Consider the following 72,089-nt stretch of genomic DNA (forward strand, 5'->3'; position numbering starts at 1 on the left):
TGTGTAAATATTGTTTATTTCAATTTTTTTATTTATTTGTTTTAATAAATACGGCCGGGGGGTTGTAAGACCCCCGCCTTCTAAAGAAATCCCTCTCATGTCCTGGTTAAAATGTTTGTTAACGGAAGGGTGGGGGGTCCTCCGGCAGTCCCTGGCCAAACCACCTGGCATATATGTGGTGCTTCTAAACTGCTTAGTGTCTTAATGAAGACTGGAACGTATTAATATTGAAAAAGTAAAATGTTAATGTTTCCTTTTACCAATTTCCTCCTTTATTTTGCTCCCATTCTCACGCTTACCTCTCTAGCTGCACCATTTCTTTACTACCACTATCTCTATTTCCTTACCTTTCCCCTTCTTTCCCTCGTGTTTATTTACTCTCGCGCCTTTCAAACTCCACGTCTTCGTTTATTTTTAGAGTGTAAATTATATTTATCTATTTTGACGCCCAAACCGGACTCGTGGAGTATTTTAATAGTATACTTCCTTGTTATGATGACAGTAGCAACTCCGCTCAGAACGGCGCTGCTTCTGTCTGCTGAAGCTGAGGCATGGCCCGCTCCTACAGTGGGTAGGGCATTCGTCCGAGCTGTCCAGTAGGCACACCTCAGAAGATTTCAGTAGAGCAGGGACAAGTGATCCGAGGGAATGCCACATCATTTTCTAACAGCACAATGCGGCTCAATTTAGATACTAAAGAACATTGAAAAAGCACATTTTACAAAAACGTGCAATCATAAAAAAGGACATCTACAAACATTTAGCCAGTACTTATGAACAGCTTTAGTAGCGCAAAAATTCATTGTAACGTTCGCACGTCTCAACAACAACACTCTGTTCAGTCCGACGGAACTGGGGCGATAACTTCCGGAATAATATCTTCCAAAGCGAACGTTACGTTTCCCAACTACCTGTCAGTCACGAGAAACGAGCGCTCCCATTTGCTTTCCCTGTAGTCTGTGTTTAAAGCTGCTCAGACCCGGAAGCGAGGCAGAATCACACGCACGGATATTCTTAAGATTACCTGCGGGAGGCTAGGTAAGTGTCAATTTTGAGACTGGACCTGGCAAGGTGCCAACGCTTTTAGGTTTTTAGTTTTGCCAACAAAAATAACACTTTAAAATATTTAAAGGACAGTCTCGTTTTATGGGGCATAATATTTGAAAATACGGGAATTGTTTATGTGTACGTGCATAGTAACTCTTGGGGAATCTGTTTTCGGAGGAGAGCGATGGTTCATTCTCCGCCTCACACAAGAATGCAGGTCTCCATCTTTCGTTGGTTCTTTTCTGCACCTTTGCAAACTAGACTGAATGAATTAAACACTTGCCTGCAAAGTATGCAAAAGCGAGCAGCTCCAGTGATTGAATCAGTTTTGCATGAGCTTGGAGGCCATGGAGTTGCTGCTTTTGTACCAAACGAACACGTTAACTGATTTGGAGTATTGTTTTTCAGTACGTTAAATTCAAACCTGAAAAGGCGCCCCGTGCTTAATTTGAGCGAGTGGAAAAACAAAATCCTGTGTATGTTTACATGCACCAACTGTTCTGCAATCGACGAAATCTTGCTAAGAAAATGATGCCTTTTCACAGTTTTTTCTATGTGTGATTCTCCAAGCCTAAAAAAACCCCACTCTATTGGTACTACCGCTGCAGAACAAACGGTTGCAAACAGCATAAATTGCAACATTTTAGAAGAGGAAAATGTTAGATCTTTTCTCTTTTTTGGGTCTTGCAAGTGTACTGCTGCTGGATTGGATATGGGAAATGCAAATATATGTTTTTTCCTTGCCTGTCAGGACCATGGAGAAGGCGCTATGGCAGGCAGAGAGAGCGTGACAAAAATGCGGTGCACAGGCTTGCAGGAGCAAGTACTGACCGTCCATAATTAGAGGTATTCAATAGCAGTGCCTGCAGTCAGAAGCCTGCAGACGAATCGGGTTTTTGCATGCTGGAATCGGGAGATTAGACTTGATAGTCTCCCGCCTAATTTGAGAGAGATGGCATGTATGAAACCAATCAAGTTCTTCTGAAGCCATGCAGTATATTACCTATCTCTTTGAAGTACTGTAACCAGAGGAGGTAACTTTGTGAGGGCTCCAAGACCTATTTGTAAATTCATTGAGGTATCAAGGTACCCATGTCAAGAAGGAAGATCATCCTGGATACATTCTGGACTCATCTGATGACTACAGTCAGGCTATTCCTGCAATTATCTGGGGAAGTCATCCCTAGCCATTCTGTAGTATGCCTGTAGGGCGAAAAATGTAAATGTGATGACGAACCTAGACTCATCACAAAAACTACAGTAGGATGGAGTTCTGATGACTTCTACTGGCAGGGAGTGATTACCTTTTACAACTCCACGAATACCAATTGACAACTTCAGGATGAGTGAGAATTACTTCAGGATGAGTTCTAGCTAATTTAAGGATAACTGTCAATTATTCCAGGATGATCCTATAACCGCTCCAGGATGGAAGTGGATTACTCTGGAATGATCCCATGACAATTTCTGGATGAGTGTGGATTTTTCCTGGATGATCCTATGACAGCTTCAGGATGGCTATTGATTACATCAGAATGGCCCCATTATATTTTCAGAATGAGTGTTGATTACTCTAGGATGACGTGGTGAAAGGGAGGCATGTTTTTGTCCTTGATATTTGGATTTAAGCGGGGACTCCAAGACAAGTTCATTTTCACGGTCTGATGCGTCATTTTTAGGGCTCGCCTGCTGATGCGCTTCTGCGCATCGCTGGCGAAGCTCTATTATGGCTTATCCAGTGTTTAACCACCACTGGCGATTCCACTGGCGATTCCTTCAAGTGCATGTGCTTTTTAGGTCATTGCGCAAGCGCAAGCCCTAAAAAGCGCGTGCACAATGCCACCAGCCGCCTGCCTGCCTGCCTCGCATTACCACATCAGTCAGCCCAGCCCCCCTCCCAACAAGCTTCTCAGCGTGTGCTCTGCCTCAGGCCGGCATTTCTCCTCCCCATATTATTCACTGCTCGGCCTGCTGTTCCCCATGTGTCTCGTCACCCTTCCTCCCTCGTTGGTTTTTGAACGCCTATTTATAACAGTGAAAGCATGTTGAAACTTGAGAGGTAATTTTAATGTGTGCGTATCATCAGCTTTCAAGCACAGGCGGATCAAAGGTCGAGTACGGATAGGAGATTCGGAAAGACAACACATATTGCATTACAACAATAATATTTCCAACTACCACTGAGACACGAGGCAGGACATACCTCTCCGTTAGCTGTGCAACACCCATTATTCCCCAAACAAACTGTTATTTGTGTACAAACCCGCTTCAGAGTACAATCTGCGGGATAGAGGAAAAAGCAGTAGATTTTATTATGCTCGAGGGCGCGCGGCAGGCACATCACTTCTACAGAGCAACCCGGTCTATTACTACGCAGCAGACACGTACTTCGAGGGACGGCATTCTTTAGGGAAGGGCCTGGGAGCTTTCTAGCAGACAATTTAAAAGAATGCTGGCTGCAAACTTCTTAGCACCATTTCCACGCCACACTGCTCTTGTTTACCCAAGGAGTTTACCGCCCCCCGGCTGCTTGTTTTCTCTTGTTCTGGACTCGAGTGTGTGTCCCTTTGAGACTCCTCACATAATTATTCGTCCAGCACTTTCATCCAACAGGGCGCCCTTGACTTCCTAACATCAGTACTGTACCCCACCATAAAGCTCCAAGCATACTGTATCCCAGGGGCGGCTGGTGACATTTGAAAGTGGTGGGGCGTAAACTAATTTGCATATTGCACCGCAAGCGAGCGAGCCCGCACCACCTTGCATCCATCCATACATCATTCATGCATCCACCCATCCATTCACCCACCCATCCATCCTGCATCTATATATCGTTTATTCATGCATCCACCCATCCATCCATCATGCATCCACCCATCATGCATGCATCCATCCATACATCATTCATGCATCCACCCACCCATCCATCCACCCATCCTGCATCCATACATCATTCATTCATGCATCCACCCATCCATCATGCATCCACCCATCATGCATGCATCCATCCATACATCATTCATGCATCCACCCATCCATTCACCCACCCATCCTGCATCCATACATCATTCATTCATGCATCCACCCATCCATCCACCCACCCATCCTGCATCCATACATCATTCATTCATGCATCCACCATCCATCCATCCACCCACCCACCCATCCTGCATCCATACATCATTCATTCATGCATCCACCCATCCATCATGCATCCACCCATCATGCATGCATCCATCCATACATCATTCATGCATCCACCCATCCACCCATCCTGCATCCATACATCATTCATTCATGCATCCACCCACCCATCCTGCATCCATACATCATTCATTCACGCATCCACCCATCCATCCACCCACCCATCCTGCATCCATACATCATTCATTCATGCATCCACCCATCCATCCATCCACCCACCCACTCATCCTGCATCCATACATCATTCATTCATGCATCCACCCATCCATCATGCATCCACCCATCATGCATGCATCCATCCATACATCATTCATGCATCCACCCATCCACCCATCCTGCATCCATCCATCATTCATTCATGCATCCACCCACCCATCCTGCATCCATACATCATTCATTCATGCATCCACCCATCATGATTGCATCCATCCATGCACCCATCCACCCACCCAACAATCATTAATGCACCCACCCTGCATCCATCCATCCATCATTCATGTATTTTTATGACTATATAACTTGCACACAGCTTGTCAGTGTTCAATACCAGTCTCGAACCTTGTACTCCAGCACCAATGATACATGATTAATATTAACTGTTTTTAAAACATGTATTTATTCGACACCAATTTCACACCTTAGTCGGAACATCATTTTTATTTGTTTTTTAAAACATCTATTTATTTAACACCAAAGCAATGTATAAATTTTGATGGCTCGATAAGAGGCTCGAACCTGGTTTCACAGCACCCAAGTTGGCCGCGCTAACCGTCAGACCACATCCTCTCCCCTTTGGTGTGGCCCTGCAGTTTTGATGGTACATATTCATACCAAAGTCATGTATACATTTTTACAACTTCGTGCCGTGAAATAAACGGGTGACCTGGAATAGACGCACACATTTCTGCAGCAGATGCTTTAACACACTGAACTATCTCAAGTCATTTCAGCTTGCGGAGTTAATGTGTGTCTGAAAGGGTAAAGAGAACCGTGCCAAGGAAGTGCGTCTAGGTCCAAAATAGCTGTCTATTCGCTACTGGTCAAATTTCTACGCAGACGACCTTTGACATATGTACGTGGCCAAAAGCAATATATTAAATTGCATTTGCTTACAGATTAGACTATTGATTAAAGAAACAACTAATTCTGCGTCCAGCACTCCTTGCAGGACCCGGGCTTTAGTATTGACCAGCCAATCGGATTGGCTGGGGGGGCACCATGACTGCTCACCCAGTCGCCCTGTTTAACCCCGGGGGCTGCGGCCCGCCCCCTGGTCCTCTCTCTAAGGGGAACTGCACAGGGGAAACAATCTGCGCATGCGCGGGCTAGTTTCTGCCCAAAAATACACTTGCGCAGCAGGCCCAGCCATCCCCAAACCCCCCCCCCCCCCCCTCCCCCTCCGCACGCACTCCGGGAAAGTCGGGAGTCTCCCGGATTCTCGGCCGGCGGGTAGCGCAATTATTTTAATGTTAGCATTTGTATATTAGTTACGATGCGGTGGGTCCATGGAGCTTAGTGGGGCTACGCCCCTACGCCCCAATGGACGCACCGCGCCTGCGGTGTATCCCACCATAAAGCTCAAACGTTTGGTTAAAAGTAACCCATCACATACCAAGAGTGCAGCAGTAGTTCCCTCTGAAAGAAAGCATCGCTCTGTATATCAAGGCAAGTGATGAAAACATGGCTTGCACTTTGCTTTGTCTAGTTTCAGTCAAATAAGGATCTCCCTCTACACATCTCCCCCTCTGCCATTACAAATTATATAAATTATTTAAGTATTAATTATTTAAAGAAATTAAAAGCATTGTTATTTGTAATATCAATACATCTAAGTCACGTAAATACAAAACATGTTGCATTACAAATGCTATTGGTGTCACATTTGCGAAAGTTATAACTATTGGCATAGTAAATGACAAAGCTATTAATTTAACTATTTGAAAAAATAACACATAAATAAAAAAACAAATCATTTATATAACCAATAGCTCAAACTTTCCTAATGCGAGCCCTATTGCATTTCCAATGCTTGTTAGTTGTGGATTTTTGATGAAGGACACTAGCCATCCCTGCTAAAAGGGCCAGGTTTTCAAGTTTCTGCAAACTCATCCGCGAACTTGCATCACCAGGCTGAGAAGTTGTGCTTTCAGCATGAGCTTTGTTACCAACTCTTATATAATCCAGTCCACTCTGCTTGGCTTTTTTGTCCTTGCATCTTTTCTCTACAATTTATTCCTCTTGTAGTTCGCGTAACCCCCTCTTAAGTCTACCAGCGTTTCCCCGATTGCCACAGTCCATTAACATCTGCTTTTCCTCCAGTGCCCTTTGAAGTAACACCTGTTTTAGACCCTCTGTTGTGCAAGAATAGCTTGCAATTATCTCTTGAAAAATATCCTGAATCATTAGACACTGTTTCTTCACTAAAGAAAAGCAAGAGAAAAAAATATATATTTACATATAAACTTCAAAACAGATAAGAACACATTGACCACTTGCAATATATCTTCACGCTCTAGCCATAATATATAAATAAAGAGGTATTGATTATAAAGGACAAATGTGCAATCTATCCATAACCAAGTAAGTAACTTTTCCTTAATAGACAGTACACATTGTAAGCCTGAACTTGAACCTCCTGAAAAAAGTTGCCTATATAAAATAGTGTAGTATGTTAGGTCCATACATACATGCAATGATGTAGCCGTTGCAGATGTAGATGAGTTGTAAAGTAGGTTTATTCAGCCATAGTTAGGTTAACAAGAAGTATAACTCAGGAACAAGCAGCCCCACCAAGAGCAGCCTCTTTGCTACTCAGCCCATACTCCAACTGCCAACCCTCATACCAGTCACACAAGCATTCCATTCATGTCAATCACACTCACATTCTAACCTGGAACACTCACACTGGCTGAGTAGCTAGAAGAAGAGAAGTGCAGTAACATAAATACTAAACCCAGAATACTACAAATAGTTTATTCAAAAATGGCTGCCTTATAGTAGTGCCACAAGCTAAACGTTTCAGTCCTTTTCATAAGTGTTACATTTGTCTCTAGAGAGCAATCCAAGGCATATGTGGGGACATGCATGTTCATTTTTACTGTCCATTATTGGATTAATTAATCACAAATGTAGGTTTTTACTGAAACAGGTTGGTAATTTGTACCGTTATCCTGCAGTTGCAAACTTATTATAAAAGGTTTACAAAGAACTTCCCCGGGATTGTCCAAAAGCAGGAAGTCACCATCTTTTCGAACACACACAGAATGATCGCAAGTGAAAAACAGGACTCTGAATGAAACCATGATTATGTCCTGCTAGATATAAAAATCAGGAATAAGTTTGTGTGTGGTTTAATTTTCAGAGGTGTAGGAAGGTGGCTACCTGACTATGGTTACCCCAGATTTTTTGCCTTGTGTGTACCTGGTTTTCGACTTAGTTGGCCTGGTTCCCTGCTAATCAGGGCCCCAGGCTATCTGCTCTCTCTGTAAAATGGATTCCATGTACCCTAGGTGCATAACTAGATTGGCTTGGGTCACCTTATCAGCCCCTGTACAGAGCACTATAGGTGCCCAGGGCATAGGTGCATCCAAGGCCTACCAGGGGCTGCAGCATATCTTTTGCCACCCCTGGCTGGCTATCTAAAATTGACACAACCGGCTGATCACTCAGCTAGGGCAAGGTGGTGTAATCACCCCTTGCTTAGATATAGTATGCCTATATCTAAACCTATCTGGACACATATAAACCTGTGAGCCACTCCTATGGCAGGCCTTAACAATCCTGAAGGCAGAGTGCGTGGCTTAATGTGAGATTTTGCTCTAGCATGAGCTGAGCCTGTCTGCAGCTGTCGGGACCAATTCCCTTAGCTGTTCCGGGATAATGCCAAACCATATACTATTAAGTGCATTATAATCCTCACGGTTATATGTCAACTGTGGTTTGGCTTTATCAAAACATGTCGTGTAAGGTATCATACGAATTGGAATACTACCCCCTCGCCAGTCCTGGCGACAGGGGTAGCATTCCACCCCTCTAGAGGGGACAACATGTTACTTTTGCTAAAACGCAGTGGATTTTTAAAAGAGCCTCAGATCCACAAAATGGATGCTTCTGCCACAGACACATGTCTGACCTCCTGCTGCTGACCGAAACTCAGCAGAGGAGGCCTGGACAAAGGCTTTCCTGTCACAGGGAGGTGTGACACACCCTAGACAGGAGATAGTGGATTGTAGCCGGGAGGTTTGAACGACACCAGACAGTGCCTGGGGAGCACAAGGCTTCCCCTTGCATATTCCGGTCAAACCGGTTCTGGGGCACACCAGCCCCAGCTCCAGTGTGACCTGGACAAAGGAAAGGGGGTGTAACCGCCCCCCTTCCTGGTCCCACCCATAGGGAGGGACCTAGCAGCAGATCCACCCCTCAGATTCGAATAAGAGTGGGAGCAGTGCCAATGCAACTCAGATCATCCTGAAATCAACTTTAAACTAAGAAGACAACTGAACTTCGACTTTCTGATGAATAGAAGACTGAAGAGCATCTCCCTTGTGGCCTAGGAGGGGCCACCCTGTGAACACAGGCACCACCAGCACCTCGACGTCTGCTTTGCCGCCGCCTCCCGCCGGAGCCCGAGTGCAGAGCCTGACAAGACCCAGCCTCCCAGACTTCTCACAGCCCGATCCACAGTCCCTGCAAAGAAGGGACCCGTGGAGGCACCGAGAGAGGTGGGACCAGACATCTTGGAAACCCCCCGAGACGCTGACTGCGCAGCACCAGAGGCACCCTCGACTCTGTGCTTTGGGGTTTCAGAAGCCCCACAACCGAGCAGCATTTGCACCAAAGATCAGCCCTCCAGCATCTCCACGATCTGCGTGGGGCCCTTTTGCTTTGTGCCACTCGACTCGCCATCCCGGCCACTTGCCACGTGGTCAGCGGCCATCTTGGCGACGAAACCGACAATTTACACTGTGGGTCTGGTTGCTCCAGACCTGCCCTCGCTCCTGTAGAAAGGAGTACCCGCTCTGACCTTGCTGGTCCGAGTAATAAGCCTTTTTCACTTTCCCCGTGGCTTGCATTAGCCAAGGTTTGTTTGCTTCAATCGAGTTGCCGACACCGCCATCAGCTAGAGCCTTCGTGGGACAGCTTGTGATCGACTCCTGGACATCCTTGACCTCTTCGTGTCTACGTGGCTGCAGAGAGAAGCAACACCTCATCACCTGTTTGCACCCGACTTTGCCTGGTTCCAATCTGGTTCCACAGTGGTCACTGGTCAGTGACTTTGAACATTGTCCCCTCTGCTTTCAGGTCTTCACCACTTCAGATCCACCCTTGGATCACACCGGACACTTCTGCTTCCCATTGCCTGCAGCATCTTCAGCTCCAAGCACCAAGAGCCTGCGTGTCAAAACACGACGCCACTTCGACCCTGTGCACCCACTTCCTGTGGGTGAGGTAACTTGCAACGCCGGTGTGCCCACGTTGGTACACACCTCTAGGGTCTGTGTCTTAAGTTTTGTTCCTCTAGGTTCAGCGGAAGTATATTTAAACTAACTTTGTGTAACTTTTACGCACCATTGACATTGCATTGGTGCAAGCCGCACTTTACGTGCTGCACCCGAGTCCTGCGGGCTTCTCCTGACTTCAGCATTGCTAGTCCTGACTGCTCCCAGCGATTCTCTAGGCCCTAGGCCTAACCACTGTTCGATTGGTATCTCTTATACCATTATTTTAGTATATGGTTTGAGTGGCCACCCGCCCTCATCCATAATTGTGCAACTTTGTATGTTATACTGTGCTTTTGATTTAACGCTTGGGCCCCTTTGCTCATAAAGAGTACTGGGGATTAATTTAGAAATAAACACATATATTTTTATAATACATACTTGTGTGTTGTCCTTTCATTTGGTATTACAGGATTGTATGTGGTAAAACAGCTCGCTTAACTTGACCTCTTAAGTTAAGCCTTTAAGGCTGCTTAGTCCATGCTACCCCTAGGATAGCTTGTCTACAAGGTTGACTTACAACCAGACACCATAAGGGATTGCTTGGACTGATACAAGGTGGTTCCAGAATTGGAAACACCACATATCAGGCCAACTTCTCACAAGAGGTAAAATACAAAGCATATCAAACTGATTAACAGATTTAATTGGAGAAAAGCACCCCAAAAAGTACACTGACCTGGTGCAATTTCTATCTAATATGCCTAGATTTTGGGCTTCAAAGAAGTGTTTGGGCATGCACTGAAGGCCATTGAGCAAATTACCTAATAATCAACTTTTATTTTGGAGAGCCAGAGTGTATGCTTAGGTCTTGCTGCTCAGGACAAATAGTAATAGCAAAGTAGAGGCATTATGAGAGAAATAGGGGAGACGCTGCGCCTTACCAGAGCCAGACTGTTTAGGGCAGAACAGACCAAACATGCCATCTTCTTGTTTCCTGAGACCCGAAGCGAGCACCAGCATCTTGTGTCTCCCGCTCTGCGGGAGACGCTGCGTCCTTTCACCGGCGAGGCTGCTTGAGGCTGTGGCGATTGAAGCCATAAGGACTGCAAGACCCAGGAGGCATTGCGTCCAACGAACGAGCTGCTGAAGCCCCTCCCATCACTGAACGAGGGCCTTATCTACTCCATTACCAGAGCCAGACAGTTTGGGGCAGAACAGACCATACCTGCCATCTTCTTGTTTCCTGAGACCCGAAGCTAGCACCAGCATCTTGCGTCTCCCGCTCCGCAGGAGACGTTGCCTCCTTTCACGGGCGAGGCTGCTTGGGGCTGTGGCGATTAAAGCCATAAGGACTGCAAGACCCAGGAGGCATTGGGTCCAACGAACGAGCTGCTGAAGCCCCAACCATCACTTGGTACTTAAACAATTTTCTCCTCCCGCGGCGCGGGACTTGCGCGGGAAGAGCCGGGCGAAGCCCGGGCCCGTTTAAGCCCGTTCAAGATCGTGCAAGGGCGGAGCGGGCCACCCCCTTTATATTTTTGTAATTTGTGGTCCATACTGTACACATTGCATGCCCCCCTATCTGTATTATTGCCTCGTGTCCATTGTAAATGGCTGCTAAGGAAGGTAGTAGTAAGATGGCTAGTACTAATTTAATTGGTTCTATGGACAAATTCATCACCAGGGTGAATTCCTCTATTGACCAGGGTATTTCAATAATGGGGAGGCGGGTCTCTCAGGATCTGGCACTTGCCAGAAGATCCTCAATGGGCCCAATAGCTAATGTTAGGGCACCGGCTAATCATTATAGCCCCAATAATCCTGTTGCACTCCCTCTTTTGGAATCTCTAATCCCCGATCTGGTGGTTTGTGACACTGATTATCTTTCTGAAGGGAACCAAAGTATGGCCTCTGATTTGCTTGCGATAACTCCCCATAAATCACCAACAGAGCCTAGTCCCGTTATGAAGCATAACACCAGACAACTCCGAGAAAGACGTCAAGGGGCTATCACAAAAACCGAACAGCGTCAGGTCACTGTTATAGAACAAAAGAAGGAATAAATGGCCAAACGCAAGGGAAAAGCACCTATTGAAAAAGGGCAAGCCCCCCAGAATACTAAGGCAATTGTACATACACCCAGGGTAATTTTGAGCCCTGTTGGCTTGCCCTTGGAGGCTGAGGGGTTAGATAATAGGTTACATAATGGGCTGGATGTGGAGGACTCCCTCATTAACAAGATAGGAGATCTATTTAAACTTCTTCTCCACCCAGTTATAGAGAGGCTGACCAAGATCGAAGAGAAACTAGACAAGATAGGAATTGTGACCCCTGATATGGTTGATCCATTGCGGATGGCAAATGCATCCAGGGCTGAAGCCCCCTCTATCAATCCTCCAAGAGTGGGAGCTGTAACTGATCATATAACCCCGCCACCCAAGCCTTCAGATACACTGGCTGCAGCTGCTCCCTCATTTAAGGCGCAGGCAAAGGTCGCAGTTGCAAATCAGAGTAAAACGTCTCGAACGAAGATGGGAGACGGGGTTTTGATGGAACCATCTACCAGTGAAGGTATTAATATTGATCTTCCTCCTGAAGTAAGCCCTTATTTGGTAGTTCTGGCAGGAGTACCAGTTTTGAAAAAAGATGACCATGAATCATATGCATCCCTTCGGAATAAGGTTGTGGACTGGCTCAATAAATTTAGACCACTACCTGTGCCTATTTTGAGCAGAATATTGATGGTCAAAAGGGTTTCTTGGGTGGGACACACAGACTAGGATATCAGGGGGGATTGTGCCTTAGTTAACTTTGATGATCCTAGGACAGTAGAACACATTTGTAATTGGAAAAGCCATGGTTTGGGAACTTCCATTCTATCCCTCTCACTGTCCTATTTCTATCCTTCTGGTTTTCCTCCACCAACAGATGATGGTTGGACCCTAATACATCGGAGAGGGGGGAGACTCAACCAGGGGGGGAGTTTGAATCCTGGGGGCCCACAGTTTGCCCCGTCTTATATTCCCTGTCAAAACCGGTTTAGCGGACTGGAAGCTGTTGATTGACTTCCGATATGTGTAGGGGTTTTTCCTGTTAGGACTGTCCCACTGAGAACTTTTGGTAGCAGCCCCCTGAGGTCATCACAGCATGATGGTATCGCACGCTCAACCCAGGTTACACTAAAACATAGGGGTAAAAAGGATAACTTCCTAAGCTTTGATCACCTATTAGGTATGGCCAGCCCCCTGGATATCACCGCCTCTGTAGAAAGTGACATTGTTGAGCTCATGGAGCCTACAGTGCCTGCACTGGCAAGTCCATTGATACCTACCCTGGAAGGTGTCAAAGGATCAGGTGAGGGGTTGGCTTCCCTATATGATGGTGTTGCCTCCATTAATGGCCGCAATAGTAACCTAAACATCATTTCATGGAATGTAGCGGGCTTGCGTAAAAAGTTACCTCTCCCGGACAGGAATAATTTTATAGATAAATATGACCTGTGTATATTCCAGGAAACATGGTGTATTGAGCCAATGTATAAGCCTGGCTTTTCTTCTTTCCATGTGCCAGCTACCCCCTCTGGGCGGGGTCGTCCGTCTGGAGGATTGTTAATCTGGGCTAAAGTTGCGCTCAATTGTAAAATCACTCACCATCATAGTGCTTTAAAGGACTTGATGAGGCTAACAATTAGGGTTTCAAAGGCTAGTGTGACCCTGGAACTGTTTAACATTTATGCCAGAGGCCTGCAAGGGGGGGCTAAATCTCCTACTATTTCCGCACTGTCTGGTGGAGAAGTGTGGCTCAGGGGTTAGAGGCGGCAGACCTGGAGCTTGAGTTCGGCCCTGGACCAGGGTTCAATTCCCCGCCTCGGCGGGTGTTGGGCTCAAAATTCCACGGACTCGTTAATTCTCGCTCCGGTGCCTTCTCGACTCACGGGTTCACACTCTGCGACTCTGGGCAATAGCTTGCTTAATCTCCACAACGGCCCCTCGCGGTGGGATGCCTGGCTTTCACCTTGTGGATACCCTGCCAGGGTTATCTCACAGGGGAATACCAGGACGGGTTCCCTAAGCAAGCGCTGAGATGCCCCAGGGTAAGTCGTGCGCTATATAAGTTTCATTCATTTCATTTCAATTACTTTCATGCTGCCCTACTGACTCCCTGGCTTTGGTTGCCGGTGAATTTAATTGCACCTTCGAACCGTTGGGTGTCGACGATGCTGGTGGTTTTTATGATGAGGACGCTAGATGGGGCATACCGCAATTGATGATCGAGAAGTTAAGAAATGGTCGCCGATTGTCATACAAATGAATGCTTTAATAATGGAGCATGCACTAGTAGCAGTCAATGGGCGTACGCCGTCCGGCTACTTGGAAGCTCATACATTTAACAGGGTTTCCTGCCCAAGAAGAATAGATTATATCTTGGTTGACAAGAGGCTGTGGAAATTTGTGAGTTACATGTCTGTCATTCCATCTATCCATAGCGACCATAACCCCCTGTCCCTTTGTATGCGGAATCTGTTTCCAAATGGGGAACCTCTGATTAGTAGCAGACCGAGGATGCTGAATCACCCCTTCCAGTTGCAGAAGTATCATTAAATGGCAAAAATTAATTTTGGATGAATGAAAAACTAGCGCCCTCGAAGAGATCGCAAAAGTCCAGACTGCGAAGCTTTCAGCAATTTGTACCAATGAGCTGGGATCCTGTTGGGCGGATGTAATCTATGCTGAAACAATTGATATAATGGGTGCTCTCTTCTGAATACTCGGGCTATGAATCAGTCCAGGAGTAAGAAACCTGCAGCCAAGTGGTACAATCAGGATTGTAGGGGGGCAAAATCAAAACTAATATCTGCCATTAAATCCTGTAATGCTGCTGAGGTCCGCTTAGCGCGATTCCAGTACAGGCTAGGATTATCGGTGGCAAAAAGGGAATGGGAGGACCAGCACTGGGATGAGTTGAAGTCGGCAGGTCAGTCCAAGAATGGTGAGCTGTTTTGGGCTCTGGTCAGAAGGTCAAATGGTGGTGATACTGATCTAATACCCAACCACATTACTGATAGGGAATGGTTTGACCATTTTAGGAGTTTGTATGAAGGGGCTGAGGTGACCGATAATAGAGGGTCTCCCGAATATGTTCCATTGTTCGGGTCAACTATTCCACCTACAACCAACCTCAGTAGTTATTTGTTAAACACTAATGTGCACTGTTTTTAGCCTTGGGTGTGGATAGGATTCCATTAAAATTGTTTTTTTCCATTTCCACAACCCAATCTTAACCACCTTTTTGCACTTAGTACTTATATTCTTTCACATTTTTTGCACTGTTAGTCAGTTTACCCCCTGATGCCTTTAAATCTCGCACCTACATGAGTGATCTCTTCTACTAGATTAGGCTACAACCTACCTAATCTACAGTGGACAACACCACTTTCCTTCGGGGTGAAGGATCCCAAATGATGTAGGGCGGTAAAGGACGGGAATCTGATGGGAAATATCATTTTCACCACGACATACTCCATGTAGATTTCGCGGTTGTACCCTCTAGACAACACAGATTTTGTTAGTTTGCTTTTCTGACCCATTGTTATCCAAGTAGTTGGTTTTCACAACTATTCCGCCCCCCTTTGATCCTGTAGGGCAAAAAGAGGTTGAGGTTGCCATTATTAAAATCATATCTGGGAAGGCACTGGGCCACAATGGCATTCCAGGTGATCTATTCCGTGCCAACACTGAGCAATGGGCCAAATATTTTTCCCTCTTGATTAATGCTTCTACGGGGCTCTTCGGTTCCAAGCTCTTGGAAAGGGGCTGAAGTGATCCCTATTTACAAGAAGGGGCCTAGGGGTGACCCTGCCAACTATCGCCCAATCAGCCTTATTGATGCTGGCCAGAAGGTGGTTGGCAGGGTACTTCTGGAGAGGATTCTTTCATGGGCGGAAGAGAATATCATCATCTCGCAATTCCAGGCAGGCTTCAGGGCTTCTACAGGTACTGTCGACCAGGCTTTCAGGCTGGTCTTGTTGCATTGGAAGATAGTAACCATTGGCAAGGGCGGTCTTTATTTAGCGTTTATTGATTTGAAGACCGCATTTGACTTGGTTCCGCGAGAGTACCTGTGGACGGTCCTGCGGGAGACGGGATTTCCCTTGCCTATCTTGAATTTGTTGGTCCGTATGCACGATGGAAATTATGCATGCATTCGCTGGGGTACCCGGGAGCAGAAAACGGACAAAATCCCGGTAAATAGAGGTGTCCGCCAGGGATGACCTGGCGACGACCCTCTTTTCGTTGTTTGTGAATGGGGTTGTCTCATTTTTGTCTAAAATCAACGCTGATGCCCCCACCCTGGCTGGTGTTAAGGTTCCCGCTTTGCTTTTTGCGGATGATACGTTATTGGTATCAAAAACACCAGCGGGCCTCCAGAAGCTCTTAGATCGTTTTTGTCTCTTCTGCAACTTAAGGGGCCTGGTAATCAATACAACCAAAACCAAGCTCCTTTATTTTAACCCTAGTAGGAATGCTAAATCCACGCTCACACTCGACGAGGTGCCCCTAGAGCGTGTTAAAGTCTTTGACTATTAGGGATTAGACTATCAGACCAACTGAAATGGCAGCCACACATTGAGAAAATGGCCTTAAGCCATAAGCGTGTTCTGGGAGTCATTGGGAGGGAAAAAAAGAGCCTCAATATCCAGAGCCTCAATATCCAGACCCATAGCCCCTGCATTGGAGATTTATGCTGCAAAAGCTGTAGGTTGTGCGTTGTATGGAGCTGAGCTCTGGGGTTTTAACAATGTTGATGTACTTGTTAGGGCAGAAAACAAGTTCTTTAGAGAGCTTGTTTCACTTCCTATGGGTACTCCAATTAAGCCACTCCAGTGCGATTTGGGTCGCCGCTCAATTAAAGATCTAATTGTTTTGCGCCTGCTTCTCTATTGGGCCCGATTATGGCGTACACCCGAGCTATCCTGCTATGCAGACGGCCTAAGAGAAGTCATGAACTTGCAGGGTTCGCACAAAACTGTTTGACTTGCTAGGATAAAAAAGCTTTTTATGGCTATTGGTTTTAATATTGCTTGGGAGTCAGGTGTCTTGGTGTCAAAAGTGGAAATTAAGAGAGCCTATTGGGCATGGGTAGATGCTTAAGATCTCAGAGATACTGACGTGGGGAGGTTGACAGATGAGTTCTGCTTGCACAAGACAGTACGTCGTCTTGAACCCTATCTGGACTTCATTAGGAAACCCAGAGATAGGGCACTTTACATTCAGTTCAGAATGGGAACTCTTCCCGTTCGTGAACGTACATGTAAGTGGAAACCACCCAACCGAACACCTGTTGACTGTCCATTTTGTACTGGTGTACCTGAAACTATCCCGCATTTTTTCTTTGTATGTCACACTTATGGCAAACCTAGGTCGAAATGGTTAAAACCTGTCTGCCGTCAGCTTGAGACCACGAATTATTCTTCTGCCCTCAGAATTTTGCAGACAGATCCTAGCACCACCCTAGCTTGCGGGGTGGCTAAATTCCTTAGTTGGGCGTGGGTGATCAGACTGAAAGACTTACGTTGAATCTATAAGGCGACATCTTTTAACTTTGTACAAAGCTGTAACTGGTTTAATACATTTGTATTATATTTGTATCTTTGTCAAAGATTTTTTTAATGTATGTTCAAAATGAATTGTGATTTTAACTGTAGATGTGCTTTTTAAGATATTTTATATCAAAATAAAGCTTTGTACTACTACTACCAAGCATATCAAACTGATTAACAGATTTAATTGGAGAAAAGCACCCCAAAAAATACACTGACCTGGTGCAATTTCTATCTAATATGCCTAGATTTTGGGCTACAAAGAAGTGTTTGGGCATGCACTGAAGGCCATTGAGGAAATTACCTAATAATCAACTTTATTTTTGGAGAGCCAGAGTGTATGCTTAGGTCTTGCTGCTCAGGACAAATAGTAATAGCAAAGTAGAGGCATTATGAGAGAAATAGAAGAACTATCAATAAGTGAACTTTCACACTGGGGTTTGTGACGGGAAATCAAGTTACCTATCCCCACAGATGCATAGAGAGTGGGATGAATGCTACCCTCTGCCCACCGGCACCCCCAACATGGAAGGACAAACGTTAAAAATGCAATAGGTTTCCCCTTTTATTAAGCTAAAGATATTAGCTTTGCTAGTAGTATTGTACGTTAATTGTGCAATATGTAATGGCTTTATAAATGAAACAAAAGGCATTACAATGGCAAATACATAAAGCAAAAGCATTGGCATAGCCAATAGGTCTCCCCTCTGGGACCTAATAAGTGTTTTGCCAGAGGTGTTTGGAAGTTTGGTAAGAGATGCAATTTAACATAAAGGGATCCCATACCTCGTTGACACATGCAGTACCCGCAGTTCAAACGAGAAGAGGGTATGGGGAAACCTCTTATAAGATCTCAATCAATGGGGAAGGCACGCGTTACTGCAACTTGTGCGTGCTTTCACCGTATAAATATTTGACACATGATCCGAGGCAGTTGAATGCTAGAAGCGAGAGAGCGCGAAAGAAGAGAGAGAAGAGGAGAGAGAGAGGAGAGAGAATGAGAGAGAAGGAGAGAGAGGAGGAGAGAGAAGGAGAGAGAGAAGGAGAGAGGAGAGAGAAGGAGAGAGAGAAGGAGAGAGAAGGAGAAGGAGAGAGAGATAGAGAGGAGAGAGAGAGAGAAAGGAGAGAGAGAAAGGAGAGATAAAGGAGAGAGAGAGAGAGAAGGAGAGAGGAGAGCGAGAGAAGGAGAGAGAGAGAGAGAGAGAGAAGGAGCGAGAGAGATTCTTTATATTCTTATGTATTTGACAATCACCTTTATGTGCCTGTAAAGCGCTCTGATACCCGCAAGGGTCTTGTTTGCGCTATACAAAACTGTCAAAATAAATAAATAAGGAGAGAGAGAGAGCAGGAGAGAGAGGAGAGAGAGAAGGAGAGAGAGAGAGGAGAGGAGAGAGGAAAGAGAGAGACAGAAGGAGAGAGAGAAGGAGAGAGAGAGAGAGAGAAGCATTGGGCCAGGATGCTTGGTTGGAAATGCTGCCTGCGCAGCTCCTCTCGAGACCCCAGCTCGAGGTAATGCATAATCCTCCATTAAGGCAGGTAGACGATTTACCGCGTCTCAGCCGCTGTGTACACACCGCCACCAGGACACGTAGGCTCCTGGGGCCGAGTGCCGATTGGCCATGATTGAAACCCAATGGGCTGGAATTAATAGGAAATATTAATGTGATTTATCTCAGGGCTCGATCCCTCTGCCTCAATACTTTAGCAGTAGGTCAGGTTGTAACTGGATAATATATGGCTGGGATCGATAGTGGCAGATGTAACAAGACCGGCTTCATTTTTACAGAGATCTTAGCGGTCAAGGTAAATTAGCACAAACAGGGAATACGTATTTGGCCCTGTCTCAATAATATATACAAACGAGTTAAAAACATTGCATGCACATGGAACGAAAGCAGAATGATAGCCAGTTTTGGGCGTAAACCTCAATCGCCACAGGTAGCCAGCCCTTTCAATTACACAAATAGCAAACAAAATAAGGAACCAGCATTACAACGGCTAAGTTATTTGAAGCATTTATCCTTATGCTTTGAAACGCATCCATGAAAACTGCCAGTGTTTTAGACGATGTGCTGCTCTGCACACTACACAGCTTGGGGAACGTGACCAGGATTCAACAATAGATCACACATTCATTTAGTAATGAAAGCTCACTACAAGTTGCAAGGACACAAGTAATGCTCAACAGTATACAGTATTCACATAAATAACTGTGTTTAGTTTTCTTTGATTGACAACTTTTCAGTAGATTGAAAACTGTTCCATTTGATCGAGAATCTTGTATACACGCAGGTGCACTTGGAACCAACATGGGACCTACAATACACGGGCAGTAATTTATTTTTCCCTACTGCGAAGAACTTGCTGTAAAACACATTTTTTAGGCTTTTTGCAATTTTCCACAACTTACACAGGCACGCACTATGTCACACATACACAAAAATACACATGCTCAAACACAAAAGGTGCATATTAAACAAGCAGGCAAGGCTGATACAGACAAACATCAAACACACATTGCAACGCAGGCATTCATTATAGCACGTACGAAGCACACACATGCAGGGAGCTGCGTCTGAATCTGGCCCCTTAATGAAAACTCGTGCTTTCCGAAAAATGAGGAAGTTGGTCTGGGACGGAAATTGAGCAGCTGGGAACGAGAGCGGAGGATCGATGCTGCTCTTTTTTAAGAAAGGCAGCGCTATGAATGGGAGCTCTGACCCAGGATGGGCGCGTGCAGATATAGCGTGGAGCTTGCCCCGAAGAACTAACATCCACCCCCTGGTTTATGGCCATTGCACTCACGGCGGTCTTTGTTCGTGCCGCAGAACAATGACGTCACTTCCGGCGCTCCCGGATGTGCGTAGGCTTTTGCAGAGGAAGCATGGAATCCTCCGGCTTCAGGTATATGCAAAGGTGAGAGAGTTGCTCTCCATTGAGGACCTGCAGTTCGAGTCCCAGCCAGCCGGCAGACTGATGGTTTACAGTAGGTGATTTTGGCATTGTGTTCGAGGCAGCTGTGCTTTTTAAAAATATATTTTAGTATTGTGATGGAGTGAATTCGGGAGTCACCATGACGACAAAGCTTGTTTTCCTTTGCTAGACCTATTCCTCAGGCCATGAGCAGGTCTGTTCGCATTTGTTTAATAAGTCTAACAATCGGATTCCACTAAACTATGTGTTTATGGAAATACTCTACGAAGGAAGTGCAGCCTGGGGTTACAGAAAGTATCATTTGCAATCACAGCAGCGCCTTCCGGCATTCCGCATTCATAAACAGTTTGGGGGGTTGTAGGGCTTTTGGATTTTAGGGCGTACATGGTCATTTTAGGGTGGAGGGTGGGTTTGTGTTTTGGGGGGCCAGGTGTTATTTAAGGGTTTAGAGCATGTTTGGGTTTGGGGTGCGAGGGTTAATTTTAGGGTTTAGGGTGTGTTTGGGTTTTAGGGTACAAGGGTTAATTTTAGGGTGTGTGTGTTTGGTGTGCAAGGGTTAATTTGGGGGTTCAGGGTGTGTTTGGGTTTTGGGGTGCAAGGGTTCATTTGGGGGTTCAGGGTGTGTTTGAATTGCCCATCCTGGCCTAGTTGCAGGCATGTTATGAAACTCGAATCCTCCATTTACATATAAAATCACCCAATGCATTTCGGTCATTTCAACCTTCCTCAGGGGTATCTACAATAGTAAAATACATGTCTGTCAGACAAACAAAATGACTCTTATTGCAGCAACTGTAAATTAAACAAATCATTCTTTTTTTCAGCCCCTTACGTGTAAAATTCAGTGTTATTAAAACGGATATAAAATAACTTCACCTGCTTGCATATTCAGTGTCAATCATCCCCTATCATCCAATAGTTACCAACCACCACCCTTCAAGCTGTGCTCTTTAACCCTTAGTATAAACAGAACAGTTATGCATAACAAACAATGACTCAACTAATAAAACTAAACCTAAACGAATAGTGTCACCAATAAGAATCCTCCCCAGTTTACAGCGTGCCGAATCTACTGTCTATAGCGCTTCAATTCACAGTTCTCACCTATGGTAAGCCTGCCACGTTTACAACCGCGTGCCTTTCTTCTCATGTGCTCAAACTTTTTTTTATTTATTTATTTATTGAAGTTTTATAACATGTACAGACAGAAAGCACTATAACAAGAACAATCTGATACATGTCTACGAGCAGACCGTAAAATAATACAAGAAAAGAACACTACATGTACAGGTCGACATCTGGAAATATATCATACATGATCTACAGGTAAAAAAGATGCATAGAAAGACAGGCCATGTCCTGAGTGGCATTGCAGCTGTTCTCAATACACATAGACAGGTAGGAATATGATACTGACTCAGGGCGATGTGTCAAGTCTGTGTGCCTGATGCAACAGGTATTGTCTTAACGGCTCCCATATGTCCTTAGGGCGAGAAGTTGTAGGCAATTCTTCAGCATATAGGTCTAAGGTTTCCTGGCAATAGACCAAGTCTTTGACCCACATTTCCGTTTTGGGAGTAAGCTTACTGTCCCATGCAATCGCTACCCGCCTCTTTGAAAGTTTACAGGGCTCGACAAATCCGAAAAATGGTACTAGTCCTGCAGGTCTAGTACCATGGAAAATCCCCTCAACCTGAATGCAACCCACTTGACCTCCGTCTCTGAAAACGGAGCAAAAGTGACAAGATAACAAGATTTAAAGGCATCTTCATTGCTCATTCCCTTTGTGAGCAATAAAAATGCCTTTAAATCGTGTTGTCTTGTCACTTTTGCTCTGTTTTCAAAGACAGAGGACAAAAGTTAGTTTGACTTCCTACTCGCCAGAAAGGGCGAGTAGGACCTAAAAATAGCTCGTCCTCATCCATTCTCCCTCGCAAATGCGAGCGGACGAGTGGATTTCAGGGGTGGGGAATTTGTATCGCCCGACGCCCTGGACATGAGGATTCTTCTTGCAGACAAGAAGTTTTATTGTCTACTTAGTCCTCCGGACAAGTAGACTTTCTCATTAACCCTTGTGCATGTAATATAATCACAACACCGTTATTATCTGAAATCTTAGTAAATGCGCCTCTTTATAGGTAATTACGGTAACCAAGCTAAGCCTGGTACAGCTTGTGCTCACCGTCAATCCGAGAAGCAGAGACTTCACACTGCAAGTATGCCAGTGAGCGATGCCGGCTCCCATATTAGTTATGCTTCAGGTGCTAAAAGTTGCCGCCTGTGTGCTCTTGGTGAAATAATAAAGAAACGCCACTAATGGTGCAGAGCGGATACCCCTGCAGTGGTAAAGGCAAGCATGTACGGGGTCAGGGAAGGTGAATGTCGTGCGTTACGAGTTCTTAAGTGTGGACAGGAATGCTGTGTATGCAAATTCGCCGAAAGAGTATGACGTCAGAGGAGCCCTGCGAGCTGAAGGGAAGCTGAACAAAGAGGATGTGAGGACCCTGGACGCACTAAATTCCATAAAAGGTCACGGATGTAAGATGTACTTGTATGATAAAACACACACAGATGCTTAAAGGTGCCTGATGTCAGCTTCGAGTGAAATAACACCAGAGAGCCTGAAAAGTGAAAACTAGTAATGCAGGAAGTATTTGATGCACTTGTACAGCGTTCCAAAGTTCCTGATTCAAGGAACTGCTGCGACTTTCCTCTATTTACTTTGCAGAAAGATGACATGCTACCATTTCTAGACATTTATTTTGTCATTTTCAAAAGAAAAGCATTTTCTGTCCAGGGGAATAGATCTATTCATTTGGGTAGTAGGCTCTGAAGACTGAAAAGAACGGGCTTGTTCGAAATATATGGTGGAGATGAGAGAGATGGGGCACCAGTCAGGTCACAGACCTGCAGATAAGACTGGCACTTCTTTGCGTGGGATAGTTGGAGAACACTAGGAGAACTCCTGGCACACGCAGTCTGGGTCAGAAAAAACAGGAGATTAGAATAAGGAGCACAAGATGCCTCATCACTTCACCTGCCCTGCTGGCACAACAATGAGCCGATAGTAAGCAACGCAAATGTAACTTAATATGTGAAATCCTCAACGTGGATTCGACCATACATGCTCATATTCTGAAAGTATAAAGAGGGTGATTTAAAACAAATAAAAAAAAGATCGTGGGACTGTATTTTGTCCATAGACCTTCATTGAAGCAGAGGCATTTTCAGGTGGCAGACTGCTAAAATAAAACTGTTTTAAACCAGGAATCTCCTGTGAATCTGGTCTGTTGGCATCCATGGCTCCAACAGTTACCAGTTGCGTACTGCTTGGCTCATACGGAGCAGCAGGGACAAAGTGATGTGTGGGAGGATGGGGGCCTCCAACTCAGGCAGCTAGCGATTAACAATGTTATGGTTGATAAACATGACATGCCTATTGTACGTCAGGAGCTCCTAGGCCACGAGGCACTTACTGAAAGTGCAAAAAACTCAACTAGTGGGAACCAAGTCCCAACCAAGAGGCAGGCAGCAAGCAACGGTGTGGGAAACGGGGAGGGTTTCAAAATGCTCAAGGCTTCTTTTACTACATTCTCTCAAAGGCATTTATTTCCGAATTTCGGTGGTACTGACACTGTACAATTCCTTCCTTTCTTCACTAGGAGCACGCTGGTGTTGTTAGGTGCACCCATTGTTTCCCCCAAGCTGCCCATTCCTCCTTCTCCCCGCTTCCCCAGTTTCCTAACGTCACTGCATTTTGTTCCCGTTCAAGTAACCTAACTGATCAGCTGCTACAATTAGTGTTTCACCTTTTCTCTAAATAGATCCTTTACCTAATGCCATACCATAATCATAAATGCCCGCCTCAGACTGTTCTCGAATGCCCCCATATCTGCTTTGAATCATTCAGCTGCTTTTGCCCAGCCTCTCTTCCTCCCATCACTCGCTGAACCTTTAGCACCACATTCTACAGAACTATATCCCACCGGTTCACAAATCCTCTCCTATTAGCCAGTACTTCTTGTTGATATTATTGTGCTTCACACTTCACTTGTGCTCTTTGCAAGGTATATTAAAACAGACTTTACCACTATTTAATAGGATGCTATTCAGTGACCGTAGAAGGATAGATGGCGGAGACTGTCCTGCCAGGGTTTCTAAAATTCTCTTCCAGCTTGAGTCCAAAACTAAGAGAACCTGTAAAGTGTCATCGGCCCTCCTTCTGTTTGAGTATAATCATGGCTGGACGCCACCTGGATCCTAACACCTAAATGCCAAAGTAATGAGGAAACAAAGGTACACAGCTTGTTATCACTTACTTAAAAGAAGCTACGATTTGGAGGCCTTTTTATTTTTATTTTCTGCAACTTGTATATGCAACACATATGCACTGTAAAAAGTTCACATGTGTGAGTACGTGTGAGTATTTACAGGAATAACAACTTAAATAGCAATTCCTATTTTTTTTATTCAATACTTTCAAAACACTACTCATCCCACTGTAGGGTGTCAGAGCGCTTTACATCACACGCACATTATACACGGACTATTAATCATACAAATGTGTAGTGTAAATCAATGTACATGATGCATAAGGCAAATAAGGTTTTAAGGTGTAGGCGTCACAAAGAGTATTACTGTTCCCGCACTCGGAAACAGGAGCTGCACTCGGCTCAACCCACGGGCAAACAGCCCGAAATCACCGACGCTGTGTGAACTTTTACACACCACCCCCATTCTGACGGAACGGTAACCGATTACTTTCGGTACCGCTCTCCTGTAAACAGAAACATCCCGATTAGGACCGGGACGGAATTATCACCGGTCTCCCGATAACGCGCCTTGATCATTCAGATCAGCCCTGAAGATTCACAGCCACATGCTGTGATGAAACACGTGTAGGCTAGAGTGATAAACACAGTGATTCTGAGGAAAGAACACTGTTGAACAATAAAACCTTTTGAAAACTTATGCTTGTTTGATCTATCCCATTGCTTTGACCATTTGACCATTTGAAGATTGAAATTTGATTTGATACACTAAGTGTGCTCTGGATTCTTGTCCAATTACATTAGAGAGAGGTCCCTGAACCTCTTCTCTTACAGAGGTTAAGGTTTTCCTCTGCCAAGAAGCACCTAATTCCATACCACGACATTTTAATACTTACCGTGATAAGCTGAGCGCCATATTTCTGAACACTTAAAAACCTGTTCACTGATTTTATAAATAAGGTTTTAAGGTGTAGGCGTCACAAAGAGTATTTACTGGTAGGAATTATATGACAAGATTGTATAGCTGGTAGAAATAAAAAGTTGGGTTTTAAAATATAACAGTGCTTGGGATAGTCCATTATTTATGTTAAAAAAAACGTTAGCAGCCTTGTAATAACAGATTAAGAACAAACAAGGTTCTAAACCCACGTCTTGCAGTTTACATGCAGGTGCTTGATGCCGGTTCATAGCTCATTGTGCTATATTATAAAAAATGCAAATTATGAACTGCAAGTAATAAAACAGTGGTCCACTTCCCTGTCTACATAACATAATAATCTGTAATCTGCATGTGACCTGATGTGCTTTGCAGAATACACATTAACACTATGCTACTTCATGTGTCAAAACTGTAACTAAACAAAACAAAGATCTCCCCAGCAAGTTCTTTAAGCACCAGAGTTTCATTAATGTTTTATTATTATTCCCTGAGATTTACTAGGCACACAGAGCTCGCTGCAGCACATGCTTGGACCCCATTAAATATTGTAAAATGCAGATGTTGCACCCAATCAAGCAAGAACAGATTTTCTGTCATGTTTCCCCTTGGTGCCAATTTATTGGAGACATAAAAAAAAAAGGTACATACAAGTTGACCCCTTTTCAGGACTCCGCCCCGTGTGACTTCATCCTCTTTTTGTTGCCCACTTTGATCCCCTAATTTAGGGGTTCCCAAAGTAAAGTTTTTCCAATCCCAGAACTGCTCATGACCATACAAGTTAAGAGCAGGGAGTTTTGGCTCACAAAGAGATCTTGATTTTCTGACTTTGCCTCTTCTATTAACTACCTTTCCCCACTGGATCACAAGCAAAAACTCTCGTCGCTCTCTTTGTCCTCCAGGCTACATGTCTGCTCTTCGTCTGGCCAATATTATTTTATTTAGGGTTTGTTTTCTCAGCGCTGTTAATCACCAGAGGTGATTTCCAAGTGCTTATCTGAGCTATGTCCTCTGGTACTTCTCCCTTTGATCTTGACAAAGCTCTTCTTCTTTTAACAAAGTTTACACTTTATTTTGTACCACTGTTGACTTTTCCTATACCTATTCCTCTGCAGGCCATCCTTCCCCATATTTTCGATTTATTTATAAGGCTTAATAATCTTCTTCTGTTTTTAGAACTATAAATGATGGAACTATAAATATTGTTTACTAAATAGTACTCAATTTGATAGCCTTAAATGGAAGGAAAGCAAAAGTTGTATTGCCAGAATCTGAACTCATAGTGTGCAGACCACAGCAGCTGTCTGGAGTAAATCTTTGCTGTGGGGTTTTTCTAACTGCACGCCATTCCATTCTCGTAGTCTGACAAGTGTCTCGAGGACTGCACGTCTTGTGTAGCGCCTGATTTTGTTCACTCTTTTGCATCCACCCACACACACACCCTTCCTCTTCGCCTGTGTCCCAGCGCCCCTGCTGATTCCCAAGAACGAGGCACATAAGTCAAAGGGAGGCTTTTTTTTATTCCAGAACAGACTGGACTGGGCTAGTTTCCCTCTCAGAGTCCTGCGGGAGCACAGGGTGGACACCCACCCTCAGGCCCCGGCCAAGGAGCGCCCTTTTCTGCCGGTTTTCTGAGAGTGGTTGCCGATCCCACCCTGCGGAGTTCCTCAGGACGTCAAGCCTTCCCACGCCAGTAATTAACTCTCACAGATTCAGGCATGGAGGTGCCGCGGCTCGAAGCAACAAACCCGGGCCCTGGCGAGCCCCGTAACATCATGCAGCGGCCCAGGCCAGCCTGTGGTAGTACTGGGGAGAATGCATCCCTGCTTGAAGTATAGGAATCAGTCTTCCATTTCACTTGAACAGTGCAGGTACCCCTTTGCAAATTAAAGGAATGCAGGTACTCCCTACCTGCCTATCTGAAGCAATGCACACAACCTCTTACTAACTCCCTCCACGTTCAAGCCAACTCTATAACCCTTCTTCAACACCACTCATCCCAGATCTTCCAAAATCCCTCCTCGCTACCCAAATACCTATCCAAACTGTATAGCAATCCAGGGAGGGGCTGCCAAAGGTCCCTTCACTTTCAATCTCTTCTCCCACTGGGTTCTCACTTTGATGCCATCCATCCCAGACCCTATTTTCATTTTCATATTTCCATCTATCCTGTCCTTCACTCCCCATGGCTACCTCTTGCATACCTGACACTTATCATGAGGCGTTTCTCTCTGCAAGTCCTAACGGGTCTACCTTGACTCACAATGGCTCCCCAGCGTTCTGCCCCATCGCCAACTCCTAGGTTTCATCAACCAGCATCCCTCATGTGAACCACTTCTCTCGCCATTCCTTTGTCCTCCATTTGTTCACCACTCCCTCCCCGTTTTCCCATCTCTCTCTTCACTTCCATTAAAGCCTGCCTCTGTTGACAACACTAACCCACCTTTATGGTCCCATGTACCAACTCCTTCTCTCGTACGCCCACTTCTGGTTCATCACCGCCTGGTACAACTCCTTTAGCCCCTGTGAACAACCATTAATTTACCCTTTGGTCCAGTTCCCAAACACACTCCGTTTCATGTACTATCACCAGCCTGATTATGGGCAGTTCACCCTTAACTCTTTTTTTTTTTCGAAATTCGTCTTCTTTCCCTTCATTTTCTCCACCTCGGTCTTTTGCGCTTTAACTTTCTCTTTTGCCCCATCTGTCCACCTTTACACACTCTTCTCACTGACACTTGTGTGTATGTTGCCTGCTAGTTGGGTCGCCCATCTCACAGCAGTCTCTCACTTGGAAGGACCAGGGCAGATGATTTCTACACACCCAGGCCCGTGAAGCAGGGGATGGAGGGCTGTCAACGAGCCGACTTCCCCTCACTGCAGAGAGATCGCTACCAGGAACAGACCAGTACTTTGGCAGCAAAATGGGCCATCTGTTTTGGCTAATAACCTGTCATTTAAAACTTACAGGGATCATATGTCACTGACCGGGGCTGGGAGATTAAGCAGCCACAGGCAGCACGGACATTAACAAATAATACAAAATTCTTAGATGGTGCACCGCACAACTAACTTGTATCTTATTGCTTAAATAATAGCCATGCCTAAATGCGATAAACATATAAAAAATATATAGATATTTAGATATATTTAGATATCTATACTACTATTATAAAGGAAGAACTTTCCACCTTTGAGGCGGGTAAACTCGGGAACCACAGCGCCAATCCACACACCCGATACATCGTTGTAATCGTGAGGGTGTGCAGATGGACATAGGCTATATAAACTTAATAAATATACGTTATTTAAAAAAACATTACCGAAAAAAAAGTAGTCCCTTGGAAGAAGCGCCGGCCGTGAAGTGCGTGCTGACGTGTGGAGCGCGGGGAGGAACGGCATCCAGGAGCGCGAGGAGGACTGGCGGACATGGCGCGGTGAGGAGCGGCGGACAAGCGGTGAGGAGCAGCGGACAGGCGGTGAGGAGCGGCGGACAGGCGGGGAGGAGCAGTGAGTGGCAGATGAGGTAGGTTATTTATTTATTTATTTAGGAGCGGTGAGCAGCGGAAAAATGAAGCAAAAATGACAATCATGAGCAAGAGGAAGCAAATGGAGCATTACAAAAATGAGCCAACCGGTGTATTACAGGAGGAAAAAGTTACGTGTGCCGGTTACAAAAGCGTACATCGTGAGCAAGAGGAAGCAAACGGAGCATTACAAAAGTGAGCCAAACGGTGCATTACAGGAGGAACAAGTTACGTGTGCATGTTACAAAAGCGTACAAAGTAAACATAGAGGTATAATACGCATTACAGGAGGAAAAAGTGACGTGTGCGGATTACAAAAGCGTACAAAGTAAACATAGAGGTATAATACCTCAATATATGGAGGAAGGCTCCGGGGGAGCCACGGACAATGTCGGGGCGGGCGGGGGCCCTGAAGCCTAATTGCTCCCGGACAACGTCGGGACGGGCTGCTAGTACTATTATAAAGGAAGAACTTTGAACCTTTGAGGCGGGTAAACTCAGTAACCACAGCGTCAATCCACACACCCGATACATCGTTGTAATCGTCAGGGCGTGCAGATGGACATAGGTTATATAAACTTAATAAATATACGTTATTTAAAAAAATTACCGAAAAAAAGTAGTCCCTTGGAAGAAGCGCCGGCCGCAAAGTGCGTGCCCGCCGTGAGGAGCGCGGGGAGGGGCGGTGTCCAGGAGCGCGAGGAGGACCGGTGGACATGGCGCGAGGAGGAGCGGTGAGGAGCGGCGGACAGGCGGTGAGGAGCGGCGGACAGGCGGGGAGGAGCGGTGAGCGGCGGATGAAGTAGGTTATTTATTTATTTATTTAGGAGCGGTGAGCGGCGGAAAAATGAAGCAAAAATGAAAATCGTGAGCAAGAGGAAGCAAACGGAGCATTACAAAAGTGGGCCAAACGCTGCATTACAGGAGGAAAAAGTTACGTGTGCAGGTTACAAAAGTGTAGAAAGTAAACATAGAGGTATAGGAGGAAAAAGTGACGTGTGTAGGTAGCAAGAGGAAGCAAACTGAGCATTAAAAAAGTGAGCCAACGGAGCATTACAAAAGTGGGCCAAACGGTGCATTACAGGAGGAAAAAGTTACATGTGCAGGTTACAAAAGCGTAGAAAGTAAACATAGAGGTATAGGAGGAAAAAGTGACGTGTGCAGGTAGAAAGAGGAAGCAAACGGAGCATTAAAAAAGTGAGCCAAAAGGCGCATTACAGGAGGAAAAAGTTACGTGTGCAGGTTACAAAAGCGTACAAAGTAAACATAGAGGTATAATACTGCAATATATGGAGGAAGGCTCCGGGGGACCCACGGACAACGTCGGGGCGGGCGGGGACCCTGAAGCCTAATTGCTCCCGGACAACGTCGGGACGGGCTGCTAGTATATAGATATATATAGATATAGATATAGATATATTCACCAAAGAAAGAGTTAGCCTTTAAGATGAGCCGCACACAGGTAGGTAATTTTTCATCAGTCCCATTTATAGGATGGTTTTTATCTTCCTGAATAGTGCGCCCTTTTTGACGAGAGGTGCACTCAGATTTTTTGGGCTCGTCTAGCCGACTATCTGCTGTTTTGTTCGATTGCGTGGTGTTGCTGGGCCCATGGCCCGGGATCCAGTCTGTGCCACTTGCATTGGCCGTTGAACTCGAAAGGTCGGTGTAACTGGAGTTCCCGGCTCCTGGGGTTTTGGGAAAGACGATCACCTCTGTATGCGTAAGTTTTTTAGTTTTCGTCAGTTGGGTCTTGTCTTTAGGGCTTGTGCCAAATAGTGTTTGTCCCTCCTCCTTGGTTTTTCGAGTTTTTATGCTCTTTATCTATCCCGATTGATGAGTGGTGTGTCCCCTCTTTAATATTAGGTTCCTGTTTTAGTTTGATTTTTACCTGATTAAAGATAGGAAAAGCAACCAGCGTCTGCGTATTTGCAGGCGGACAATTTGACATCTGATTTCTGTTTTTTCTTGCCCGTTTTTTTTGCTGCCTAGTTAGCCCTTTTAGGTCTTTTTGATTACTTGCCCCATCCTGGTTTGGGTGCTCCATTCCCAGTATTTTGCAATTGTTGTTTTGTAAAATAAGGGGTCTTCCACCTGTTTTAGGTTCCTCTATTATCATTGTCGGTTTGTTTGATTTGTTTTTTTTCCACCGCTGTTTGCCGTGCTGACACGTCCGCCTGATCTGCATTAGATTTAATCGGGTGCTCCTTTTGTGGGCTTTTGCAATTTTCAAAGAAGATGAGGTTGCATCCGATTGGTGTGCTGCTGTTGCTCTGATTAGCGTGCTTACATTCTGTTAATATGTCTTTAAGTATTGATGTCAAATCCTGTAATTTTTCCAATATTGGGTGGCAGGTACAAAACTGAGATGCTGCCCACGGTTGTATCTGATCCTTGATGATGTTGAAAGTACTTGCCATGGTGTCTAACTTTTTGTTTATATTAGATATGTATTCCGCCATCGTGTGGTATTTGAGACCTCCCTCACTGCAGGCCAGGGCGCTAGGTCAGCCCTGCTTAGCCTACTCGCAGTTGAAAAAAAAGTGAATGCGATGTAGCACCACAATCTGGAAGGTGTCTGCCTGCCTGACTCTCCTATGAGATCACGAGAGCCAGGCAGGCACTGAAAGGCTTTAATGGTTAAGTGGATGGTAATTGCTCTTACCATCCACACCTAGAAAAGTGTGTGGACGGAGCTCCAACCCTCTTTGAAAGAAACTGCTGCTGGTACAGATGAACCACTGAATGCTGCCTGCATAATTCATGTGCATGCTGGGCTCGCTCTGTTTACTTTAGAGCATGTAAACAGGAGCTAGTTTTGCACATGAAATGTGCTCAAATAGATACTTCAGAGTGGATGCAAGTGAGACTGCGTGGTTGTGTGCGTTGCACAAGATATATGGCTGTAGTCATTCGTGCACATTCCCAGACTCAAAGTCCTGTAAGTGACGAGCAGTAATCTCTAGAACAGGGCGGCAACATGCTCACAACGGCGGGTCAGCAGCAGGTAAAACTGGAGGGGTCTGGTGAGCTATACAGGCCGATGCAAGCTTGCGTGGTGCAAGCGGTGGCGTGCTCAGCTGCCCTGGATCTTTTCTATTAATCATCTACTCCTGCTGCCTCCTGTGACGGATCCGTTCAGTGAACGCCGCTGTCTGGCCGGGGGAAGCAAAATAATGATTGCGGCGTGGCAGGCTGCTGCAAAGTAATGAAAGTAAAGAAACAAAACTGCTGCTCTCCCTGTTGCGCAATCAGCGTGAGTTACCGATAGAGTATTTGTTGCAATAACGTGACCTCACCATGTCACGTGAATGCAGTGGGTATCCACGGCCGGCCATAGAATCTGGCCTAACAATGAATGCTCATTGCTGCAGCCCGTGCAGCTATGAGCCACTAGGTCGGCGCAGCGCTCCTGACCTACCATTAACGAATGCACTTTGCACACTACTACAGTTTTAACAAGAATGGCACGCAGAAGTAGATGCCTGCTTGTGCCCTGGGGGGGACGTAGACTGCGTGCTAGTACAGGAGCACTGTAGTTGGTCCCTGCTTGTACCCCTGGGGCACTGTAAAGTGCATGCTATAACACAGCAATGCCGAAGACGCGCACTGCCTGGAAATTGAAAGGCAGGGATTGCGTGCAGGTGGCTGCTAGTTCTTGAGTTACGAGGCATGAGGGATTGGGTTGGTGGGGGCTACGAGAAGGCATCAGACTTCGGGAGGTGAGGTGGGCATGGGAAGAAAGTAGTCTGTGCAGTGAAGGGGCCAGTAGCCATGGAAGGATACAAATGACTGACATGACTGTCATGGGGAGGGACTAACAAGTTTAAAACCAATCGGGAGGCAGCATTTATAACCTAAGCCAATGGAGATGGTCCAGAGAGTGGGCGGAGCTTCCACACTATAGTGTATACTGCATGCCTCACAAAGCGATTGCAGTACACTTTCTGAATGACGTTTTAACTTTTTGCCAAATTGTGTGTAATTCTATAAAATGTGTTTTTTCTGTATCGAAGAGCAAAGTTTCCTATTGGAAATATCATGGGGAATCAGCCTTTTGTTACCCCTTTTTAGGTCTCGCCTACGCAGCATGCATACGCTGCATAGGGGGGACCTCTTAGAATCGATCCGCTTTTGTTCCCAAAAACGTGCACGCGTTGTATTGCTTTCCGTGTTGTTCGACCTTTCCTTCTCTGTGTTCTATAGCGCTCAGCACTGCAGTTTTGCGGTTTCCAAGTGCTGTAAATCATAGTTATTATTACCCCCGTTTCAATACCACTGAAATTATGAACCCTGGAAGGATGAAAAGGCAGAGGTTAAGCTTTCAGGATTTGAACTTGTGATCAACCGCTCCTACAGACATCCATCCGCATCTAGCACTTAACTCACTGAGCCAACTAGCTGGCCTTAAATGCATGAAGTGCGAAGAAAATGAAAGCAAGAGATAAAAGCAAAAGGAAGAGCTTGGGAGAAAGTGAAATAACCATGTGCAGTGATGCAGCCCCACAGCAGCAGGTGCCCTGCTCTGGAAGCTTTGACAGGGCCTGCGGGGCTCCTCTCTGTTCACCCCGGGCATCACAGTCCCTCCACTCTGCTGTGGCATGTCTTTCAATCTGCCCTGGGCCCATGCCCACCTCGCTTTGCTCTCTCCGTGGTTGCGTCGCTCTGTGCTCTCCTCCCGCCCCCTCCCCCCAAACCCTCTTCTCTCAGCACTCAACCTCATGTGAGCTTCAGGGCGTATTCACCTTTGCTCTCTCTACGGTCATTAATGCCCCCTTAACATACCCTTTGGTCACAGCCAATCTGGAGTCATAGCCAAGACAATGTGGGCACGCGACAGACGTTGCATAACTGTATGATTTGCTGATCTCTGCAGATCACTTGTTTATTGTGACAGACGATTTAAGATCTTTTCGTAGTATGACAGGGCTCTTCATGTGTAGATATATGCCCCCACCTCTGCCCTTGTATTTCGGTGCACTTCTGAGCCTGTAATTCTTCTAGGCTTATTTACAAGCCCCTGGCGCCGCCCTCTTGCATCACTTGGAAAAACCCACCACTGTGACCTCCACTGAGGTATTCGTTTAAAGTATAGAAGGGTGGTAGTGTTTCCTGTGGCACCCCAGAGAAAAACACCCATGCCTACCTCTGTGAAGCAGCAGGGTTGAATGCAAAACACTTCACAAATCAAAGTCCTACAAAATTATAAACTACTGACGGAAGGTGTGTTTACAAATTGCTGAAGTCATGTTATTTTTTTGCAAATGGTGGTTTCTGCCAACCAGGAAGTAGATACTGACACATATGGACCCAGTGAGCAGCAGGAACCATTCCTGGTGGACAGAAGCCGGGGTGTGTAGAAAGCTTCCCCACAGCAGTTTTCCTTCAGAATGTTCTGAGTAAGTATGTCAATATGGCTGCATTACAGGGTGACATTGTTGAAGGAAACTCTCGGGTTTAGGCGCATGGTTCGTTTTGTCGTTCAGTGCTATCGACGTCTGGTTAGGACCAAAACTTGGGGGAACTTCTTCAGAAATGTCCTTTTCTCTACTTGGGCTCCGCTTTCTGGAAGATGACACTAGTGCTTTTAGGCACTTGCACTGAACACATTTGCCTTTTGACAACAAGAAGTTGTCTGGTTTAAACTTCATGTACCGAGGATTTGAGGTCTCCTTTCAGGGTGTGGTGGGTTGCATGGATTGTAGCACCTACAGGAGGTACAATAAAAGGATCGCTTAGGTACCACCGGCTTTTTGCTGCTGGTAAATTTTCTGAGTATTTCTGTGATTTACAGGTCAACCTTGTAATCCCACAAATGGCATCGCTCAAAATCTGTTATTAAAATGTATGGCATCATGGCGCCACGGATTTGTACCATTACTGCAAAACTGTAAAAGGTGTCGGAATGTAGCAAGTAAAGCACACTCTCCTCTCCTGCCCTGTTGGAAACAGAAGCCTCTATGGCAGTGCCCGCTTTGTCCAGTGAGTATCAGTGCTTCAGCAGAGATCTGCCCAATCACCGACACTCTGCTCATTCAGCGCTTGGCCTCTCTGCTGAAACTGCCATCGGCAATGACGATTTTGGTGGAGGTTTTGTGAGAAGTGACGATTGGCCCAGTAATAGCAATGAAACCGCAGGCAGGCTTCAAAACAGAAATCACCGGAGGAGGAGGGGGTGGTTGATTATCCCTGCCCATTGGGGGTCAGTTAAACTTTTATTGTACCAGGTCGATGCAAAAATGCTAGAGACCTCAGCGAAGCAGCCTAAAGTGGATCCATCTATCTGTCTTTCCATCAACCTCTATCTACCTAGCTTGTACATCCTTTCTGTCTGTATTGTGAATCCATCCTTCCCTTTATCCGTGGAAACTTTCTACCGTGACTTTTATTATAGCGCCTGCTACACCGGTTTCATGGCGCTGGATGCTGATATGAAGTTGATTTAAGTGTGACATTGAAATCCCTCAGCGCAAGCGTTCATTTTCGTTAATTCCTGGGTCTCTTGGCTCATGTGCCCCTGTGTGCCGCACAAGTTAGATTACCACCTGGTTGGGCTTCATCGCTCACTAGGATCGCTTGAAGGATGGCCCGGTGTTCAGACATAACCCACGCGGTGTCTGCCGTCACTGTCTCAGCATAAGGAGTGTTTACATATGATATTATCCACTATACGAGGAAGGACGTAAATGGTCGACAATGTCTGGTATTTGTTGCTAATCTTCTTTAATAAAATACGTGTCTTCACTTTATTAGCAGCCACTCTGTAAAATAGATTACATTCTTGGTGAACATTCAAACCTCGTTAAATATTCATTTACCATAACAACGTTGCCCATCCTCCCTTCCAGAGCCGGTCTTTGCTAAGATAGCGCCTTGGGCGTGGGCAGAGGGAAACGCCCTTGCTGATGGTAGTGAATGAAATGAGGCAGCAGGGGGTCCCTTTTGTGTTCACTGGTCAGTACCTGTAAGAGCAGGGACTGGCCTCGAACACCAACATCCCCAGACCACCCCCAGCTCACCTAAATCACAGATAATTTAGATGCCTCAAGCAGATGATGGTTTTCTTGATGTGTGCCAGCAGGGGTCAGAGGGTGAAGGGTGGGTCAAGAAAGGGGCTAGAGGGGTGTTAGAAACCTCGCCCACAGTATGATAATAAAGGACTTAACCCACTTTAAACTGGCAAATCAGACCGAAACGAACAGGCAGGGACAACGCTGGGGCAAGATGAGAAGGGCGCTGCTGTTGGTGTACCTTAATCCACACAGCTCCCTGCGCCCCTCAGAATATTGGTGCCCGGGCCAGGACCCAGCTCGCCCATACAGAAGGCCGGCCCTCTATTTCCGAAGGATGTGTCTGCAGCTGGCACAGTGAACACAAGTCACCCCAAGCTCTGCTCGAGGATGAGGCTCACCAGTGGTACTAACCGGTCTGCTGGAGAGGGCGGGCCTCAAGTCTCGAGCCGGTGGAGCAGTCTGTCTGACAGGGATGGAGATCAGCCACATTTCCTGGATGAGCGGTGCCTATACAAAGGAATCCCCTTGGCTGGTTTATTCATTTGCACTGATTTACATTGCGCCCACATTCCATTCCACCTTACCGACACTTTGGGCCACCGCAAACGTAAAGAATACAAGATGGCTGCGGCTATAGCTGGATTACAGTGCTGCACATGTAGGTTTTCAAATCCACCAATCACAGCTTTTCAATAACACTGAAAATAAACATTGACAACACTGCAGGAGAGAACCACAGCGTTCTTAAAACAACAAAACCTTTACTGTTTTCTTTGTGGCAAGAGTTCATCAATGCTTCTCCCTCTAACAGGAGCACATTCCAAAGCAAGCATCACTATTGAAGTTGTAAAACCAGCATTGGCAAAGACAACAAATCTGTCTTTGGCCCTGAGTTTTTGTCTTAGTCAATCCTGTTTTAAGAAGCTATAATTTCGAGGATCCGCTGGTCACTCGCCAATATAAACAAGCATTGGCATAGCCAATAGGTCTCGCCTTTGGGACGTTATAAGTGTTTAGCCATGCAACAGTTGTTGTTGTTGCGCCAAGGATATTGTGCTGGATAACTAAACACTTATAAGATCCCAAAGGCGAGACCTATTGGCTATGCCAATGCTTGTTGTCTTGGCCCCCAGTTCATAAATTGGCTATCAAAAAGTCCAGGAGCAGCTAAGGTGGATAAAACTATTTTATTTTGTATAGATTCATCCAACTGCACCAAAGTTAGTAACAAAACAAAACAAGCATTTACAATGCAACGGTCTCGCCTTTACAAAATTTAGAGCTATTGGCATTGTAAATGACAATTTTTTTTATGTGTTGGTTTTGAAAACAGATAAATCAATGGCATTGTCATTTACAATGCCAATAGCTTAATCTCTCGCAAATGCGAGACCTATTGCATTTGCACCCACACACACACAGAGCCACACATACAGAGCCGCCACACACACACACACACAGAGCCACACACACACACACACAGCCACACGCACGCACACAGAGCCACACACAGAGCAACACACACACAGAGCCACACACACAGAGCCACACACACAGAGCCACACACACAGAGCCACACACAGAGAGTCACACACAGAGAGCCACACATACAGAGGGCCACACATACAGAGCCACACACACACACATGAGGTACCAGGTTTTTAGGAACCCGGCGGTGCCAGGGGGAACACCCAGAGACCTCTTGAGTCCTTCCTGTTTTGGACCACAGAAACACAGAGTCTTCTAGGTGATGTCAAGGATCGAGGTTTTATTGGCTGCAACCAAGTAACAAGCGTCCTAGAAGTACAACAGCACAGTGTGTATATTCTCAGGAGACTGTTCGTTTTTACAGAACCAGCCTTCTCTTTTTATACAAAAATATCAGCTTCAGGCAAGAATTCTTTGTTTTATGGTTCAACCATATACATATTTTCATAACAAAGAAAAAGCAGTCATGATCGCAAGCCCACATTTTCGTATGTCCAGTTAGTGATTACCCAGCCAGGCCCAGAACTTTCATCAGATATCGATGAACCCCCAATAAAATCGGGCACCTCCTCCTTGTAAAACTAGCCATAAAGAAGAAACAGGGACAGGTGTGTGTATGATAAAACGTGGTTTGTATGCGGTAAATGGTTTATGACATGTTGTGCCTTGATGCTAATCCCGCTCGGCCATTGGGATGGGGACTGCCCGAACAGATTTGGCTGGAGGCAGTGGAGTCAGCTCGCCCAGGTCACAGAGGAGTCAGCAAAGGTGTACGTGTCCTTTCAGATCGAATTCGGCCTTGTTCAATTGACTATGTAAGGGCAACCACAAGATGGATGCCGCTCACAAAATGGAACCCGAGGGTTCAAGACGAAAACTATGATTTAAGGGTGATTTCGTCACTCAATCGTGACGCAAATGCACAGGCATAATGTCCTAATCATTACCGGTCTGCCAATACCAAATTCGTCATGGTATGATGATATTTTCTGACACAAGTGTTGGGCTTCGGTACCACATTATAGCAGGGTCCAGAATTTGCAGTACCACACACAGCCACACATACAGAGCCACACACACAGAGCCACACTGTACAATATGGCTAAAAGAATCACATTGACAAAGCCAATAGCTCTTATGTCGGTGAGGCCTACTGGCTTTGCCAATGTTTTCTTTTGCTTGGCAAAGATATATACAGGCACTGACTTCTAGGAAGGAGCTACATCTCACTCGGAAATGACCAGTTGCAATGCATTCTACAAGTATGAAAATCATACATATTTCCGTGGTACCATAAAGCATGTTCCATATTAGCGCTATATGAAATCACAAAAGTAAATAAAATCTTCACATTAAAAACATAAAGAGCACACAGTCCAGGCCAGCATCGATTGTAGTAACGTGAAGAATTAAATGCACTGTCCCGTATTGTTCTAGTTAGTGCTGTTGATATTGGTGGGGAGCAGTGACGGGGGAGGCTGGGTGATGTTGTGGGGTGGGCTGGGGATGGGCCAGGGGCGGGCCGCTGTCCCTGGGGAGGGAGAGGCTGCAGGAGGAGGGAGTGGGAGGGAGTGGCGGAGGAGGCTGGCTGAGGATGTGGGAGGAGAGCGTATTCCTCGCCAGGACTGGGGAACAGCCCGGATCTGCCGAGGCCCAGAGACACACAGCACAGCAGGCTGGCACACACACACAACACCTTGCACACATGATGACTTGTGCTCACACACACACTGACACTCACACAACTTGCACACACCCTGACACTCTCCCACACACAACATGCTGACAAACACACACCATAACTTGCACACACTGACACACATGCACACACTCATACTTCCACGCACACACAACTTGCACACACGCTGACACACACACACATCTTAACTTTTGCACACACTGACTCATGCTTACAAGCAACCTGACTCACACAACTTATGGACACACTTACAACTTGCACACAGGTGACACTCACAGCCACCACTTACTCACACGCTGACACTCGTGCACGCACCCATACTTGCACACTGGCACATTCATGCAGGCACCCACAACTTCACACACACTGACACACCTACATTTTGCACACACTTGGACTCATGGTTGAACATACACATATACACACACACAGACACACCTACAGCTTGGCACAGCCAGGGCCCTCACATGCTGCTCAGAAAGATGGATAAAAGGCAAAAAGGAGAAAACAAATGAAACAAGCAAGGGAGGGGCCGGTGGGGGGGGGGGGGGGGGAGGGTGTCCTGGGCTTTCACCCTGTGCGTAGGACGGGCGGGGTCCGTTAGATTCTGGCCGATGTTATAATCCACTCTGGATAACAAGAGTATTTAGACAACGTCCAGACTAGGAGGGGAGGTTGGTGAGTGTCTCACAGTACAGCCCATAAATGGTCAAACTGGACAGCACCGCACAGTTCTCTTTGTTATACGAAAGTTCGACTCTGCATACAGCAATTGGATCATAGGACCTTGCCGGCAAACGAAAATCTGGAAACAACGACCCATAAGCACAAAACATTAAGGCAAACGATAAAAATATAACATATTCGTTCCTAATGCAATTTACTGCCAACACGGCGATCTGCAGACAGGCGTTAATCTGACGTATAGGCTTTCTAAAAAAAAATACAATACAAAAAAATCGAAACCGCTAACATTTTATACTACATAAAACAAGATAAACAGTAGAACGAAATCACTGAAGAGTACAGTAAAATAACCACTCTCTCGCAGGGAGTCTACTCTCTTATATAGTGATCTCATTTCAATTCAGCACCACGCCGCACAGAGCCGGGGGCATTTCTGGTCTCCGGGCAGGAGTAGCTAGGAGACCGGGGCGCTGGCAATGCAGGCCTCTTTCAGCAGGCTTCCCATGGGCATGGGTCACAGGGCGCCGGAAAGGTCTGAGGAAAAGCACAAAGAACGTGGAATCTGGAGCATGGGAGCTCCTGAAAACTAAAACTGGTGCTATATAATGAAGTTAACAGCACATACACCATCAACGCGTATGGGAGGCGACAGAAAGGCCCGTCTTGCAGAGACATACAATATTTGAATGCAAAAGCCTATTCATTGCCAGGCCGGCCCACTCAGCAATCCATCAACAATACTACCCAACCTAAGAGGTGGGCCTATAGCATAAGCAGGGAGTTAAATACTTTCTTTCCAGGACCCTGACTCTCACATTCTCAAACAGAATCCCGTGTTCAGGGTATTATAATTGGTAAAAAGTGAAAGTGGCATCACTAAATTGAAGAAACTTAATAGGCCAGAGTCCCAAAACTTTTTTTTTTTTACGAACCTAAGTGTTAATCAGGTGCGCACAGAAAGCATTACGATAGCCACAAATCGAACGAGTATTTAAAAGGATTAGATGTAGCGCGAGGGTGTTACGGAAGAACGCATGCTTCATGTTAAGGGGAGAGAGCACGTTCTGTTTAGATAGTTGATTAGGGAGTCGAAGGGTTTTGTTTAAACATAATGAAAAAATTACATTAGAAGAAGTTTATAAGAAAACTTGATTTTAAAGAAATCGTTCGTAAGAGGAATTTGAATAGGGCAGTTTAACGGAAGCCTACCGTTGTGGGATGAACGTCAGAGGATTCCAATCAGTGGAAATGCGCGAGGTCTCTCTTGAGGCATACGCATGCGTGGAGGAGTTTGAGTGGATATGGAACAGAGTTGCGCTGCGTCTATGCGCGTGCATTGCGTTTCATGTACGCATGCGTGGTGTTTCAGTGCTTTCAATGCGTGTGTATTGCGCAACAAGTACGCATGTGTAGAGATTCAGTGTTTGTGAGTGATACTGACAGGCGATTTCTCAGAGAGGAAGACTGAGATTTAATAGAAATATTTAAGTTGGTTAATTAGTAAAGGAAGGAAGATTTGCGGCGATTATTTAAAGATAGATGAATATTAATATTGGTTGCTAGTTGAAACAACAATTACGAAATGGTAAATACTTACAGAACAAGTGAGGTCCCGGGCCGGCAGCCAATCACAGCGTGGCCCGGGGAATGACGTCACGGGGGTGTCCCGGGCCGGCAGCCAATCACAGCACGGCCCAGGACACACGGCAACAAGGGGCGGGGCTTAAAAAAGACACGGAAATGCCCCCGAATCGTGTTCCGACGGGGAAAGAGTGACTGACAGCCAATCTCTTCCAATGGCTAGCCTCCATTTATGGAGCTAGCCAATGGAAGACAGAGGCGGGACTAAGCCCCACACTGTAGGACATAAGATTTCGCCTGGACGGAGCACTAGTGCTCTGGCCCAGGCGAAACCTAAAAATGCTCTTTCTATGAAAATTCTAACCTACCTAACTAAAGATTGCCGACCACTCCTCTTGATTTTGGATACACATACTGTAATATTTGTTCTTGCTGTCAAGGCAGATTTCACCTTGTTTTGGCACCCCATACTGCCAGATTTTGCCCTACCTCTAGGGCTGCTCTTCTACACTCGTACCACTGTTTCGGTAGCAGCACCAGCCTGTCTACCTCCAGCCGATGGGTAAGTAGATTTGATGTATTTTCAGAGTACATCACATTCACAAAGCCACAATTCCAAATACCCTTATGTCACAATACTGTTTATGATTCGAGAGAACTGTAATTATGGCTACTTTTTGAGGATTTCTATTTTTAATGGGATTAATAAAACGTGTATTTGGCATTACTGATGCCTGCCTCATGCAGGGCTGATTCATGGTTTCTTACTTACCACAAATCTTGCCACTAGCTTCAGTAAAACTCTGCCCAGATTTGAGTCTTCTTTTGGCAATTTGAGCCCACCTTGCAGGTAATGACAGGTGGCTAGCAATTATTGTCTTAATGGAGCTAGGATCCTGACCTTGTGTTGAAGACGATTGACATTTTTGGGATGTTTCAGTCAACGCTCAGCTTATAAGAATTGCATGCAATATGTAGATATTAACTGTTAAGGCAGTCTCTACTATTGTGAGAAGGGTTCATGGCTGTTTCATTTTTTCTCATATCCAAAGTAGCCAGCCATTAAAAATTTCACCAATTACATTTGATTTAGTTTGCTGGTGTATGGTTGTTCTTCAGGTAACGTCGAAAAGCATTAAGTGCAGAGCATCCGTCCTCCTAAAATGGAGGTAGCGCACAGCAGCCGGAGTTGAACTCAAACGTTCCTTGCTGCTGTTGGTGGGTTTGAGTGTGGCACAGCTCAAGCATTGCTACCCTTCTGTAACAGCAGATGCTATACCATGTATAGATAATTCATTATTTTTATGTTTAGTTTTTTGTATGAATTCGAATTTCAACTGAATTGTTTAATTGTTTTTTTTCGGTGCCTCTGGGTAACACCGGAACTGGCGGAGTGCAGATTGGAGCTTCTGGAAATCCTGAGACTCCCTGGCTCAGGAAAGTTGCCTTGGCTCCTATTTATTAGGGAAGGCCTTTATGCAATAGGGCTAAAAAATCTATTGGACAACCCTAATATAGCATGCTTGAGAATATCACGTAAACTCTTAAGTTCTAGCAATTGGGGCGGAATAACCGCTAATCTTCGCACAGGATCTACCCACGGTACCCTTGCACTACACTTTTTGGATGTGAAAGACACATGCAAGTTGGAGGCATGCCTTGACGAAATCTGCCCGGTATTAGGCAGGAAACTTTATGTGCAGTTTCGTCACAGCTGTCTACCACTGCGCTCTCCGACGTGCAAATGGTTGGGTGGAAATCCAAGTGGGTGCCCAGCTGCAACATGTGCGTTGAGTCTGAACTCCATGTGTTCTTTTTCTACCCGGGTTATCGCACAATTAGAACAAGATGGTTGATATAGCTATGTAAAAACCTAGGCACAACCCACTGCAAGGAAGCATTCAGAATTTTAAAATATAATACTGATTCCCATATAGTTTATGCGGTCTCACGTTTCCATGTGGTGGGCCAGATGGAACTTCCTCAATATGCAAAACCAAGGACTGGATTATGACTGATTCTCCTACCATCTTTTCATTCTAAATGCAATTTCCTAGATCAATTGTTTTATCTCTTTTTAACTTTTGTATCTGCTTTAACTTGTTTGTACATATCTGTGATTGCTCTTTTATGGTGAAAAAACGAAATAAAGAAATCTTAGTATGGTATGATATGGTTTAAAGACTTGATTGGGATAAGTAGAACAGGTGTATTTTCTGAGGCAACTGAATTGTCAGGCAAACCAGGAGTTATTTAAATAGGTTTACTTTAGTAGAAACGTCTTTTGCTGCTTCTGAAGTGAAGGTGTTCGTAAGGTTTAGTAGCTTTAATGGGGCTCTTGTGCAATAGGATGGGTGGCTTGACAGTAAAATTACAGCCCTCCTCCCTGCATCCCACTGCACTAGTGGTACTGGCCGTTTACCTCAATGACAACCAGAGGATACGGACATGCACACAGGCTATTACGGAGTCATTGAACCGGATTACCCCTGCCCTTAACCTTAGACTGGTCAAATTCCTGTCCTATTCTGGGGAAAAAACTCGACCCCAGCAGGGTAAAATAAAAAAAGATGAACATGCACAGCACAAACACACTTTATCTGGACAAAATGATTTAAGTACTTTAACCACTGGTGCAATTCTCCTTCATTTTTATTAACTCCTTCTGCAAAGATTTTAATTAACCATGCAAACAAAAATACATATGAATTTGGTTTACCTCCATAAGATGACCATATGTCATGAAGGCTTGTGAGGTCTCAGACTGGCTTATTTATTTATTTATTTTTCTTTCAAGCTATTTCTGGTGTTCAGCAGCAGACGCTATAGTATTACTTGTGTTTTTAAGCAGACTCTACCAGTAAAACAGTAATTGGATGTGAAAAGTGAACCAGGGTCTACTTTTCACTGCCAACACCAACAAAATGTTTTTCTGTTTACTTTGGCCCAGATCAGATCTTTGATGCTGAACTCATATAAGGGAAAACTCTGTTCTCCCACTCCCTCGCTGCTCTGCCCTCCTCCCTTTCCCCTAGCTCGCTGGTTCCCTTCATGTATAGCCCCCTCGCTCTTACTTACTCAATCCCCCGTACGTGGCTTTCTCTCTACTACTGTGTTTCGTTTTCATTGATTTGACATCACGTTCCAATATTCTTTTTCCTCTTTTTCATTCCTCCTTCCTCTTTTCTGCTCCTCACTCATTTTCACTTTCTTGCACGGTGTTGTCTTATAGATTTCTCTCAAACATCACTGCGCCTTCTTATTTCCGTTCCCGGTATTCATTTATTTTATTTATTGGTTGAAACCTGACTTTCTTCTTTCCTGCCTAATTTTATTTTGTTCTATGCTCCTTCTCTTTTTGTCATTCTGTTTTCCATATGGTAATTCCCCATTGTTAGTCATCTAAACAATGCTGCAGCTGCGTCCCTATTCATACATCCACTACACTCCAAACCAAAACACATAGGTAAAAACATTGTAATTTACAATGCCAATAGCTTTAACTCTCACCATTGCGAGACCTATTGCATTGCAAATGCTTGTTTGCTTATGGAACTGAAGGTAACGGTATCACAGTGCATGAAGATAACCAATGCATTCTATCTCAGTTCTTGAGATAGAAGGCTCAGTAGTGAAGGCAGCATCCTGTAGGAGAGCTTTCACCTCCATGGCAGGGATTACACATTGCATGTTTATTTGTCTGACAACACATGTTAGTCGAAAGAAAAGGCCAATTTTATGTTTTGAAATAAGACTACATAAATACTGCGTTGTTAGGATAGTTCATGTAGCATAAACCTGAAGAATGTTAATGTGATACAGTTAACAAATAAAAGCAGCACGTAAGCCTTAAACCTATTTTTTTTCCTCTTTCAGACCACGAGAATATCTTCCTAATGAAAAGGATGGAGGTTTATCTGGGCATCTGCGATGAATAGACTCTATTCTACTTCTACAGTTTATGTTGCTAGAGCCTAACACAAAGATGCATACATTGGAGCCCAATTAGAATGTTAGGAAACACCTATATCGAAGGAAATTAAGGGGATCACATTGAGCAATTCTGTAGCCAAATACAAGTTATATTGATTATTCTAAAACCATTTAATTGAACGTACCATGACCGACTGTGTGCCTTGTAATGCCATTGGCCGTAGAATCACCTCTGATGGAGAATATGCCACTGTGCAGTATGTTGGAAATGTTCCCCCTACAGCTGGACTCTGGCTTGGTGTGGAATGGGACAATCCTAACCGAGGAAAGCATGATGGCAGCCATGAAGGGGTGCAGTATTTTAAGTGTAGCCACCCTCAAGGGGCATCATTTATTCGCCCAAAAAAGGCCAACTTCGGAGTGGACTTCCTCACAGCTTTCAAGCGCCGTTATGTATTTAAATGCAAATTAAGTGATGAGAATACTCAAGAAGAAGCACCAAAAATTGGCAAGAAGAAGGTTCAACTTGTTATGTTTGAGTCTGCAGAAGAGGAAAGTCAACTTTTCAAATTGGAGAACATCTCACTGAGAGACTGTGATGTCAGTCAGGCTGGTCGAGACGGGGATATTTTGAAAGTATGTCCCAACATTACAGCTCTAAATTTATCACAAAACCTCTTTTCGCATTGGGATAATGTATCCGATATTGCCCGTCAGCTGAGAAAGTTGAAAATCCTTGATCTCAGTGGGAACAGATTAGGATTTCCTTCTGACCCAGCGTTGTTATCTGGTTCCTTTAGAAACCTAAAGGTGCTATCCCTCAGCCATGCTAAACTGACATGGCCATGGGTGCTTCATTGCGCACCAATGTGGCCAGCACTAGAGGAGTTGCATCTCGTTTCGAATGATATTACAGTCCTAGAAAGACCCATTAGTGTGTTGCAATCTTTGAAACTATTGGACATTTCTAATAATAAATTAATAGATGGAAATCAGTTGTCTGAGCTCTCAAACCTTCCTGCACTAGAAAAGCTAATTCTAATCAACACAGGAGTTTCTTCTGTTTGCTTTTGCGATGTTGAGTTTGGAAGCAAAAGTGCAATGTTTTCTTCATTGAATCATCTTTCAGTTGAAAACAATAACATTTCTCATTGGTCGTTCATCAATGAACTGGATAAACTAAAATCTTTACATTCTCTGAGCTGTCAGAATAACCCTTTGCTAGAAACCGAAACTAATTTAGAAACAGCAAGACAGTTCATCATTGCAAAGATAGGTGGCCTCAGGTTCCTAAACAAGACGAAGATTCTTCCAGAAGAGAGAAAGGGAGCTGAACTTGACTACCGCAAGACCTTTGGGACTGCATGGTTGAAGGCCGGGGGGAATAAGGATCCTAACCTTAATGCGCCAAGTCAAGCGTTTCTTGCTGAACATCCCAGATATCCATGTCTCATACAGATATATGGTGCACCTGAAGAGGGGGAATTAAAGCAGCAGCAGCCATTTGCTCTGAAAAACCAGCTGTTAACTCTAAGTATCCAATGTCCAGATAAACCTGAGCAAAAACCACTTCTGAAGAAACTCCCAGATTCAATGACCGTTCAGAAGGTGAAGGGGCTCCTGTGCCGCTTACTGAAAGTCCCTGGGTCAGAACTGAGGCTTTCTTATGAAAGTATGAAAATGAAAGGTGTTGAGATTGAACTAGAGAATGACCTAAAACCTTTACAGTTCTACTGCGTAGAGAGTGGGGACAGCATCCTGGTGCGATGGTAATGGCTACCTGGTACGGTGGGGTCTACTGCAAGACTCTGTATGGGTAATTCATGCTCTCCGGGAAGAAATAACTTCTGCTTTCAAACTGTGGCCAAATTAGCACTTTGAGTTTGACCTTAGCAAGCATACCCTTGTGACTGCCTTCCACAGGAAAAGAATGTACTAATAGCTACAATGAAAGATGGTCAATGTGGGTGCGTTTTAATATCCAATCATATTTCTGGTGTGTACAGTTTAGTAAATATTTAAAATTAAACAAATATTCTGAATTCGACACAGAAGAATACATTGGGGACGTGGAAATTTGGTATTCGGGGACATGCTTGTCTAGGAATGTTGCATAACAAATAGAAATTATATAATTGACATAGTTCTCTAGTTGATTAACACATCCTTGGCTAAAGAGCAGGTGCTGATGGGTGTCTTTGAGAGTGGCTAATTGGCGATATGTCGAAGCACTATAAGATGCAACAGTTTTAATTATAGTTTACATATATAGGTTTCTAGGCAATGTTTTTTATTCATGTTAGTGACTGAGCCAATTCTTTTTAACACTTGTTTAAAAAGCAGTTCTTGGTGATGTCCTACAGAGGTAGAAAACCATTGCTAGCTCATGTTTGGGCTCTGCCTCGAAACCCAACTATTGACACTGTTGAAATGTTGGTCCTTTCTTCCAGCATGAATGATTTCGGGTCTGGGTCTAGCCTATGTGGTACACATCTTCTTTTGTTGAACACCTTTAGAAAACTTGCCACAAGTGCAAGAAATGTAAGTATAAGGAGGTCGTGTAATGAGGAGGTTAGTATACAATACATGGGTGTAAGTTTTAACTGCACATAACCACACTTACCTCGAAGTTCAACAAATAATCACTCCTGCTCCTTCTTTATCCAATTCTTATTTTATTGAACACATCATTGTGGAGACATGTGCGAGTCAAGCCCACACCCTAGGCGCTCCTGACTTAATGATGAGTAAATGAGGCATAATCAAACAATGACTCCAAAATAGTGAAACTTTTTTTCTCCTCATTTCCGTTCATGAGTTCATTTACACTTCATTTCCCCCTTATCGTAGAGTATGGAGAGCTACGGTTGTTAAATAGATAATGAACTTTCCATGCATCAGCTTATGTTTTTAAATCTTGTCAAACATATCTGTTTATTGAAGACGCATGGTTAGTAGAAAACACTTTTAAGTTGCCTCTAAAGTACTAACTATTCAGTGCTCCCTTACTTGTTTGAACGTTTCCCATACTATATGAAATCTAGAGCTTCCCCAGAGCAGTTCAGCCTGTCGCAGGAGAACATTACTTGGGACGAGATATAAGCTCTACAATGAAGCGTGCTACAAAATGTGGGTGAGGGTTTTATATTTAAAGAGGATTCCTTGCAGAGGGACATTGCTCTCTCATTCTGTTACCTTTCATATCCGGGAGAAGGTATCTGTAAAGTAGTTATTTCTCATTTGTGATTCAAACTTAGTTTGACCATGGAGGAGTGTTAATATAAGGAGCTAATACAAACTCATATTGTGATTATTAACCGCATCGCTGCGGCGGCTTTTCCCGCTGTGTGCGGCAAATTTAAAAAAGCCGCGTTACATGACGAGCTCAGCTCGTCATCCGCACACGACCACCGTGGCTGATGACGAGCTGAGCTCTTCATCAGCAGCGACGAGGTTAATATTTTTTTTTTTTACCAAACATATTTTTATTGAGTTTTGAGGTCAATATACAGAGTAGTTGCAAGCTAGTAACATTGTTTTAACACTTTAATTTCTTGTACATCCTTAGTTTGTAAGCATGAGCATGATTACAAATGTTCCCGCCGTGACCCGGCAAATCTTCTAGCCCTGTTGTAGAGACGCACATTGAAAAGTACATGAACGGCATAAGCATCTTTCAGTGACTTATTTAAAGTCCACATATGCCCCCCTTTATTGTGGGCTCAAACTGTTTTACAATCCATCAGATTATAGGGCCCCTCTACCATATTCACTTTCTAGGTTGGCTTTCTACACAATGTCTATAGCAACTTGATGACTTTTAGCTGTGATAAATGCAATATCGAGGAAATGGGTGGTTTATCTGACGAGGGTTTCCACACCAAATCCCACATTGAGAGAATTGTGACTGTACTGTCTACGTGTAGCCATATTTCTTCAGATTCTCACAAGGCCCAGTGTGCTAGGACCTTCAATAGTGATGATCTTTAGTAGGGCAAAGCAAGACCTCCGGTCTGCATACATTTTGATATACAACTCTTGCTCTCTTCCTTCCCAAATACGTTTTATTATCATACTCCTAAGGTTGGTGAAGAATATTAGTTTTATAAGTACCGGAAGGGGTTGGAACAGGTAGATCAGATGGGGTAAAATAAATGTAATAGTATTGATTCTTCCTAACCAAGACAGGTAATAGATGGATATTAAAGAGCATAACTGGGTATTAACCATACTATAGACCATTCTTGAGTATGTCCGAAGGACATGTGAGAAAGAAGTGAGATCTCACTCGGTGTCATGTTGTTCCCTCCAGACATCAGACACCCAGTTCTCTTAACTTATTTATAAGTGTTTTGGAGAATTCCCCTGCATTTTGATTTGCCCCTGTTCAATCCCTGGTAAAGCCCCATACCATGTCAAAATCCCCCCTCTCCAAATTCTGCTAGGCTTTCTTTTGTGTCATAATTTTTATACACAAAGGTATCCTTTCTGGTGTTTGGGGCATATGTTGATGGTTTAGTAAGTTTCCTCCCAGCACACATTGCCGTTACTATTAGATATCGGCCCTCTTTGCCTCTCTTGATATCTGCTGCAATAAATGGAAGGTATCTACGTCTGTTTTTACTTGTTATGTTGATTTTACACTGTAAGTTGCCTGTGGAAAGCGCCGGGACACTCTTTTAGAGTAGCCGAGCGCTATAAAAATGCACTTTAACATAACATAACATAACGTAAGAGGATAGTTGCCCCATTCTGTTTCAAGGAGTCCGGTGCATAGAATATCTGTGTTCTTGTTTGTTCAAATTTGGCCTCCAGTATCTTCATATTATGTCTCTGGGTCTATTTGCTTTGGTGAAGGGCCTTGGCCCTACCCTGTGTGTTCACTCCAGCATGTGTTCTGGCTCTACCCCTAACAGCACTGCAAAGCGTCCCTTCACAAAAGCCTCCATATTTTCCCCTTGTGCAAGGCCTCGCACACAGCTGTTCTCTCTTCTAGCTTGATTTTCAGGTTCTCCATATTCCCGGCAGCCTTTTAATTTTGGGTAGTCAAGGTGGTGCGCCTATCCTCCAGAGTTGCACTTATCTCCTTCAGTGAGTCACTTTGCCCCTCCGCTTCTACCCCTCTAGCCCCAGCCACATCAATGTTGACAATTTTCCCTCCCATAGAATTCTGCAGTAATCTACTTCTGGAATTCCGTCTGGAGTTCAGTTTTGCAAGATTGGAGTCTGGTTAATGAGTCTGTCTTTGTTTGGACCATGTGCCTATCATCCTATGTATGTCACACTTGTGGGCTTGGTAAGTTTGTCTCATTGAGGACTTGAGGCCTCAAAGAATCCTGTTACTTTACCTTGTGTGCCTCTTGAGGTGGTTCTGGGCCCGCTTGGTGAGCTTGGTGATTTTATACTCCCTCAGGAATGCAAAGGTAACCATCTTCAACTATGCTGATGATTTTCAGCTCATCTTTCCTTTGAACACCAAGGACTCTGTGGTAGAATTTCAAAACACCATGTCCCACATTCTGAGTTGGATGAGCTGCAATCATTTGAAACTTAACCCAGGCAAGACCGAACTGGTCTTGCCTGGACAGAGTACACTTAGTTGGAATCCCAGCTTCTGGCCCTCCTGCATGGGCCCCCCCCCCATCTAAGTCATCCTCGGTCAAGAGCCTAGGTATCTTTATCAGTGAGGATCTCTCCCTAAAAAAACAGGTTGGAGCAGTTGTGTCTTCCAGCTTTTTTCAGTTGAAGAAAATTAAAAAAAATTGCCTGTTTCTTTTCCTCACCTGCCCTCACACAGATCGTCATCTCCCTGGTCCTGTCCAGATTGGACTTTTCCAACAGTCTCTACCTTGGGCTCCAAACTGGAGAGCTTAAACGCCTCCAGCTGGTTCAGAACCAGACAGCTAGACTTCTTTTGAACATCCCTAGGAGGCAATCAGTCAGACTTGGCCTGAAACAGCTACACTGGTAGCCGGTTGAGCAACGCATGGCCTTCAAAGCCGGGTGCATCCTATTCAAGTCTTTACATGACATTGGCCCCCTATTCATTAGAGACTTATTTAAAAGATACAGCCCTTCCCGCAACCTCCGGTCCACCCATAAATCCCTCCTGACTGTTCCCCCGTATAAGAGGAAGCGTCTCGGAGGCAGCTGCTTTGACCATCTTGCAGCTGCCTTCTGGAACTCTCTTCCCCTTCACCTAAAACTGAGCGACAATATCCTCAGCTTTAGACATTCCCTGAAGACCTGGCTCTTCTCTCAGGCACATCACTGAGCTACCACATCTCCACTAATTGACTGTCGTGCCTTGTTCCTTCCTACAGCGCAATGAAGCCTCCGGGCATACGAGCGCTTAATAAATGCTGATTAACATTAACATTAACATCTCACGTAAAGCTGAGGTCTGTCTTTCTCTCCCTGTTAATATTTTTCTGTGTGGTTAATTATGCTCCAGAGGATCATGCATGCCTTTCGGGGGTATGTATGAATTTGCCTTCTGAGTAGGTAGCTTATTTTATCATTAGCCACACTGCTCCAGCGGTATGGGGTATCACCCCCTCTTGAAGATTTATTTTTCACCCGCTAGCAATCTTTCTAGAGGGCTTGAGTGTGAAATATTGGGATCCTATAGGGGCTCTTAAGCCACATAGTTTTTTGTAAGCATAAAGTCCATTGCACTGTGCTATGTTGATCAGTCTCTCTCCCAGTGGTCACTGGAGCGTGGCCCGTCCTTCTCTTCCTTTTGGAGAGGCACTTAAGCATTGTTGCCTGAAGTTTTCCCTCCATTCAAACCCCAAGGGAAGCTCTCCCTGCAGAAGTGTCTTACTGAACTGGGCTTTATTGGTAGGGCACTTCCTTAACGCGGCAGTACAGTAGCACGCCTGTTCCTCTCTCTGCGGCTGTAGCTGCTGTTTTTCAATCTTCCCTTGCACCCGCGGGAGTGTCCAGGAGTCTCACTCATGCTGATGCCAATATTTCTTTCCCCGAGGGTGTCACTCAGAGCCATTCCTCTTCGATTCTGCTCTGCTGGTTTTGGGCCAGGTTTCATGGAGAGCTTAAGTTGTAGGAGCCCGGGGGCCCCCTCTTCAAGTGCTGGGGTGCTGTGTAGATTTTCACTCCCCCATATAAACTGAAACTGGATCACCTATTGGAGACCGCCTCAGAGCTTCCCTAAAAAGCCACCATCTTGCTCTGTGGTGAGACTGCCCCCTCATGTTCTCCAGTGATTAATTTATTTTTTAAATGTGCATTCTGTTTCAACATTAACCAATCAAGATACAACACAAACATTTTTGTTCACCTGCATTTTGTTCTGCAAAAACTTGAAATGAGGCAAAGACATTTGTCAAACTAAGGTACAAAATATAATGATGGACCCTTCCTAATGTCAGCACCTGACTACCTTTCTCCCCGTAATATTCTATGGCCCTTAAGTTAATGAAGGGAATTGTGTGCACACTGGATGGCACCCATCATTACTATGCCTATTCCCTAGGGAATTTCAGTGCAAATAAAACGACCGCAAAGGTGCACCACAAAAAACAAGACAATAAGTGCAAATGGTATTAGGCACAATGAAGAATTATTTCTCAAAGAGATGTTGATAGTCTTCTGATAATCTTTATTTTCAGTTTGCAGTAAAACATACAGCCGACGCGTTTCGTCCCAAGCTGGGACTTCTTCAGGGCTGTCGGTAAAAACATATACATTCAATCAATTTTTTATGTACAAAAATCAACACCCATTCTAACAGCATATACAATAACAAACAGTTTAAAAACACTGCAACGATAGACATGGAGCTTGTGCATACATTGATCTCTAGGTGTCAGCCCACAAAAAATCTATGAGCAGGGGGTTACATATAAACGCAGGGATATGTACAAATATATAAACATTATTTACAATTACAAGGAGAGATTCCTTGGGCTATTTACATTTGGAGCAAGCGATTCCATTGAGCAATTGATGAGCATGTACATAAGGCATAAGGTATATGCTAAGCCTTTGTTTGTACATATGACACAGGCGAGGACTGGGAAAACAGAGAGGAGTGGAGAAAGCACATCAAGAGAGAGATCCGAATAGAGAGTGGGCTAATTATATATTAGAAGCTTATTATTGTTAATGGCCACTGATGCAGACTCGGGATCCAACTAAGCCCCTGGATAAAGAGGCCACTAACTTTGAATACCATTGTTACACAAAACCCAACATTCATTTACCTTTAAATTTGTGGTACGTCGCTTTTAAAGAGAATGTAAGAGGAACGGGGGTCCAAGGGGCGCCTTCCCGGACACTGTAATCCTGATGTGCGAGCCGGAATATATATTATTTCATTCCAATGTCGAACAGTCAGGGTTGGACCTTCACGGAAACAGGAAAGTGAGAAATAACAGTCTTAAGGTTTATCGTTATATTGTTTGGCGGCAAGGTTAGCAGTGCTTTATTATGACCTTGCGATGGAATAATACAGTTAGCGGTTGGGAAGAGGGGGGGGTTGGCGGAGGGGGGCGTTGGGTACCCTATGATTAAGTCTAAGAATCCTTTGCATCAATCTACTTACTGTAAGCATGTTAATGGATGATGAAGACAGTGCTTTACAGGGTTCCTGAGCAGTAAGAACGTTCTTGCGACCTTAATTTGTGTCTGACTCAAAACGTATACTGAAAAACATTAAGAAGGAGAGCAGGGTCATCCCCTATGTGAGGGCATTGTAATTCGGAGGGTGAGGGGTTTGCAAACATTTTAAACATGAGGGAGAGAGAAGAGATGAAGTATTTAACATGGTGTTTACCTGAGTAATTTGCAGGAATAGAAGTGGACAGGTGGTCCTATTAGTCCAAGGGAGGAGGGTGTGGGCACTGTGTTCCAGTAGGCCTGCCAAATGGAAAGCAGGTGGGTAAAATGCTGTCTTATAGTTAGGCACAACTAATAAGGAACATAGAACTGCATTTCTACGTAAATTTCCAAAAGTATATGTGACCTAGGTGTACATATTTAGAAATATTAGCTCAAGGAGGGTACCACTGTCTATTGTTAGGAATGTGGAGCAATGAAAGTATAATCTGCCCCATAACGTTTGTCCATATGTGTAAACAATATTAAAGAACAATGGTGAAGAGGCTTATTTAATGTGATAGATAAAAGTAATTGTCAATATGAAAGGTTCCAAAGTGTAGGAAAACTTATTGTGAAGTGGGAATTCCCTTGGTGGAAATTGAATATTAGGTAGGAGCTCCCTTAGTCTAGGAGAGAGACATAGCCTAATAAAGAATTAGTACAAAGAAGACCATTGATTAGGGAATACTACTGCAGGTAATCCTAACAGAGGGAATGAACATGTTACAGATTATGTGACCAACCTTACCGTTCGTAATAAAGCAGCCGGCGCCCATCCACAGCCCTCGTCCCGCCGAAACACCCACAGCGACGATGTGTTCGAACATTGTGAACACTTCTTGTCTGTTTTATAATGCGGTCAATTACGCTTGAAAGCCTACACCTGACAGTAACGCTGAGTGTTGGGAATGCGCGATTAAAGCATGAGTAGAGGTGGCGGCCATATTGTAGTGGCTGAAAAGAACGTGCTTGTATGCACACCCTCATCCACTTGTGCCCGTATTGGGGGATGTCCGCCCTTCGAGGCGCCCGGAATTGCTGTATAATCACAGTAGAAATGCCATATGAAATGAAAAAGGCATTAAGAGAAAAACCGGCAAGAAATTATTTTTGAAAAACACTGGAGGGATACGAACGAGCGTGATACTAGTTTGTTGACTTAAATAGGGTGGAGGAACGGGAAACCTTATTTATTGTGGAAAGGGAAGGTGGCAAGTTGTAAGGAGGTAAAGTTTACAATTATGAGATCAGTGAAAAAAAAAAAAAGCAAAAAGTGCGGCGGCCATCTTTGCCTATGTTCCTGCTCGTGATGTTAAGGAGGATATTAATATGGGAATATGATTCTAAGATGGTGTGGTGCCCTAAGGGGAAAAAAACGAACGTATGCAGTGAAGCCCCGTTAATCCTTAATCGAGGTGCTAAGGCTATGAAAATATCTAAGTCGTGAAGCGCGCGTTGCAATGGGTCCAGTATAAGGACACTTACCCAAGTCCCTGTCTCCAGCCTATTTTCATGAGCCGGAAGTGGGAGAAACGGATGAGATTATATCAAACTTCATCCGCGTAAAGTGAACGTATATCTTAGCCTGCTTATTTTGTAGCCATCCAACCTGGGTAATTAGGAGCCTCTAATGCGTAAAGAGGGAAAGCAGCGGAGGACAGCAAGGTACAGAGGAACAGAAATGACATAGTAATGTGCTGAACTGTAAACAGAGAGAGGTAAAAGATTTCTTTGTTTAAAACATTTGGAATAACAGCCATGATGAGCGAGAGAGGGAGCAGAGTGCAACATTGTTCCAAGAAGGGCTATTTACAAGTTTGCTTCCAAAAGGGGAAGGGCTATTTACAAGTTTGCTTTTTACAGGTTTGTAGTCCATTATTTTGATCTTCTTTAAAAGTATAGGGACGAGTAATCCTTAAATTTTTTAAATGCATAAGTAGAGGCGTGAACTGTATGGTGAACATGAACGGGAAAGATAAGGGGGATCCGATTCAGCGGGCTAATCAAGGAAATAATGTAGCTCATCCTCGGTATTGTGACCGAGTTCTATGCATCGTAGTCTACATATCCAACCCGCCTCCCATTGTCTTAGTGCAAGTTCCCTATCTCCTCCTCTTGGGTGGATAGGTTGATGGTCAATGCCCATAAACCACATGTTATCTGTGTCTTTATGGCATTCCTGCATATGGAAGGTCATAGGATACCTCATGTCACCATTGCGTCTTGCACGGACGTGTTCCTGGATGCGGATCTTTAAGGCTCTCTTGGTGCTTCCAACATAGATCTTATTGCAGCTACACCCCAAGATATAGATAACATATTTGGTGTTGCAATTAATCAGATGATCTATAGTGTAGATTTTGTTGGTATTAAAACAGAATTCCTTGGTTCTATTTTTACCTAGTACACACATGTTGCAGTCACTACATGTGAAAAAACCTTTAGCGGGGGAAGTTAGCCAGTTGGTCCGCCTTTTGGATTCTATATAGCTTGGGCAGAGAATGTTACGGAGGTTTTTTCCTCTCCTGTAGCATATTTTAGGTGTCCTGGTGATCGAATCCTGTAGGCTCGGTATGTCTGCAATATAATGCCAGTGTTTTCTTAAGATGTTAAAGACTTTGCTACTTTGGTCAGAATACTGTGTGTTAAATGAAAGGGGTCTGCTGGTATCTGTTGGTCTAGTTTTGGGTACTAAAGTACTTTGTCTTGTTATATTTTGAACTTTTTTGTTGGCCTTTTCAAGGGTCTTCCTGGGATAGCCCCTCTCCAGGAACCGTTTTTCAGTTTCTTGAATATTGTGTAGGAAAGAATCCTCCGTGCTGCAATTGCGGCGCATCCGGATCATTTCCCCATAAGGGATGTTCTCGATTACATGTCGGGGATGTGCGCTCTCATAGTGTAAAATACTATTGCAGGCAGTCGCCTTGCGATGAGTGCAGCTTTGGATCTTGTTATTCTCTACAAAGAGTTTGACATCGAGAAAGTCGATTGCTTTCTGATTGTGTGTCAACGTGAAGCGGACATTGAACGGATTATCATTGAGGTAGCCAAAATAATCCAAAAGATCCGGGGTAGGTCCATCCCAGATCACTATCACATCATCAATGTACCTACCCCAGAAAATTATATTGTTCATCCATTTGGCAGCGTGGCGACCCCATGCATGCTCCCGCTCAAACCAGCCCATGAAAAGGCCGGCGTAAGCGGGAGCAAATTTGGAACCCATTGCAGTCCCTTGCGTTTGGTGGTACCATGTCGAGTCATGCAAGAAGAAGTTTTTTGACAGTATGATTTCTGTCATCTCAAGAAGGACACCATTATGTAACATGTGGTCTGCTGATCTTTTTTCCAGAAATGTTTCCAGGGCCCTTATCCCAAATTCCTTTTTAATACAGGTGTAAAGCCCAACTACATCGAGGGTGACGAAGTGAAGGGTATCTGTCCAAGTGAAACCCTCCAGTTTGCCCAGTATGTCTTTGGTGTCCCTCAAGTAGGCCGGAAGATTTTGTACCATGGGCTGGATGAAGGTGTCCACATACTCTGATAGTCTTTCCGTGGGCGAATTGACCCCGGAAATAATAGGGCGGCCTGGCGGGAAGGGGCCTCCCTTGTGAATTTTGGGGAGTATATAAATACAAGGAAAAGAAGGGGTCGTTACTGTGAGGTATTGACACTCCTCAACACTAAGTAAGCCTATCTCTCGCCATTCTGCAAGTCTCATATTTATATGGGATGTGAGTGCCTCTATGGGGGTTATAACTGAGTCTGGTGTAACAGGTGGAATCAGAAAGTTGACGGGAAATTTCATTCATATAATCTTCTTTGTTCATGACAATCACGTTTCCCCCTTTATCCGCCTCTCGGATAACGATATTATCGTCTGACTGGAGTCTTTTTAGGGCTTCAGACTCAATGCGTGTGAGATTGTATTTGGAAGGAGGAACACGTTTGGGATTTTCAAGCATTTGGTAGAATGATTGACTGACTTTTTCGCGAAAAATTTCAATGTTTGGATGAGTGCCTGTGGGGATGAATTTGGATCTTGGTTTTAATCCACTTTCAATATATACATCTTCAACAATATTCAATTCATCTCTCACATTTTCAATGTCAATAGATGTATCGAGTTCCACAGATATCATTGCTTGAATGGTGTTTATTTCATTAACAGTATAATCCGTGACATTATTGACATTGTTCAAGTTAACATGATTAGTTGGATTACGTGCAAAGTGATCTTTCAGTTTAACCATACGAACAAATTTCATTAGATCAACAAACAAATCCACATCGCCACCCGTTTGGTTGGGGCAAAATCCTAAACCCTTATTGAGGACAGAAATTTCATCTTGCTTTAGTTCTCTCTTTGATATGTTTACAACAATGGATCTTACTATGTTATCATTCTCTGTTCTAGCTATTGTTGCGGATTCCCCTTCTTTTTGGATCTTGTTATTCTCTCCATTGATTCTAGATTTGGTTTTTTCGAGTTTCTGTTTGCGTTTCTGCCAGTTCCTCCCTCCCCTTCTTGTCTTGGAGGTTCTTTATGTACAGGTCGTGCCCCGAGCCTCCACCTCTCCATCTCCAATAAAAAATTATTGGGCCTTATGTCAGTTGCATTAGAACTTATAGGTTCAGTTATAGAAACCGAACTTGCGGCTGAGGAGAGTGATGTGATGCTGCTTGCGGAACTCAATTCGGGAGTCTCAACTCTCTGTCTTTTGCCCTCTCCCTGAACTTTCACCTTGTCGTATTTTTTAGAAAAAGTGTATACCCTCCCATCACTATAGTCCTTGTCGTCCCTCTTGATTTTCCTCAGTTTTTTGTCTCTTAAGTAGATCTGATGTTTTTCTAGCACCCCGTCTAGTATAGCATAATTTTTCTTTATCACATCTTTTAATTCAGATTGTGCTATCTCCTTTTCCAGTTCTTCTATTTCTTGCTGAGCTTTTGCTCCCTTCTTTTCAGCATTTCTAATTAGGATGCGCATCATTGTGAAAGAGGCGTTACGTAAGTTATTTTCCCAGTCTTCCAGTTGGTCAGTATCTAAGTCTTCAAACGTGGGGAAGATAAGTATCCTCAACCCACGTGGGATTTTCTCATTCTCTAAGTATTTTCCCAAGGTGGTGCCATCCCACCAGCGGGACATCTCATTCATCTTTAATTTTTCCAATTTTTTGAATTTGGCTTTAAGGCCATCTTCCTTAGGAATTGTTGTGCCAATTGTTTTGGCCCCAGGTGTGAATAAATCCTGGGCAAGCTCCTGGCGTCTATCTTTAAAGCTGGTCATGCTTGAGACAACCTTTTTTACAGAAGTCTCACTGGAACAAAGATATGAATATATGATCTAGATATGGGGTGTGTCAGTGCTAATGAGGGTGAACTGAAGTAAGGTACAAAATATAATGATGGACCCTTCCTAATGTCAGCACCTGACTACCTTTCTCCCCGTAATATTCTATGGCCCTTAAGTTAATGAAGGGAATTGTGTGCACACTGGATGGCACCCATCATTACTATGCCTATTCCCTAGGGAATTTCAGTGCAAATAAAACAACCGCAAAGGTGCACCACAAAAAACAAGACAATAAGTGCAAATGGTATTAGGCACAATGAAGAATTATTTCTCAAAGAGATGTTGATAGTCTTCTGATAATCTTTATTTTCAGTTTGCAGTAAAACATACAGCCGACGCGTTTCGTCCCAAGCTGGGACTTCTTCAGGGCTGTCGGTAAAAACATACATTCAATCAATTTTTTATGTACAAAAATCAACACCCATTCTAACAGCATATACAATAACAAACAGTTTAAAAACACTGCAACGATAGACATGGAGCTTGTGCATACATTGATCTCTAGGTGTCAGCCCACAAAAAATCTATGAGCAGGGGGTTACATATAAACGCAGGGATATGTACAAATATATAACCATTATTTACAATTACAAGGAGAGATTCCTTGGGCTATTTACATTTGAAGCAAGCGATTCCATTGAGCAATTGATGAGCATGTACATAAGGCATAAGGTATATGCTAAGCCTTTGTACATATGACACAGGCGAGGACTGGGAAAACAGAGAGGAGTAGAGAAAGCACATCAAGAGAGAGATCCGAATAGAGAGTGGGCTAATTATATATTAGAAGCTTATTATTGTTAATGGCCACTGATGCAGACTCGGGATCCAACTAAGCCCCTGGATAAAGAGGCCACTAACTTTGAATACCATTGTTACACAAAACCCAACATTCATTTACCTTTAAATTTGTGGTACGTCGCTTTTAAAGAGAATGTAAGAGGAACGGGGGTCCAAGGGGCGCCTTCCCGGACACTGTAATCCTGATGTGCGAGCTGGAATATATATTATTTCATTCCAATGTCGAACAGTCAGGGTTAGACCTTCACGGAAACAGGAAAGTGAGAAATAACAGTCTTAAGGTTTATCGTTTTATTGTTTGGCGGCAAGGTTAGCAGTGCTTTATTATGACCTTGCGATGGAATAATACAGTTAGCGGTTGGGAAGAGGGGGGGGGGTTGGCGGAGGGGGGCGTTGGGTACCCTATGATTAAGTCTAAGAATCCTTTGCATCAATCTACTTACTGTAAGCATGTTAATGGACGATGAAGACAGTGCTTTACAGGGTTCCTGAGCAGTAAGAACGTTCTTGCGACCTTAATTTGTGTCTGACTCAAAACGTATACTGAAAAACATTAAGAAGGAGAGCAGGGTCATCCCCTATGTGAGGGCATTGTAATTCGGAGGGTGAGGGGTTTGCAAACATTTTAAACATGAGGGAGAGAGAAGAGATGAAGTATTTAACATGGTGTTTACCTGAGTAATTTGCAGGAATAGAAGTGGACAGGTGGTCCTATTAGTCCAAGGGAGGAGGGTGTGGGCACTGTGTTCCAGTAGGCCTGCCAAATGGAAAGCAGGTGGGTAAAATGCTGTCTTATAGTTAGGCACAACTAATAAGGAACATAGAACTGCATTTCTACGTAAATTTCCAAAAGTATATGTGACCTAGGTGTACATATTTAGAAATATTAGCTCAAGGAGGGTACCACTGTCTATTGTTAGGAATGTGGAGCAATGAAAGTATAATCTGCCCCATAACGTTTGTCCATATGTGTAAACAATATTAAAGAACAATGGTGAAGAGGCTTATTTAATGTGATAGATAAAAGTAATTGTCAATATGAAAGGTTCCAAAGTGTAGGAAAACTTATTGTGAAGAGGGAATTCCCTTGGTGGAAATTGAATATTAGGTAGGAGCTCCCTTAGTCTAGGAGAGAGACATAGCCTTATAAAGAATTAGTACAAAGAAGACCATTGATTAGGGACTACTACTGCAGGTAATCCTAACAGAGGGAATGAACATGTTACAGATTATGTGACCAACCTTACCGTTCGTAATAAAGCAGCCGGCGCCCATCCACAGCCCTCGTCCCGCCGAAACACCCACAGCGACGATGTGTTCGAACATTGTGAACACTTCTTGTCTGTTTTATAATGCGGTCAATTACGCTTGAAAGCCTACACCTGACAGTAACGCGCCGAAACAGCGGAGACGCTGAGTGTTGGGAATGCGCGATTAAAGCATGAGTAGAGGTGGCGGCCAGTAGCACGCCTGTTCCTTTCTCTGCGGCTGTAGCTGCTGTTTTTCAATCTTCCCTTGCACCCGCGGGAGTGTCCAGGAGTCTCACTCATGCTGATGCCAATATTTCTTTCCCCGAGGGTGTCACTCAGAGCCATTCCTCTTCGATTCTGCTCTGCTGGTTGTGGGCCAGGTTTCATGGAGAGCTTAAGTTGTAGGAGCCCGGGGGCCCCCTCTTCAAGTGCTGGGGTGCTGTGTAGATTTTCACTCCCCCATATAAACTGAAACTGGATCACCTATTGGAGACCGCCTTAGAGCTTCCCTAAAAAGCCACCATCTTGCTCTGTGGTGTGACTGCCCCTTCATCTTCTCCAGTGATTAATTTATTTTTTAAATGTGCATTCTGTTTCAACATTAACCAATCAAGATACAACACAAACATTTTTGTTCACCTGCATTTTGTTCTGCAAAAACTTGAAATGAGGCAAAGACATTTGTCAAACTGTTCATGAGGCTACAGCGCAGGCAAGGACACTGTGCCACAGCCATAGGTCTGGGGTCATTTTCCTCTACTGACCCAGGAACTGTCTTACTATGGCTTGGAAAAACTATGTTTAGTTCAACACTTTCAGAACTTGCCTCTCAGTGAGAGTGATGGCAAGCAGTCACAGGCTTCTTAGGGGGATTCCTGTGGGGTTACTGTGGCTTCTCTCTAGACACCACCTCCAGCACTTCAATAAGTTAAATGACCAGACCATTGCTTCTTTTTATAGAAGACAAGTACTTTATTATACAGAAAACAAAATACTACTACAGTCCCATTTAAATACCGATTTGTAGGTGCAAATGTTTTACTTTTCAAATTGGGCACGCACCCTCTATTCACTCCGCCCACCCCTTTCTCCCTTACTCACTCTCAGATTCCTGGGGTTTCTGTGGTATAGTCTCTAGGTTGTGGTTTTAATGCAGTACTCTCCTCCCACTGCTCTTAGCACAAAGTCACTAAGTGCCATTAGCCCTTTTAGTCTCTCACCCGTTCCTGCTGGTGTGGCTCGGGGGGCATGTTGAAACTTCCCCAGGTGGCAGGTTTACTGGCAGTGGGTAAGAACTAAATGCCTGGTATCTGTCAGTCCTGGTCTCATCATTCAGGTGAGTCTTCGTTAGTCGCAGTGGGACCTTTCCGGATGGAGGCAGTTGACAATACTCTTGTTCAAGTGTGGGACTACAGTGGTGACAACACACTTCCAGGCGCTGTCCTGGGACATGGTGCCAGTCGCCCAATTGAGCACATAGATCATCGGCTGCCAGGCACCATCTTTTTCACAAACTACCACAAGGTTATGGGTTCTATGCTTAAGAGTAGAGTTTCCTATTGGGCACCTCTTGGGAGATGCTGGCTTCTCCAGTCACGGAGTCCTCTGTAGGTGGGTACGTCTTGGTTACTGTATTTAAATCTTCAGGGAGGTCAGTAGTAATGCGGCGTACTGTTCAAGGGTCACAGGCACACAGCAGGTGCCAAACATAAGTGTTTTTTTATTTTTTATTAAAGTCCTTATTTGCCTTGGTGGAATAACAAAAGATAAGAAGTCGTGCTCCGGGGTCACCCTTGACCTAGCACCCGCCACAGATCTTTGTTTAGAACCAAGGATTGATCACTTTACACCCTGCTTCAACTTCTCCAGCCTTAAATAGCTCAGCCTGACACAGCCGCCTGTGGAGCTACCGCCGGAATAATAAAGCAATACAGTGTAAAGGCCTAATCATCAGACTATATACGAGCAAAGGAGTTCACCCAATTTTCATAAAGAAGCCAAAACTCATTCCCCTTACTTTCTGATGCCCTATCCAACCAGATGGTGTATTTTACAGAGGCCATCCAATCTGTTTTAGTTGGGGGTAGATTTTATCCAGTTCTTACATATCTCTCTACGAGCAAGCAGTATCAAATAATAAAATCAGCTTTCTTTTAATGACTGGCAAATATTCATAAAATTCCGGGACCCCAAAAAAGACCTGAGTTTTGCTTACCTGGAGCATCTCCCCAATTATTTCACACATAGAATTACTCCCGTCTAACTAGAACCCTTGGAACTCGGCACACTAGAAACCTGTGAATGTCATCCCACTTTTACTTGCCACATTTTGGACATCTCTGCGTGGGGCCTTTCCCCAGTTTGGATAATCTAATCGGAGTCCACTAGACCCTGTGAAGACAGAAAAGGTGGTTCCTCCTAAAATTTGCAGCATGCACCGGGGAATATAGAATATTGCAAGATACTTGCCATAAGTCTTCTGGCTGCATCCCGGGCAAGCACTTCTCCCACAGTTCCATTGGTAAATTGAACTTTCCATCCGATAGGTCCACCAGAATCCAGTACCAGTTCACCACTTTTTTTCTAATAACGCTGCTGATCATCCGGGACTCAGGTTCGTTTGAGGAACCCATGCGTGTTCCAACCGAAAGACTCCCAACGTTTAATTTAAGGTTATTTAAATCTTGACAGCCTGTTGTAATCTCTTTCCCCCTATACCAGAGGTCTTCAAACTTTTGGATGCCGAGACCCCCCTGTCAACATTTTCAAACGTAAGGACCCCCTCCTGACAAAAATTTCTAAACCTCTAGGTTATGAGGAAGGTGAGGACCAAATTATGCGACAGGCTTGACTAAATTGTGTGAGTAGAAAATTTAAATAATGTTCTGTGATGCGTATTTTGGGGTAGTATTGCCTTATTATTTAGAATTTTTTTAAACACAGTAATACTTCGGAAAGATTTCACCCCATCAGTACCAGTTTATAACCAAAATACAGCAATTAACATCAGAAAGATGTCTAGTCAACCTCTGTGAAGGGCCTCCCAATCCGCAGGAATACGCGCTGCCACATTAGAAGCTCACCTGGCCATGGCCGGGAGCAGCAAGGGTGCATTCAAACCGTGGCGGTCTTGTGCAGAGTTAAACAGTTTACCCATGCCCCTTTCCTCTCACCCCCTTCCTTCCATCCCTCTCTTCTCTCCTCTCTCAACCCAGGATCCCTCTCTCGCATTGCAGGCAGATGGTTATTAGCCCCAGGACAGCTTTTGGTAACAGTAGCGCACTACAAATGTAAATAATAGGCAGAAGCAGGGGATCCAGTAGACCCAAACTTCGGGGGGAGAGGGGGAGGGGGGTTAACACTCCCAGCCAGGGCTTGTCGAAGCACTGGTCGCACTCGGTGCAAAAGTCTTTCCACCTTCTCCATGAATTCCCTCTCTACCACTCGCCAACAATACACCTCATCTCTCTATAGCACCTGTCTGACAAACATTTCATTTTTTTATAGCGTTACTCATAGTTTACTCACACTCAGTTCTGTGATGTGCATGGTACATCATCTTTGTACCAGGCACTGTAAACTTCTGCACTGTGTGGGTGACAAGAGTGCCCATGTGACTGCATGGTGAGCAATGCAACAGTGTTGAGAGTAGGGTAAAAGGAGTGACTGCAGGGTGAGTGAGGTGACCATATGAATTTGGGTTCGGCTGTAAGTGCAGAGTGGGACGAAGTAGTGCATGGTTAGTGATGGCCTTGTTTGAGTGAGCTACAGATTGAGCAGTAAGGGGGGGGACAGGTGAGTGGAGTGTCACATGAGTGCAGGGTGAGAAGTGTGCTCGTGTGACTGCAGGGTGAGGTACAGAGTGAACAATGCAAGCAAATTTTTAGTGCAAATGTTTTGCTTTCACCGCCATTTTGATTGTTGTGCCCTGTAACAAACCTCTCCAGCACCCCCCGCCTCCCAGCTGCTCCTCCCTCCCACGGACTGATAAGGCTGCTCCGTCTGCAATTGCTCTGTGACCTCTCCTTCTTCGTGAGAAGCGGTCGCTCCCCACGCTCCCTGCTTGCTGGTGACGGCGCCTCGCACTGCTTGCCTGCAATTATCTCGATCTCTGGGTATCGTAGCGCTTTACTACTTCATTCACCACTAAGTGCTCTATTGCTCTGTTAGCCTGCTTTAAAAAGCATAACTGCCCATAGCGTCTTTACTCTGACTAAGCGCTCTATCGTTCTGTTAGCCTGCTTGAAATTGCATAACTGCCCATAGCGCCTTTACTCTGTGTGCCCCAATCTCGTGTCTTGTGTCCCAATCTGTGTGCCCCAGTTTGTTTTGCTTTCACCGCCATTTTGATTGTTGTGCCCTGTAACAAACATCTCCAGCATCCCCCGCCTCCCAGCTGCTCCTCCCTCGCTCCGCCCCTCCACTAACCATATATGACAAATACATCTACGCGCATCGTTCACGCGCTGCAGACGCGCCCCATGTGCGCCGAAGGTGCGCCAAAGGTAAGCCCGTCTATGCCCGTCCGCGCCTGGACCGCTCCCATCGCCAGACCCCCTGGTCCCTGCATCACCCACTCCTCCCGCATTTCATACGACGCCTCTACCCTCTTAGCCCTTAACCCCGGCCGACCACCATACCGCTATCAAGCCGCCCCAGGACCCACCCATGGACCATTCACCAGCAATTCCTGCAAGTTTGCCTGCATTAGGACCCTCACCAAATCCACCAACCCCAAACAGAATCCCAACAACAACCACCTGAAATGCATCCTTCTGAACACCCACTCAGTCCACAGACACGCCATTCAACTTTGGAATCTACTCGACACTACATCACCGGACGTCGCCTTTCTCACTGAAACCTGGATGAACGCCTCATCTACACCTGACATCGCCATAGCCATCCCTGACGGCTACAAGATTATCCGTAAGGACCGCACCAACCAAATAGGAGGAGGCATTGTCATCGTTTATAAGAACACCATTCGCATCTCAACCAGTTCCTACGTCAACCTCGCAACCGCCGAACACCTCCACTTCCAGATCCACATCGACCCCAAGACCACACTCAGAGGAACCCTCATCTACAGACCACCTGGACCCCGCACACAATTCAGCGAAGACATCACTGACTTCATCAGCCCACACGCCCTACCCTCCGAGGACTACATTCTACTTGGCGACCTCAATTTCCACCTGGAAAAGAACAACAACAACAACAGTACCACCCTTTTGGACAACCTCGCAAATCTTGGACTCAAACAACTTGTCAACACCCCCACTCACTGTGCCGGACACATATTCAACCCAATCTTCACATCCAGCAAATACATCTCCTTCAATCACACCACAGCTCTTCATTGGACAGACCACAGCTGTGTGCACTTCAACTACAAAAAGACTACAACCCACATCCACCCACTACAAATTCCCCGCAGAAACTGGAACAAAATCGCCACCGACCAGCTTTTCACATCGCTCCACCAACACCCTCCTGCCTATTCATCAGACCCAAACCAAGCAACCACCAACCTTGCACAATGGATCACCCGCAGCGCTGACGAATTAGCACCACTGAAAAACAACCCTACCAAATTAGACCACAAGAAAGCCTCCTGGTTCAACGATGAACTTAAAAAATCCAAGAAGACATGCCGCACCCTCGAGAGCCTGGAAAAGAAACCCTACCACCGAAAACCTAGCCACTTTCAAGAACGCCACCCGTAAACACCATCAACTTATACTTTCCACTAAGAAAACTGCATTCAAAGATCGACTCGACAACAACGCCCACAGCAGCAAGGAACTGTTCAACATAGTAAAAGAATTTACCAACCCCTCAGCCGGCACAAATGACATCACTCCCTCCCAATACCTCTGTGACTCCCTAGCCTCCTTCTTTCACAACAAAATCGCTGACATACACAACAGCTTCATAAACCAGCCGAGTGACCAGTCCACCCCACCCACCTCAGAAATTAATCCCTCTCCTAACAACCTCTGCACCTGGAAACCAGTCACCACTGAAGACACCATCCGCCTGATGAACTCCATCCACTCAGGATCGCCAACCGACCCATGTCCCCACCACATCTTCAACAAAGCAGACTCCATCATCGCTCCCCAACTTCGCGGCATCATCAATTGCTCCTTCAACTCCGCCACCTTCCCGGATAGCTGGAAACACGCCGAACTCAGCGCCCTCTTGAAGAAACCCACAGCAGACCCCACTGAACCTAAAAACTACCGACCTATCTCACTCCTCCCATTCCCCGCCAAAGTCATCGAGAAAGCTGTCAACACCCAACTCGCCGCCTTCCTCGAATCCAACAAATCCCTCGACATATCACAATCCGGATTCCGAGTCAAACACAGCACCGAGACCGCCCTCATCGCAGCAACAGACGACATCCGAAAACTATTGGACAATGGAGAAACAGTTGCCCTCATCCTACTTGAACTCTCCGCAGCTTTCGACACAGTCTGTCATAGCACCCTTATACATCGCTTCAGCAGCTGCAGAATTCAAGGAAAAGCACTGGACTGGATCATCTCATTCCTTGCCGGAAGAACACAAAGAGTCCGCCTCCCCCCTTTTAGGTCAGAGGCCACAGAAGTCATCTGCAGCGTACCACAAGGATCATCACTCAGTCCCATACTCTTCAACGTATATATGAGCCCCCTCGCATCCATCGTTCGCAAACACAACCTCAACATCATCTCCTACGCAGACGACACCCAGCTGATCCTATCCCTCACCAAAGACTCAAACACCGCCAAAACCAATCTACACGAAGGGATGAAAGAAGTGGCCGAATGGATGAGGAACAGTCGCCTTAAACTGAACTCGACAAAACGGAAGTCCTCATATTAGGATCATCCCCCTCTGCTTGGGATGACTCTTGGTGGCCACCGGCTCTGGGAAACGCCCCCAAACCTACGGACCACGCACGTAATCTGGGCTTCATCCTAGACTCCTCCCTAACGATGACCAGACAAGTCAACGCCGTCTCCTCCTCATGCTTCAACATCCTTCGTATGCTCAAAAAAATCTTCCGATGGATCCCCACCGAAACAAGAAAGACAGTCACCCACGCACTGGTCACTAGCAGACTAGATTACGGAAACACCCTGTATGCCGGAACCACAACCAAATTACAGAAAAAACTCCAACGTATCCAAAATGCCTCAGCCAGACTCATTCTGGACGTCCCCCGCAGAGCTCACATCTCCGGTCACCTGAGAGACCTCCACTGGCTCCCCGTCAGCAAAAGAATAACGTTCCGTCTCCTCACCCACGCACACAAAGCACTTTACGATCTGGGACCCGAATGCCCCAACTCTCGCCTTTCCTTTTACACCCCCACTGGTAAACTCTGTTCGTCCAACCAAGCCCTCGCCGCAATACCTCGAATCCACAGGTCCACCATAGGGGGAAGATCCTTCTCCTACCTAGCGGCCAAAACTTGGAACTCCCTCCCCACCCATCTCCGCCTTACTCAAAACCACCTCTCCTTCAGAAAACACCTCAAAACCTGGATATTTGATAAGTAATTCCCCACCCCCCTCAAGCGCCTTGAGACCCTATGGGTGAGTAGTGCGCTATATAAATGCCAAACTTGAACTTGTGAGTGCATGGTGATCACTGTGAGTACATTATGATCACTGAGAGTTCAGGGTGAGCGGGTGATTGGTGTGAGTGCATGGTGATTGGTGTGAGTGCATGGTGATTGGTGTGAGTGCATGGTGATTGGTGTGAGTGCATGGTGATTGGTGTGAGTGCATGGTGATTGGTGTGAGTGCATGGTGATTGGTGTGGGTGCATGGTGATTGGTGTGAGTGCATGGTGATTGGTGCGAGTGCATGGTGATTGGTGCGAGTGCATGGTGATTGGTGCGAGTGCATGTGATTGGTGCGAGTGCATGGTGATTGGTGCGAGTGCATGGTGATTGGTGCGAGTGCATGGTGATTGGTGCGAGTGCATGGTGATTGGTGCGAGTGCAAGTGCATGGTGATTGGTGCGAGTGCATGGTGATTGGTGCGAGTGCATGGTGATTGGTGTGAGTGCATGGTGATTGGTGTGAGTGCATGGTGATTGGTGTGAGTGCATGGTGATTGGTGTGAGTGCATGGTGATTGGTGTGAGTGCATGGTGATTGGTGTGAGTGCATGGTGATTGGTGTGAGTGCATGGTGATTGGTGTGAGTGCATGGTGATTGGTGTGAGTGCATGGTGTTTGGTGTGAGTGCATGGTGTTTGGTGTGAGTGCATGGTGATTGGTGTGAGTGCATGGTGATTGGTGTGAGTGCATGGTGATTGGTGTGAGTGCATGGTGATTGGTGTGAGTGCATGGTGATTGGTGTGAGTGCATGGTGATTGGTGTGAGTGCATGGTGATTGGTGTGAGTGCATGGTGATTGGTGTGAGTGCATGGTGATTGGTGTGAGTGCATGGTGATTGGTGTGAGTGCATGGTGATCGGTGTGTGTGCATGGTGATCAGTGTGAGTGCATTGTGATCACTGTGAGTACATTATGATCACTGTGAGTACATTATGATCACTGAGAGTGCAGGGTGAGCGGGTGAATTGTGTGAGTGCATGGTGATTGGTGTGAGCGCAGGGTGAGTGGGTGAATGATGTCAGTGCATTGTGATCAGTGTGAGTGCATGGTGATCAGTGTGAGTGCATGGTGATCAGTGTGAGTGCATGGTGATCAGTGTGAGTGCATGGTGATCACTGTACGTGCAGGGTGAGTGGGTGAATGTTGTGAGTGCATGGTGTGAGAGCACGGTGATCAGTGTGAGTGCACTGTGATCAGTGTGAGTGCACTGTGATCACTGTGAGTGCAGGGTGAACGGGTGATTGGTGTGCGTGCATGGTGATTGGTGTGAGTGCATGGTGATTGGTGTGAGTGCATGGTGATTGGTGTGAGTGCATGGTGATTGGTGTGAGTGCATGGTGATTGGTGTGAGTGCATGGTGATTGGTGTGATTGGTGTGAGTACATGGTGATCAGTGTGAGTGCATGGTGATCAGTGTGAGTGCAGGGTGAACGTGAAGGTGAGAATGAGAAGTGAGTAGTCTGAAAGCAGGGTGCATTCCCAGAAACTTGAAGCGTAGGGTTTCAGATAGAAGTTAAACTATTGCTATAATGGCATTAATCAGGGTTCGAGGGTGGAGGAAATAAATAATGTGCTGATCCTGCAACAAACTTCCAGTCTAATGATTAGGGTTACCAGCTCATTATTTTGATGGCCCAGAAATAAGCAGTCACCTACAGCTGTATTTTTTGCACTTATCTGTGAATACGTAGAACAGCAAATATGAATAGAAAGCACTTTTAATTGTGTTCTAGGGATGCCTCCATGATCAATGACTAATATTTAAAGAGAATAAAAACAGAAAAGTCACATAACTAATTAATACATACTTTTTTATTTATAACTCAATTTAGTGTCAAGAGCAGGTCTCTGCAGGATCTTTAAACAACACATAGCAGGCATGTTTCTTTTGGCAACACAACTTTATATTACTTTTCATTAAATGCATTCTCACACTACAGCAGTAAGTGTAAAAATACAAATGTAAGGAATTGGCAGAGTGGGGGCCCAGGGGGTAGTGAAACCATAAAAAAACGAAGCGTTGGTAATCAGTTAACAAAGGCATGTAAATATGCTAATGGTCTTAAATGACCTGTGAAAAACTCGGGCGGAGGTTAGACTCCAGACACTGCCCAGCCAAGGCCCCAGGAGCGCGAGCTGCACTGCAGCAGCCCGGGCTGAGCCACAGGATGGGGGAAGAGGGGGGGGGGGGCTGAAGCCCTGGAGGCCAGGGCAGAAGTGACACTGTGAAGGCGCGACCCCCTTTGCATCGCTCCACGGCCCCCCTGGGGGTCACGCCCAACAGTTTGAAGACCCCTGCCTTATACCAAGGAATCAGATTTCCACGCTCTGTCAGTTGACCCCAGGCTAATATCCCTGCTTCCCTTAATGGAAGGACCAGGCTGTCTTAAGACCATTCCGGAGACCCAGGGTAGTCCCAAATTCGTGCAAGTCCAGTATAGTAGCTGAGTTTTAATTCTTTCCTAATTTTATACCAAGTGACTGCCTGCAAAGCACTGCAGATTCTTAAGACGCACTTTTTTAAAGAATTTGTGGTCCCCAAATTCATGTATAGAACCTAGCTCACCCCTTTTCACATCAGGTAGCATTGCCTTAAACATCTTCCCAATATCGGATTTATCTGGTGTATTAAATAACATCTTCCCTCCTTTTAACAGAAAGACCCAAGCATAGAAGGATAGATCAGGCCCCCCTTGTCATACTTTCGTCTAAGCTTCTTCCATGTGATTCGAAGCCCGTTCGAGGCCCAAATAAAACTACTAATTTTTGACTGTTCCCTTTTAGGCCACTCTTCCTTAATGCTTTGATATAAGAAAGTAAGCTTAGGAAGAAATGCCATCTTCATGAGGTTTATCCTACCATAAATTGACAAGGGGAGGTGAGACCAGCTCGGCAGTAACTTTCCCATTTCCTTACTAATCTTCTGAAATTTTTTTGTACTTTCTGAATGATTTTAATACCCAAGTAGCTCATTTCCTTTTTAATGCATTCCTGCTGTGAGTTGATGTTCCAGGTAATTACAACAATTTTGTTCTCATTTACCTCATAGCCTAAGATGCGCCCAAACTGTGATGACA

At 45.0% G+C, this 72,089-nt stretch overlaps 1 protein-coding gene across 3 annotated transcripts; it reads left to right on the forward strand.

The window, feature by feature from the left end:
* Positions 1 to 20,082: 20,082 nt before the first annotated feature.
* On the forward strand, positions 20,083 to 48,151 carry TBCE (tubulin folding cofactor E). Of its 3 annotated transcripts, none has more exons than XM_086924472.1 (2): positions 20,083 to 20,208; positions 45,306 to 48,151. In XM_086924472.1, the coding sequence occupies exon 2, from the start codon at positions 45,549 to 45,551 to the stop codon at positions 47,133 to 47,135; it is 1,587 nt and encodes a 528-aa protein (XP_086780598.1). In that variant the 5' UTR covers positions 20,083 to 20,208; positions 45,306 to 45,548; the 3' UTR covers positions 47,136 to 48,151. The 3 variants fall into 3 exon arrangements, with proteins under 3 accessions (XP_086780598.1, XP_086780597.1, XP_086780599.1); XM_086924471.1 differs by having other exon boundaries at positions 20,125 to 20,278; XM_086924473.1 differs by having other exon boundaries at positions 20,159 to 20,282.
* Positions 48,152 to 72,089: the final 23,938 nt, after the last annotated feature.

This window comes from Lissotriton vulgaris, chromosome 5 (genome assembly GCF_964263255.1).
Source record: "Lissotriton vulgaris chromosome 5, aLisVul1.2, whole genome shotgun sequence".
NCBI lineage: Eukaryota > Metazoa > Chordata > Amphibia > Caudata > Salamandridae > Lissotriton > Lissotriton vulgaris.

Coding starts and splice junctions, on each gene's coding strand:
- TBCE (XM_086924472.1), top strand. CDS start 45,549: ATGACCGACTGTGTGCCTTGTAATGCCATTGGCCGTAGAATCACCTCT.